The following is a 72,089-nucleotide window of genomic DNA, read 5'->3' on the forward strand; positions in this document are numbered from 1 at the left end:
GGTTGTTCGGAGTCCCGTATGAGATCACGGACATAACGAGGAGTCTCGAAATGGTTGAGACGTAAAGATTGATATATTGGAAGGCTATATTCGGACATCGAAAAGGTTCCGAGTGATTCGGGTATTTTTCAGATTACCGGAGAGTTACGGGAATTCGGCGGGGGAAGTAGTGGGCCTTAATGGGCCATACGGAAAGGAGAGAAAGGCCTCAAGGGGTGGTCGCGCGTCCCTCCATGGCAAGTCCGAATTGGACTAGGGAGGGGGCGGCGCCCCCCTCTCTTTCCTTCTCCCTCTCCTACTCCTTCCCTCTCTCCCTCTTGGAAAAGAAAGGTGACTCCAACTAGGATTGGGAATCCTAGTTGGACTCCCCCTATAGGCGCGCCCCTCCTAGGCCGGCCTCCACTTCCTCCCTCCTTTATATACGTGGCCAGGGGGCACCCCAATAGCACAACAGACAATCTCTTAGCCATGCGCGGTGCCCCCCCCCCCCCCCCCACAGTTACACACCTCGGTCATATCGTCGTAGTGTTTAGGCGAAGCCCTGCGCCGGTAACTTCATCATCACCGTCACCACGCCGTCGTGCTGACGGAACTCTCCCTCGGCCTCAACTGGATCAAGAGTTCGAGGGACGTCACCGAGCTGAACGTGTGCTGAACGCGGAGGTTCCGTACGTTCGGTGCTTGGATCGGTTGGATCACGAAGACGTTCGACTACATCAACCGCGTTACTAAATGCTTCCGCTTTCGGTCTACGAGGGTATGTGGACACACTCTCCCTGCTCGTTGATATGCTTCTCCTAGATAGATCTTGCGTGATCGTAGGTATTTTTTTTGAAATACTACGTTCCCCAACATCATGTACAAGCCTTGTGTTTGGGGTAGATTCAGAACCATTATGTCTATGTTTCCTTTCATGTAATTCATATTGTTAAGTATACAAAGCGGTGCATTTTGCGTAACAAAACTAGGACCAGGAGTAGGACGGATAAATCTGATTGACACGAAAGATGGATTCTTTAGACAAATCATGTGAAACGTCTCAGGTTTGATGAAACAAAAGAAAGTTATTAGATGAACACAACCACAGTCTCTGACATTAGGGACTTAATCATCACTGGCCGAGACTATTAAGCTAGTCGGTCATGGTACAGGTAATTAATGCCTTCGACCAATAAACCTGCATTGATTGGGCACCAGTGTTTCATTCAAGCACATAGATGTTGATTGGATGTTATCGTGTCAACCAATCTTAATGTGTTCCTTTCGTGGGAGGGAGTTGGATTTTTTTCATCGTCCCTGCCAGCTGCATGCTTCTCCTCTACACCAGCTATCGTCCTAGCATGGCTAGTGTAGCCTTCATTGTTTAAGGGCATCTCCAACCGCGGCCCGTAAATTTTCTTCCGCATTCGTGCGCAGACAGGGAGATTAGTCTGCGGATACGAATGCGGGAGGCCATCATCCAATTCTATCATGTATATGTCCGCCAGTAAATTCAAATTCAGAATTCCTTTGATCCACACAGCAATGCCGGATCACACCTGCGCCTGGTGACAACTAAAAAGAACCAAGTATGCTTAGTTTTCACATGCCCGAATCGAAAAGAACATCAGTCCCAGCCATCTGCTCCTGAGGAAGAGGGTGCATGGCGGCGGCGAGGAACGAGGGTTGAGGGTTGGGGCGGGACGCGCGCGGCAGAGAATTCAGAAAGTGTACCGGGGGAAGTTTTGAAACCGTCTTTTCGCGAGGGAGGTGGTTGGGGGGGGGGTGAAACTGTCGTGGATGGTTGACCCGTGTCGGGCCAGAGAAAACACCCGCCACATCACTACTAGTGGCCGGCGCAAGCAAGAGCTCGCCACTACTATGTTATTGTACTAGATCTGCTTTAAATCATCTCAAGTTCAAACTTCCACGGGTAATAGACACCATTGAAAGCCCCATGCTCAAATGTTTTCACTTTTTTAATTGGTTTGCTATTTTCCCAGCATTTGTTGACTTTCCGACAATTATAATGGAAAACAATATTTGGCTGTGCAAACGAGCTTTGAATGTGATGAGACTTGACATGGTGTACTCATTGGACACCTGTAGTGTGTGGTAAAATTTTGATACCGTTAAGGCAAAAACTTGATGCACCTAATGTATATAGTGGATAGTTTTTGGACATAACTTAGGTGAGGCGGATGACTTTGGGCGCCCGCCACATCTAACTTATGGCTATTTACATTAATTTGCCTCCAGATTAAAAATGTATCCGACGCGGGCACAATACATGTCCGCCATTGTTGACTGATACACCAGTGACGGGCATGTTGTGCGCTTCCCGCTACTGGCAGTTCTCATCACGCGGGCAATCTTGGAAGAGTTTACCGGTGGTGAGTGGTCATTTCCGCCCGCCATTGCTCGATAAATACAAGTGACGGGCAAGAGGTGTCAGCCGTCACTGCTACTTCTCCAAAAATAGGAGTGATGAGTACCTATCCACGCCAGCCACTAATATGAGGCCACTTATAAGCCTTTTCCCAGTACTGCACCTGTGATGTGGCATGACAATTATTAAAAGCATGTATGACATTCTAGGTAGCACGACAATTCCTCTTACTGTAGCATGGCAACTTCTTGGACATGCATGGCACTCTCTCTATGTGTACCATAGCAATACATGGCAATCATCGCTAACGTGGTAATTCTCCTCTGCTGCAACTATACTTGGCCATGGGAAACCCGGCCCGGCCCGGCCTTGCCCACGACCGGGCCTTGGCCTAATTTGAGCCTGAATGCCAGGGTGGGCTGGCCTTGAGCTTGACACATGTGTGTTTAAGCGAAGTGGCCTGGCCTGAGGCCCGATGGGCTTTTGCATTGTTGGGCTAGGCTTGGGCCTGAAATCTAGGCCCAAAGGCCGGGCTGGGCGCGGACCTAGGTTTTCTGCTGCGGGCCTTTTTAGGCCCGACACAAAGCTTGGCCCGGCCTGAGTTTTGGCCAGGTATAGCCGCAAGATGGTAATTTGTAAACATGTAAGCATGACTTTCCTCTTCTCTTTTAGCCTGTCTATTCTTTCTGCTGACTACAGCATGTTAAATCTCTGAAATGCCAGGCAATTTTCTCTGCTATAGTATGACAAATTTTCTTCTATAGCATAACAATTATTTCTTCTTTAGCACGAAAATACAAAGGTGAACATAAGTGAGAGAGCACCCACGTGAATAGTAAATTCATAAAAAAATACAAGAAAAAATAAAAAAATTCTGAATTTTTGTGGCATGAAACTTGGTCGATCATTCTACTCACATGTGAAGTTTCATGATGTATTGACACCCATGATATTGTTAGTGAAGAAAATACAAATACGACCATACTATTCATTAAACAATGTTTTTAATATAGTTTTGATTAGCTTCGATTTTGTCATTTTTGCCCAGATTATCACGGATGTCATGTTTTCGTGAAACTTCATATGCGAGTATACTGGCTGACTATGTATATTACAAAAATAAATTCAGATTTTTTGATTTTTTCTAGTATTTTTTGAAAATTTACTATTCATAAAGGGTGCATGCGTACCCATGTTCACCAAATCCGCGTCCTAGCAAATCTATTTGTTATAGGATAACAAATCTCTCTATTATAGGATGGCAATTCCTGAAACGTTTCCTGGGGAGGTTTTTTGAGCGAACGCCGTTCACTCGCGTGAGCCTCCATGAGGGAAGCGTTCATTCGTGCAACGTCCTCCTGCAGGGAACGTCAGCTCTCTATTAGGGTCCACAACTTTTTGCATGCTCCACTTGAAAACATGACATGACTAGAGAACGCTCTTTCTTGTTGCTGGGCAAGTAGAAAACATCATGGTGGGCATCTCGTTCTATTTATCATAATCCAAAACAAATGTGAAGAGACGCATTGTAAAACACGTAAACAGTTACATAGCGACAAGACACCATTACACTAAAAAGTCAAGTTCTAAAAGAAAATGTAAGCTGATGCTACGATTGTTTCTTCTGCACTTCAATCAAAGTTTTCGATCTTGATTGGAGTTATATCATCCACCACCTCAAATTTCCCGACTAATCGAGCGAAAAACACCATCTGCTGCTCCAAGGTAAACTTGATGTTTTCGGCCTGTTCAGAGTGAAAAATGTGAAGATGAAATCCATGACAACCTTGAAAGTTAACAGGGTAGAAGATGTAGAAAGGCAACTATTAGTACAGTATTCAACCTTGCGGAACCCGTGCTGCTCCCCTTCATACTCAACCAAAGCAACAGGCAGACCTCTTTCTTTCAAAGCCTGGTATATTTTACGTGCTTGGTTTGGTGGTACGACCTGTGAAACATTAAGGCAAGTGAAATATTTTGCTACGGTCTATTTCAGCCTTAGCTAAATGCAGGTTGTAATTTTGCACAAAGAAATGTTACAGGCAATGATTCATCAATCTTAAGTATGTTCAACAAAGTACATACAAACCCTATGCAAATATGGAAGCCTGGCCATTAGTTTTACAGGAGGAACTATAATATGACAATCTGAAGAACAGAGTGGCTAATCCACTACAGAAGAAACATAATCTCAAGAGTCGAAAGATAACTTCAAATGTTAAAGAAACACACATGTGCATGGTTCTACCGACTTGTGTACTCATGAATTCATGATAACCAATGTGGTTGATGATCAACACCTACCTTATCATCCAACCCTTGAAACAGAATTACTGGGCATGTAAATTTATTGACAAAGTTGATTGGTGACCTCTCATAGTAAGCTCTTTCATCTCCTGAAAGGATGTAATGGAAGAAGTAACTATTAAATCATACAATTGATGCGTTGAACACCCCTTTCCGAAACAAAAATGATGAGATACTTTCTTACCGACAAGATTGTCGATATAATGGGAGTCGTATTTCTGTGAGTCTGCTCTCATCAAAGACAAATCACCAATCTGATCATCAATTGAGCAAAAGAGTTAGTTTTTATGTTTATACAAACAAACAGCAAAAAAATAGAACGACTAAATTATAGCAACCAAAATGGCACTAAACTGCATTTTCAAGTTTCAACCAGTCTACTAATGAAAACGATCGTATGGATACGGTTATTGGTTAATATGGTATCGAACCAAGACCAGGCCGGTTATGCAAAGCAGGACGTTCGGTTACGAGCCGGCTGATGTGGTTATTGGTTATCATTATTGTTGGCAAATTACTTAACCGCTAAAGGTTTGGTTTATTTTGTACAAAACCGAACTAATTTGGTTATTACCAAACAGCAAACACTTGCAAGGCCCGGCCTATCTCAGCGCTCATCCTGGACAATTGGGATCTTCGCCTTTGGTCAGACTCACAATTAAGCATGAAACAATGGCCGGCCGCACAACATTAGTTCGTTATGACATTAAACTGGCATGTGTACACTATCTACTTGGTGCTTGCTAATACTAAAATGCTTCCTGCTATAAGAAAATGCTATATGATATGACTAATGCAGCATGGATCCGCCTGGTTGTGATTCGCTGCTTGTTGCTTGCTCCTTGCCTAGGTGTTAATTAGCTGCCTTCTTGCTGTTGGTGTTGATACTAGCATGCTTCTGGTGTTAATTACTCAATTTGTCATGTGTTAATTTGTACTTTATGATGTGAAACTGTAAAGTCACCGAGATATTTTAAGTTCTTGTCAACTTTGGTTAATATGGTATTTACCGAAACCATACCGGAGTTGTTTGGTATTAACTGCAACCAAAACACATAAGGAATTCATAAATATTTAACAAACTATTAAACCATATTAACCAAACGCACCCAGGGTCATTATGGATGGCATGATGACTAAGATTTGTCCATAAGCCCTAGTCCCTAGAGCACTCCTTGAGCTTGTTCCCAGAGCCAGCAAATACGTTGTGAGGGTATATTATTAGCTGTATATGTCAACTAAAAAGGCACATCACACTTGGCCCTGTTCGGAACTCAGAAATTTCACAAGAAAGAGTTCAACTCCCACAAGAATCAGGAAATTTTCCTGAGTTCCAAATAGGGGCTATAAGGGTGCGCGCAAGGACACATGATGTTCTTGAATATTCCTGCCTTGAGCCAGGCAAAGAGATGCAGCCACTAAGGAAACCTACATTTGGAGAAGGACTATGGTCTAAGAGAGATCTCTTTGCGCTCTCCCTCCGAATGAGGAAGGTGCTTGCGACGCCGCTCCAATCCTTGCTTGGCTTATGACCAAGAGCCTAAGCTAGGGCGGGTATTATGGAAGATTTTAGTTTTTCTTTGCTTCCAGATGCACCAAACGACATTAATGGAAGCTTCCATGAGGAAAGGCCTAGCAAAATCTCTTCTTTCCCAAGAAACCATTGAGTTGGTACTCTCATTATGGCAACTGAAATGGAAGCCAGCAGAGGAAAACTTCGGTTTTAGCTTCTGCTGCTCTTTACCTACCCGAGGAGAGTAAATTTCTTTGAGAACAGTAATAGGTTCTCTTCTCAGTGTAGGGTTTAGCATCTACTGTGGTCTGTTCTGCTGTATGTAAAACACTTTGTTTCCGTTTTATAATGAAATGGAGAAGGGATTTTTTCACGTATCCGAAAAAGAGGATGAATGATCAAATTAGCCTCCATGACTACCATTTTGAGAATGCAGGCATTGTTTCTAAGAAAACAAATACAGAAACTGCAGAAACCACTGAGTATCTGGTGAAAGTTTGTTTATAGCAAGCCAATAAATAATATATTCTGAAAAGATAGAACTTACACCATACAAAGATGCTCCAGCCTTGAATGTATCTCTGAATGCGAGTGAAGCTAAAGTAGTGTATCCGCCTGCTGATCTCCCCGTTATACATAGGCGTTGTTCATCTACGCTCCCGCTCTCGACCTTAATTAAGTAAGATGCACTGTGAGCATTGTTAAAAATGCTTATACTATTAGAATCGTTGATGATAGGACATACCAGGAATCTTGCACAGCTGCAACAATCATCAACATCGACAATACCCCATTTCCCCAATAATCTCTCTCGGTATTCTCTCCCATATCCTTCAGTTTATATTTCAATGTAGTTTAGCATACAGTAATAACAATTAATAATTTAAATGAACCCGGAGCCTTAATTACAATCAATATAGAACGAAGAATCCGTCTAATCTGAATACTAGAGGCAATGACAAACCAGTGCTTCCTCCGTAGTTAACATCAAGAAATGCCCATCCTCGACTTGTCCAATACTGGACACTAAGGTCTAGAATTTCGCGTGTTTCAGCCGTAGGTCCTCCTGAAAATTGTGGGAAGCATCAAAGCTGCATGGTTTTGTTGTAATTATGGAATACGGAGGATCCTATAACTCACTTAACAATCCAACTTTCAATGAAATAAACGGACGCGTGTGTGCCCGCGCACACCCACCCACACACACACACCGCACGCGCATGCCACACTGAAATTGTCTACGAATAATTATTTTGAGACATCAAAAGGGTTCATTAATTTCCTTACCATGCGTTTTGACCAGCAATGGAGGCTTTTCATCTGGTAAACCTTGAAACATGGGATTCAAAGGTGGGTAGAAATAGGCATACGCCATCTGCCCAGGGCTGGATGTAGGGAACTCAATAAATTCTGGGGTGCTGAAGAAAGGTCTATACTGCACAACATCTGGTGAGGAAGACCAGACTATTGAGAAACTAATTGCTTTTGTTTTGTTCTTATCCAAAGTCACCTGGAAAGAAACACATACATGTTGCATGAGTTGATGCTCTAATACATCATCGGTACATAACCAATAATGTGGATGTCACATCCTAGACACCTTTGCAATTGACATTGGGACACTTGCAGATGCACCTTCGATATAGAAGTAATCATTTCCAGCAACCTGCCAGAACACGGAAGAGGTCATCTCAACCACCAGCATGAAATTGAAGTAACATGACATGGTACATACATGAAACAAAAACTTCAGATGGAGGACCTGTAGATTCTGGTACTTACCACATTGGACAAATCGGAGAAAGGGGTGTCGAGCAATGAAACCAAGCCTGAATCACAATCAAGAACACCAAGATATGACGTTCCGCGCTGCCTGTGTTACATCGGTATTGGGATGGTATTTAAAGATGTTTCATCAACAAAATGTGACAATGAAACAAACAACTTTACAGAATTATCAGAACCTGTAAGTTAAGACGATGTGATTGCTGTTTCCAAGAAAATCGTAAGACCTGTTGCCAAAAACCCACAATGGTCTGGTGAACTCAGCATCTAATGTGTACGCCGGAACAACCTCATTGCTATGTTCAACCTGATACAAAGTGCAGAGAGATTTTATGCAAGCAAAGATCAGATGATGACAAAGAATGTACTCCATTCTCCACGACAGAAAACACTAACAGTGTCATCAAAATGTATGTTCAATTCTTTGTCCACTCCCTCTGTCAGTTATGAAAAACAGGAGCTCAAGTAGTGAAAGAAAACCACATTACCCATTTATAAATGTTCCAGAATCCACTCTCTCTGTCAGTTATGAAAAACAGTTCTCCTGCAAGTTTGCATGTATCAAGCCATGGTCATAGAAGCAAATATATTAATACTAAAGTCGTAGAAGCAAATGATATGTGAACAGAAGACCCAGAAAACAATAGCACATATGCACTTCCATATTGGAGATAACCTTTATTGATCTATAGAGAAAAATTCCCCACAAACTATGATAGTCCATTTAGTTAAAGCAGCTCCAAGAAATATTGAATCAATAAATTGATAGACCAACAACAGAAACTAGTGACGTCAATCTCAACATAATATAAAACAATTCGATCGTCAAATAGAAGAGTGTACTGAAACGATGAAAAAGCACAAGTAGAGTAGGTTGTTTGACTTTGTTCAAGAACACTACTTTAGAAACCATGAAGATGTGCAAAAAAAAGTGTTTAACTTAAGAAACAAAACGAAAGAGCGAAATAATACGCTTACGAGGAACGTCTTTATCACCCAAGTAGGCATAGTAACATATCTTTAAGAAAATAACAAGGAATATAGGCAAATTTAGCTGGCAAATGACACCTTTTGGAGACCATTTAGGCTCAGCAAGGGATTCCACCAGCATTGGGTTGCCTCCAGCAACACAGACCCGTTTGGTTAACTCTCTGCACACAAACAAATCAGCAGCAGTTAGAAATTTTAAAAGCCCATGATAAATGGAGTGTAATACTAGAGCTTGCTGCAACGTATTAAGCACAGTAGTCTAGTCACTAATCTAGCCTGTACCATGATGCAAGCTACTCCCTCTGCTCCTAAATATAAGTCTTTTAGAGATTACACTACAAATTATATACGGATGTATATAGACATACTTTAGAGTGTAGATTCACGCATTTTGCTCCGTATGTAGGCCATGGTGGAATCTCTAAAAAAACTTATATTTAGGAATAGAGGGAGTAATATATATATATATATATATATATATATCTATATCTATATATATATATATATATATATATATATATATATATACACAAACAGAATCCCATATACGCTTTTAGGAAAATGTGAATACTGTATAGTTCCTTAATTAGAACGAAAATATGCTAAGTCCAAGTCAAAACTGACATTAAGAGAATGTCACTGGTTGGGGCCTGTGGTGGTCTAGGGTTTTATAGACGTTCACCAGAATGGCAAGGCCGAAAGTCTCACCACCCCGGAACCATCTAGTGGAGGTACGGCACCTACGCGAAGACAAGGGTGCCATTATATACGCCAGGCCGATCAACTTGTATGACAGGTAAACAAAACAGACTTGGATCCTAAGGATCTTATCTAAGGAAACAAACTGTATCTAATCTTACAAGGAAACACAGTATGTACTAATATCTAGTTCAAACGATAATTCCATTTACCCGCTTTCAGAGAAGTAGCCAACCCAGAGTTCTGATTTATCCCATGGCATGTTTGGATGACCCCACTCAATCCATGCCATCCGCTTTTTGTTTTGATCAATTCTTGGAGAAGCATAGAAGTCATTCCCACTGACCAGCACCTTCGGTTCTTCAATACAGAAAATATGTGAGGTACTGTCAGTCAAAACATCAACCCAGAGTAAACATAGGAAGAATCAAACAAAAATATAGATCTACTTGGTACAAGCTATATAATTTTCTAGTCTTACCATGGATATCCCCACCGCTTAAGTTTATACACGCAATTGTTGTAGCGGGATTCAAGTTACTCGTTCGCCGATCTATCAAGAAATTTGAGCATGTCAAGAGTACAATAGTTCATCCTGCAACTAGACTACATGTAAGTCTGTAAACAAATTATATGTGAAGTACCTTCCATCACAGTAACATAACGGCTGAAGTGTGGATCAAATACACCACCAGCATAACTGACGTCAGGTGCACCATAATCGGGTGTAAGAGGCACGGGCAGACTTCCAACTGTAATAATCATGTGAAATGATCTCAAATGAAAAAACTTCATAGTTTAATTTAATTTGCCGAAGATGAAATATCAAATGGTTCTAAAGAGATGATATTACTTAGTGCCAATTCCTACAACCCTCCTAGCCATCTTGTGTACTCATCCTTGTACAGCCTTCTTACTTGTACAGTTTTTTATAATTAACAAAACATATGCTGCTGAGACCTCCCCTACAGTTTTCAGTCAAACAAGATTGGCTAGTTTTCTTGTCAAACACAGCATATCACTTCGTCGGCTGTCAATGATAAGTATTCAACCTAAATGCAAGTTCTTCTCCTGCAGTCATGATCCATGACTCATGAGGATTAGGACAGAGAGCCTTAGCTAGCCTACCTATTGATTCCGATATTGGGTGATCCCACAGATAAGTTTTTTAGGCATTCAATCCTGGGCTTCAGAACTACTCCGTATATTGTATCGGCTATGTTGGCATCACTCTTTCTCTGTTATCTTTTCCTTCATACTCTATTGCATATTGTACTCGTATTACCCATTTGAATGAACACAATATGCAATCTATGCACTAACCCATGAAGGGATATGTAATGGAACGTAAGATTGTTGTATCTGACAGACACCATATAATTCCAACTTAATTTCCTGTTTTTATTGGCATGTCACATGTGGATTAGAGTTTTGTTGAACTAGCTCCATTATAAGTGATTACCATCGCACTTACTTTCAGTCGGTTGCTTGTACAGACGTTGATCCTTGTAGTTTGAGAAAACAACAGTATTATCTTGGACTGCAAATGCGCCACCTCCGTATTCTTGAACAAGGGTGCGTGCTGCGAATTCCTGAGGTATGACATCCACAGGCTTGTCACCCTCCTTTACAATAACCATACGCCTGGATACAAAATTAGTTAAATATGACACAAAATATTCAATTTTGAGTTTGGATTCAAACTAATAGAAGCCTACCAAGATTGAATATGGTACAACAAATATTCAGCGTTAACATAAAGTAATTGACACAAGCCGAGGAGTTCGATATATGGCATCATTGATTGTGAGCGAGGAAGGATTTTATCATTCAATTCATCTGAGATACCAATACCATTTTATCTTGTGTGTAGGATGCACGCACTCATGGCATGCTCTGGGTTCTCACCCAATTTTATTCAGAGAAAAGGCACTTGGACCTGTTTTTCACGGAAAGCAAAGTTTTCAGAGTATATATGCTGGTATCCAGCAGCTTACAGAAAATAGTATACCATTACAACTTCAACCAGGCACACCAAAAGCCACACCCACATAACAGCAGAAACACGACCCTACGAACAAACACTACCGCAAGCCAGGAGAAACAACAACAAAAAAGAGCAGTGACTTGGAGAAAGAGGCTTCATTTGCCACGACGAATACGCTGGGGCCATAGCTTGCACGCTTGAATGTTCTCAAGCATGTTGACTTAACATTCATCAAGCAAATACATCTGTCATATGTCAAATTTCATCACTCACATACTCCTGTGCATGCACTTTTATAGTTTCTTTATACAGAGAAAAACAGTTCCAGACTTCCAGCTATAAGTCGTGGAATCTGTGTCGTTTGGGATGTCGTCCCCCTTCTCAGAACTGACAGAATCTTTCTATAGAGGATAGAGACTAGAGGATATGAGGTACTCCCTGCCTTCCTAAATATAAGTCTTTTTAGGGATTCCAAAGCGGAGTACATATGAAGCAAATTGAGTGAATCTACATTCTAAAATATGTCTATATACATCCGTATGTAGTTCATATTGGAATCCCTAAAAAGACTTATATTTAGGAACGGAGGAAGTAGATCTTTACTCTTATGGTAAAGAAAATACTAATATGCCGAGACCATAACGCCCCACCTCCAAATAACATTTTCCTTATATTCAGTGCTATATATATCCACTTGAGGCGATAGAACCAGTCGGTCCTCTGGTACAGTACTGGTGCGTGCCCAATGCAGTTAGAAACAACTCCAGATATGCCCCTACAATGTTTAGCAATTCGAAGCTATGAGGTACTACAAATCTGGGAGCGTCTCCTCATGCCTTGCGGTGAATCAATAAGCAGTTGTAAGCATTGACGCAGTGGTTTACTCACCCTTTCTCCTCGGGGCGGCCCTCGATCCATAGTAGGCGGCCGTCTCTGGCAAGGGCGATGCCACCGAGGCGCTTGTCGGCACCGGAGACGATGTCTGCGGTGATGGGCGACCTCCAGGACCCGTATGGCGCCGCCGTGGGCTTCTCCACGGCCCCTCCCGCTGCGTCAGCCGGCGTTGGAGAAGCTGGGGAGGAGGAGGACATGCCGGGCGGCGCGGCGGAGGCGGATGCGGGAGAGGAGGCGGAGCAGGCTGGGAGAAGCGTCGCCATGGCCGGGGGGCGTGGACTGTGATTTTATAGAGGTTTAGGTGGGGTTTTGCGACTATGGTGCGAGTGCAGCATCATTCTGACTATCATCCCGAATATGAAATCAAATCAACAGAGTATTTTTCCTTTAAAGAAAATAAAACTTCAACTGGAATTTTGCATTATATGTTTCTTAACAAAAATGTCTTTTTTCTCGTACATTCTCTGCATTATATTCCGAGATTAAGCTCCCGTAGGGAGAGTTTCTGCCGTACGTGTGTTGTCTTTTCTCTGTGTGAGATTGAGCTCCCCTGTAACAACAGCTGGTGTACCCAGCCCCAACTTGGTTACTCTTCGCTTTAATGAAAAGCAGAGCCCCGCGCCTGTTTGTCTAAAAAGATGAGCTAGGAAATTTGGCGATCACTAGCCTTGGTTATGATGGTGTCTCGGGCTGGGTACAACAGTTTGGTTATTATGGGTTTTTTTTTCAACATTACGTCAAAATGGCTTACTATATTTTTATAGAAGACAGAAGATAATTACAAGCAGTCTAGCAAGATGCAAACATCCTGCTTCACAAACACCAACACCGAGATAAGTACAAAATCACTCTCTCACAAACGGATCTAAGCCTCCTACACCAAATCCAGCTAGCGACCACTCCTTGATCTCCGAAAGTACAAGCGTCGCCAGTTGCTCGGGCGTTCTTTGATCGAGCACTCTATTGAACACCCTCGCGTTTTTCTGTTTCCACAAAGCCCACGCTGTGCCGATCGCGAAGGAGTCAAAACCACGACGAATTTTGCCCGAGAACCTCGTCCTTTGTTGGAACCACCATTCGGTAAAAGTGATGTTCTGGGTTGGCGGAGCAATGTCCATCTGCATCTTGTCAAAGCAACGATGCCAAACCTCCTGCGCGTAGACGCATCTCACGAGAATGTGATCAACGTTGTCCTGGTCCTGCAAGCAGGTGAAGCAAGCGGAAGGCTCGTCCTGGAGCCCATGCTGGGTGCGCCTGTCAGACGTCCATAATCGGCACTGTACCATGAGCCAGGCAAAGATCTTGCAGTGCAACGGTGCCCAGCTCCGCCAGATGGCCATAGCAGTCGGCGAACGCACAAAGCCCATTCTCATTATGGGGGGTTTCTCTCTTGAGGAGGGAGATGGGTTACTCAGACGGGCACTAGCCATTGTTTAATGGACCCGGATATCCAGCGAACGTCAGATTTTTTAGGCATGACAAATCGTAAGTTTTTCATGGCAAGTTGTGTTCGTCAAGGATGGCAAGTTTAATTGGTGAGCTTGACAAATGCGCCCCAGTTCATATTTTGCCAGAAAAATCACCGTGCTTGCAAACTACAATTGCTATCCTCGTGCCAGTATAAATTGCCATAAAAAACTTTTGATTTTCCATGTCTAAAAAATTAACGTCAGATTTTTAGCCTTTCCGTTGTTTAATTAATCTGGTCCAAAGGTTCTAAGTTGCCACCTTCCTCTAGGCCAGGGATTCCTATCTGCTATCGTCCATGTGCAATAGGTTAAATCCGGCGTGGCAGGTCACTTGGTTATCTTTATCTTCTACATTAGTTTTGGGGACCTCCACTGGTCTTCTCTCTTACAAGTCTGGCTACTCTAACCTTAGTTAGTTGTTTAATAGTAACACCAAAGATGTCAGTCAGGGTATTCGCGCCGTCACATGCTTACATATATACCAACCATAAACTAAAAGGGGCGGATAGATATCGAGACCTTGAGAGTTGAGAGCAAGCGCCTTGTAATGGGCTCTTTTTCATCAAACGACGCTAGACTTTGCAGGCTACTGAAATGAGACAAAGTTCCCACCAACCACTTAGTTTAGCCATTTTTGGGGAAGAATAATAATTGGTTTAGCCATACCAAGATGTCACATGAGCTTAACTTACGGGTTTGACTATATCACTATAATATGCACTATTTATGATCCTCTTTCATCAAATATCTTAGTATGACATCTGCACTATTTATGATCCTCTTTTGTTTGTCTCAGATTATTTGATTGACGCTCACACCCTTCTCTAGCGGGCCGTGTCCCGTTGGCTGCTAGTAATCACTTTGCGCGACCTTCTCACCCAGCGATCTGACTTCTGGCTAGGGCCTAATCCAAATTTGAGGACCCATGTGTGGATGTCCGCTACGTGTGACTTTCTTTTTTTAGCAATCAAACATGGCACCTGGATGCCTATGGGTTTGGAAACGATTGTAGTCTAGCTGTGAGCTTGCCGTTTAGTCCAGTACGTGTAAAGCTTGAGAGTTACTTGGAGATGATTAGCATTTGTGAACAATTTTTAAAAGAAACGTTGTTTCAAACTTTTAAACTTTTTTTGAAAAGAACGAACATATTTAAAAATTGCAAACATGTTTTGTAAAACTCGAACTTATTTTGATATTTTCAAAAAAAAAGAGAAATTCCTTTTTTTAAGTACAAAGAACTATTCAGGTTCCAAGCACCTTTTGAAACGGAAAAATGATTATGGAAAAGAAAAGGAAACCCCATTTTTGGAATAAAAAAGTAAAAGAAAAGGAAAGCCAATGAAGAAAATAACAAAAAAATAATAAAAACTAGGAAAAACGTGATGAAACCAAACCAACAGCCTCTTTGGTTTCATAAGCTACCCAGGCCATTCTGCAGACGATCCTAACATAACCGGTTGAACTGGCCTTTTTTTGCTCAAACCGGAAGAAAAACCGTAACGGGTTGAACAATTAGCACGCGCTAGCATCGTTGGGTAAGAGGGGGGAAATAACGTCACTGGGGACGACCCTTGGGCGTTAGTTTGGCCCGACAACCAACTAGCCAATCTAATCGTAGCTGTCAAAAAATATAATCTTAGTATATTTAACCATTTTTCACATATTTTTATGGCTCAAGAACACAAACAAATGAATCGGGTCAGCTGCTAACCGACCGGTAAAAACCTGAACCGATGACATCTGGTTCGATCACCGGTCAGGATTTTTAAACTATGCTTGTAAGCAGGGACAACACTTACTGCAGGGCCAGTTGCAAGTCGAGGGGGGACTTGCAACTGGTAGAAGAACAAAAAGAACGGCCCGATTGCGAGTCGATGGTGGACTTGCAACTGGGACAAAAAAAATTGCGTCCTAGTTGAGTGTCGAGCGTGAACTTGGAACTGGAACAAAAAAGGTCAGACCCAGTTACACGTCTAGGGTGGACTTGCAACTGGGATGAAAAAAGGTCGGGCCTCAGTTGTGAGTCGAAGGTGGACTTGCAACTTGAACAAAAAAAGGTCAGGCCCCAGTTGTGAGTCGAGAGTGGACCTGTATCTGGGACAAAAAAGGACCCCGGTTGCGAGTCAAGCATGACTTCCAACTAGGATAAAAAAGAGTAGGCCTCAATTGCGAGTGGAATATGGACTTGCAAATGAGACAGAAAAATATCTGGCCCCAGTAGCGAGTTGGGGGTGGACTAGCAACTTGGACAAAAAAGGTCGGACCCCGATTGTGAATTGATGGACTTACAACTGGGACAAAGAAAATATTTGGCCCTAGTTGCGAGTCGAACGTGGACTTGCAATTGGGACCCAAAAAAGGTCGGGCCCCAGTTGTGACTCGAGGGTGGACTAGCAACTAAGACAAAAAGGGCGGACCCCGGTTGGGAGTCGAAGATGGACTTGGAACTGGGACAAAAAAATATTATGCCTCAGTTGCGAGTTGAACGTGGACTTGCAAATAGGACAAAAAATTGTGTGACCCAGTTGCGAGTCGAGGGTGGAATTGCAACTGAGACAAAAAAGTCGGACCTCGGTTACGAGTTGAAGATGGACTCGCAATTAGGACAAAAATAGGCCCTACTTGCGACTCGAGGGCGGGCTTGCAATTAGGACAAAAAAATCAGGCTCAGTTGTGAGTTGAGGGCGGCCTTAAAATTGCGACAGAAAAGGCCGAGCCCCAGTTGCGAGTGGATTTGCAACTGTAAAAAAATTTGTTTCCCCGGAGTTGAGGATGGACCCTGCTAGTGGGACAAAAAAGGTCGGTCTCATTGCGATTCAAGGGTGAACTTGCAATTGGGCAGAAAAAAGTTGAGCATTAAAGGTATACGTATAATTGTCATTCACTAGACAAATACAACGTTGATGAGGTTGAATTTTTTTTTTTTGACAAGCTGCAAGATATTATTTGTGTGCAGTAGAATAAAAACTGAAAAGGCAAAGGAAAAACAGATGAGACTAAGGTGATTAGAAAGTAATATATTTGGTGTATCACAGGTCTGCTCAAACATCGAACCTCTTGGCATCTGCATCCCAATCGCTTTTCAAATGAAAAAAAAAACTGAGCTTGGCAGCCCAACATGGGAAGAAAACTGCAGCCTAAAATTGAACACAACCAAAACGACAACGGCCCAACGAACAACACAGGAAACGGGCGAGCTGGAAACAGTACTTAGATGTTTTTTATTAACCGGTCATGTACTTAGATGTGAGATAACCAGGGCCAGGCCGGCAAAATTGGAGGCCCCGTGCAAAAGTCTAAAATGAGGCCTACCTCTTAAAAATCTTCTTTGTCGCTTGTGATGAGCACGGGAACTATTTGGGTAGCTCGCGTTGGTAATTCGTGGCATCCGTGATCCGCAACGCTGGAGGCCATTGCATGTAGGGAGGCGCTCGCTTTGGCAGAAGACCCACTCTTGCGAAGTTTCATCCTCGCATCTGTTTCTAAGCAAGTAGTAGGAGATATACTGAAGGGTTGTCATGACTGAAATTCAACATCAAGCTAGTAGTTTTAATTGTAACTTTATTTTTGAAAGTAGAGGGTCGAACAAAGAAGCTCATAATCTATCTAAGGTTTCACATTATTAGGTCAGGGGCGCCATGTGTGGCTGAAACAACCCCATGATCCGGGATATATTCCACAATTTGTAATCTTTGATGAATAAAACTTGGCTTTTCCCTAAAAAAACAAATATAGTATGTAGATAAGACATTGCTTAAGAATACAGTGTTTTCTTTGTCAGTACTAACTGAAGTTAGTTTAGCTTTATAAAATAGGCTGCTACAGACTTACCTATATGCATGATGTAGCTAGTCTTCCACTCAGATACTTCTAAGAAACTACTATTGTGTATACCACACTTCTTCCAATTGTGTGGAATAAAATCAAATAGTGATACGGCTGACTGTGGAGTAAAATCGACTAGTACATTAGGCAACAATCAAATTAGATGGGTCTGATGTGCAAAAGAAAAACGATGGGCCATACTTTCTATCGGAGAATACTGCTAGAGACATGGAATTGATCGACTTTGTGACAAATTGATACAGCAATGTACTGCAGTTTCTACAGAATTAGATGAGCAGGATGTGCCAAAAAAATTGATGTGCCTGTAAAAACTCAGATAGAGAATTGATAATGTGAGCTTGAGATTACCATTGACCAGGCGGTGACTTACCGGAAGAGCTGCCGACAGCAGCGAACGTGGCGCTGGTAGCGCTGGCGGTGGCCATCTCCCAACGGTGGTAGATGCTGGCATCAAGGTTGGGTGGAGCACAGCTTTCGGCGAACTGAAAGTACGGCAGCGTTATGCGGCATACTGCCGAGCAAACACACATGCGAGTCTCACCTGGGCCGGCCCAGTAGTGCACTGTATGGCAGGATAAAAAAACACAAAAAATGAAACTTCGCGCCAGCTCGTAGACGAACCGTGGAGCTCGCGCGGTGGTGAGCGCGACAATAGCCAACAGACCAACGGAGCCTTAGTGACTTAACAGCATCGTACAAATTTAAGAATTATCATCGCGTATAGGCATTCTGCAGGTGACTAAAATAACACTACAGCAGTACTGTAGCTAATGTATTTCCTTTAAAAAAAAGTACATATTTCAAATTTCGAAAATCTTTTTTGAACGCACGAACACTGAATATTTTTCCGATCACACGAACATTTTTCAAAAGAATTTAACAACTTTTATTTTTGCGAACATTTTTGTCGAAATTTTGAACATTTTCTAAAATTGCAAACATTATTTTGAAGCGTGATTTTTTAGAAATAAGAAAAAATTTCAAACTGCGAACATTATCTTGGAAATCATGAGCATTTTCTAAAATTTACGAATATTTTAAAACACGCACATTTTTCAAAATTTATGAACATTTTCTGAACGAACATTTTTTCAAAATTTGTGATTTTTTTTAAAAAACTTACAAACATTTTGAAAACGCACACATTTTTTAAAATTTGTGAACATTGTTTTAAAACACGAACATTTTTTCAAAATTTATGAACATTTCTTGAAAACAAGAACATTTATTCAAAATTTGTGAACGTTTTGAAATTTACAAACATTTTGAAAACGCAGACATTTTTTGAATATTTGAGAATATTTCTTAAAAACCCGAATTTTTTTCAGATTTTATGAACATTTTTTGAAAACAGGAACATTTTTCAAAATGTGTGAACATTTTTTTTCAAACATGGACATTTTTTGAAAGCTCCAAACATATTTTCAAAATAGCAAAAAAATTTGAATTCTAAATATTTTTAAATTGTCGAATTTTGAAAAAGAAACAGAAAAAGGAAAGAAAAGAAGAAAGAAACAGAAATGATAAAAACGAAAATAAAAAAAGAAACAGAAAGGAAAAAACGAAAGAGGAAAAACCTAAAAGAAAACCCGCCACAAAAAACAACAGGAAAAATGAAAAACCGAGAGAAAACCACCCATCCGTAAAAGCTACGCTAACCGCTAATAGGCCGGCCCAGATCGCGCCGCTCTCTCGTGACCCTCTGTGCGAAGCCCCGACAGTCATATAGGATTTCCCTCGAGAGTCATCGTCGACGCGCAGGATTGGCATCGAGCTAACAGCAGCATGGGCTTGATGAAGCCGCGAAGGCCCATTTCCAGTATTCAATGCGTGCAAGACAATAGGCCTGCGACCTATCTATGGGCTGTGGTGAAGTGCTACGGAAATTTGGGGCCCGCCGGAGCTGAAGGCCCTGTGCGGCCGCACAAGCTGCATGCCCCTGAGCCCGGGCCTGGAGATAACTGAAGCAAATATGCCCTAGAGGCAATAATAAAGTTGTTATTTATATTTCCTTTTATCATGATAAATGTTTATTATTCATGCTAGAATTGTATTAACTGGAAACTTAGTACATGTGTGAATACAAAGACAAACAGAGTGTCACTAGTATGCCTCTACTTGACTAGCTCGTTGAATCAAAGATGGTTATGTTTCCTAACCATAGACATGAGTTGTCATTTGATTAACGGGATCACATCATTAGAGAATGATGTGATTGACTTGACCCATTCCGTTAGCTTAGCATTTGATCGTTTAGTATATTGCTATTGCTTTCTTCATGACCTATACATGTTCCTATGCCTATGAGATTATGCAACTCCCGAATACTGAAGGAACACTTTGTGTGCTACCAAACGTCACAACGTAACTGGGTGATTATAAAGGTGCTCTAGAGGTGTTTCCGATGGTACTTGTTGAGTTGGCATAGATTGAGATTAGGATTTGTCACTCTGATTGTCGGAGAGGTATCTCTGGGCCCTCTTGGTAATGCACATCACTATAAGCCCTGCGCAATGTGACTAATGAGTTAGTTGCGGGATGATGCATTACGGAACGAGTAAAGAGACTTGCCGGTAACGAGATTGAACTAGGTATTGAGATACTGACGATCGAATCTCGGGCAAGTAACATACCGATGACAAAGGGAATAACGTATGTTGTTATGCGGTTTGACCGATAAAGATCTTCATAGAATATGTGGGAGCCAATATGAGCATCCAGGTTTTGCTATTGGTTATTGACCGGAGACGTGTCTCGGTCATGTCTACATAGTTCTCGAACCCGTAGGGTCCGCACGCTTAACATTTGGTGACGATACGTAATATGAATTTATGTGTTTTGATGTACCGAAGGTAGTTCGGAGTCCCGGATATGATCACGGACATGACGAGGAGTCTCTAAATGGTCGACATAAAGATCGATATATTGGAAGCCTATATTTGGACATCGGAATAGTTCCGGGTGAATTCGGGAATTTACCGAAGTACCGGGAGGTTACCGGAACTCCCCGGTAAGTGTATGGGCCTTATTGGGCCATAGTGGAGAGAGAGAGGAGGCCAGGGCAGGCCGCACGCCCCCTCCCCCTCTGGTCCGAATTGGACTAGGAGGGGGGGCGCCCCCCTTTCCTTCCTCCCTCTCTCTCCCTTCCTTCTCTCCTAGTCCAACTAGGGAAGGGGGGAATCCTACTCCTAGTGGGAGTAGGACTCCTCCAGGGCGTGCCATAGGAGGGCCGGGCCTCCCCCCACCTCCACTCCTTTATATACGGGGGAGGGGGGCACCCCATGTACACACAAGTTGATCATTGATCTCTTAGCCGTGTGCGGTGCCCCCCTCCACCATAATCCACCTCGGTTATATCATAGCGGCTCTTAGGCGAAGCCCTGCGTCGGTAGCTTCATCATCACCGTCATCACGCCGTCGTGCTGACGAAACTCTCCCTCGACACTCTGCTGGATCGTGAGTTCGTGGGACGTCACCGAGCTGAATGTGTGCTGAATTCGGAGGTGCCGTACGTTCGGTAATTGGATCGGTCGGATCGTGAAGACATACGACTACATCAACCGCGTTGTCATAACGCTTCCGCTTTCGGTCTATGAGGGTACGTGGACTACACTCTCCCGCTCGTTGCTATGCATCACCATGATCTTGCGTGTGCGTAGGAAATTTTTTAAATTGCTATGTTCCCCAAGAGTGGCATCCGAGCCAGGTTTATGCGTAGATGTTATATGCACGAGTAGAACACAAGTGAGTTGTGGGCGATACTAGTCATACTGCTTACCAGCATGTCATACTTTGATTCGGCGGTATTGTTGGATGAAGCGGCCCGGACCGACATTACGCGTACGCTTACGCGAGACTGGTTCTACGGACGTGCTTCGCACACAGGTGGCTCGCGGGTGTCAGTTTCTCCAACTTTAGTTGAATCGAGTGTGGCTACGCCTAGCCCTTGATGAAGGTTAAAACAACACATACTTGACGAAATATCGTTGTGGTTTTGATGCGTAGGTAAGAACAGTTCTTGCTCAGCCCGTAGCAGCCACGTAAAACTTGCAACAACAAGTAGAGGACGTCTAACTTGTTTTTGCAGGGTATGTTGTGATGTGATATGGTCAAGACATGATGCTAAATTTTATTGTATGAGATGATCATATTTTGTAACAGAGTTATCGGCAACTGGCAGGAGCCATATGGTTGTCGCTTTATTGTATTAAATGCAATCGCCATGTAATTGCTTTACTCTATCACTAAGCGGTAGCGATAGTCATAGAAGCAATAGTTGGTGAGACGACTACGATGCTACAATGGAGATCAAGGTGTCGCGCCGGTGACGATGGTGATCATGACGGTGCTTTGGAGATGGAGATCAAAGGCACAAGATGATGATGGCCATATCATATCACTTATATTGATTGCATATGATGTTTATCCTTTATGCATCTTATTTTGCTTAGTTCGACGGTAGCATTATAAGATGATCTCTCACTAAAGTTCAAGGTATAAGTGTTCTCCCTGAGTACGCACCGTTGCGAAAGTTCATCGTGCCGAGACACCACGTGATGATCGGGTGTAATAAGCTCTACGTTCACATACAACGGGTGCAAGCCAGTTTTGCACACGCAGAATACTTGGGTTAAACTTGACGAGCCTAGCATATGCAGATATGGCCTCGGAACACTAAGACCGAAAGGTCGAGCGTGAATCATATAGTAGATATGATCAACATAGTGATGTTCACCATTGAAAACTACTCCATCTCACGTGATGATCGGACATGGTTTAGTTGATATGGATCACGTGATCACTTAGATGATTAGAGGGATGCCTATCTAAGTGGGAGTTCTTTAGTAATATGATTAATTGAACTTTAATTTATCATGAACTTACTACCTGATAGTATTTTGCATGTCTATGTTGTTGTAGAAAGATGGCCCGTGCTGTTGTTCCGTTGCATTTTAATGCGTTCCTAGAGAAAGCTAAGTTGAAAGATGATGGTAGCAACTACACGGACTGGGTCCGTAACTTGAGGATTATCCTCATTGCTGCATAGAAGAATTACATCCTGGAAGCACCGCTAGGTGCCAAACCCACTGCAGGAGCAACACCAGATGTTATGAACGTCTGGCAGAGTAAAGCTGATGACTACTCGATAGTTCAGTGTGCCATGCTTTACGGCTTAGAACCGGGACTCCATAGACGTTTTGAACGTCATGAAGCATATGAGATGTTCCAGGAGTTGAAGTTAATATTTCGAGCAAATGCCCGGATTGAGAGATATGAAGTCTCCAATAAGTTCTACAGCTGCAAGATGGAGGAGAATAGTTCTGTCAGTGAGCATATACTCAAAATGTCTGGGTATAACAATCCCTTGATTCAACTAGGAGTTAACCTTCCTGATGATAGTGTCATTGACAGAATTTTTCAATCACTGCCACCAAGCTACAGGAGCTTCGTGATGAACTATAATATGCAAGGGATGGATAAGACAATTCCCGAGCTCTTCGCAATGCTAAAGGCTGCGGAGGTAGAAATCAAGAAGGAGCATCAAGTGTTGATGGTCAACAAGACCACCAGTTTTAAGAAAAAGGATAAAGGGAAGAAGGGGAACTTAAAGAAGAACGGCAAGCAAGTTGCTGCTCAAGTGAAGAAGCCCAAGTCTGGAGCTAAGCCTGAGACTGAGTGCTTCTACTGCAAAGGGACTGGTCACTGGAAGCGGAACTGCCCCAAGTATTTGGCGGATAAGAAGGATGGCAAGGTGAACAAAGGTATATGTGATATACATATTATTGATGTGTACCTTACTAATGCTCGCAGTAACACCTGAGTATTTGATATTGGTTCTGTTGCTAATATTTGCAACTCAAAACAGGGACTACGGATTAAGTGAAGATTGGCTAAGGACGAGGTGACAATGCGCGTGGGAAATGGTTCCAAAGTCGATGTGATCGCGGTCGGCACGCAACCTCTACATCTACCTTCGGGATTAGTTTTAGACCTGAATAATTGTTATTTGGTGCCAGCGTTAAGCATGAACATTATATCTAGATCTTGTTTGATGCGAGATGGTTATTCATTTAAATCTGAGAATAATGGTTGTTCTATTTATATGAGTAATATCTTTTACGGTCATGCACCCTTGAAGAGTGGTCTATTTTTATTGAATCTCGATAGTAGTGATACACATATTCATAATATTGAAGCCAAAAGATGCAGAGTTGATAATGATAGTGCAACTTATTTGTGGCACTGCCGTTTGGGTCATATTGGAGTAAAGCGCATGAAAAAACTCCATTCTGATGGACTTTTGGAATCACTTGATTATGAATCACTTGGTACTTGCAAACCATGCCTCATGGGAAAGATGACTAAAACTCCGTTGTCCGAAACAATGGAGCGAGCAACAGATTTGCTGGAAATCATACATACTATGTATGTGGTCCAATGAATGTTGAGGCTCGTGGCGGATATCATTATTTTCTCACCTTCACAGATGATTTGAGTAGATATGGGTATATCTACTTGATGAAACATAAGTCTGAAACATTTGAAAAGTTTTAAGAATTTCAGAGTGAAGTAGAAAATCATCGTAACAAGAAAATAAAGTTTCTACGATCTGATCGTGGAGGAGAATATTTGAGTTACGAGTTTGTTCTTCATTTGAAACAATGCGGAATAGTTTCGCAACTCACGCCACCCGGAACACCACAGCGTAATGGTGTGTCTGAACGTCGTAATCGTACTTTACTAGATATGGTGCGATCTATGATGTCTCTTACCGATTTACCGCTATCTTTTTGGGGTTATGCTTTAGAGACGGCTGCATTCACGTTAAATAGGGCACCATCTAAATCCGTTGAGACGATTCCTTATGAACCGTGGTTTGGCAAGAAACCAAAGTTGTCGTTTCTTAAAGTTTGGGGCTGCGATGCTCATGTGAAAAATCTTCAACCTGATAAGCTCGAACCCAAATCGGAGAAATGTGTCTTCATAGGATACCCAAAGGAGACTGTTGGGTACTCCTTCTATCACAGATCCGAAGGCAAGACATTCGTTGCTAAGAATGGATACTTTCTAGAGAAGGAGTTTCTCTCAAAAGAAGTGAGTGCGAGGAAAGTAGAACTTGATGAGGTAACTATACCTGCTTCCTTATTGGAAAGTAGTTCATCACAGAAATCTGTTCCCGTGACTCCTACACCAATTAGTGAGGAAGCTAATGATGATGATCATGTAACTTCAGATCAAGTTACTACCGAACCTCATTGGCAACTAGAGTAAGATCCGCACCAGAGTTGTACGGTAATCCTTTTCTGGAGGTCACGTTACTTGACCATGACGAACCTACGAACTATGAGGAAGCGATGATGAGCCTAGATTCCGCAAAATGGCTTGAGGCCATGAAATCTGAGATGGGATCCATGTATGAGAACAAAGTGTGGACTTTGGTTGACTTGCCCGATGATCGGCAAGCCATCGAGAATAAATGCATCTTCAAGAAGAAGACTGACGCTGACGATAATGTTACTGTCTACAAAGCTCGACTTGTTGCGAAAGGTTTTTGACAAGTTCAAGGTGTTGACTACGATGAGATTTTCTCACTCAGTAGCGATGCTTAAGTCTGTCCGAATCATGTTAGCAATTGTTGCATTTTATGATTATGAAATTTGGCAAATGGATGTAAAGACTGCTTTCCTGAATGGATTTCTGGAAGAAGAGTTGTATATGATGCAACCTGCAGGTTTTATCGATCCAAAGGGTGCTAACAAAGTGTGCAAGCTTCAGCGATCCATTTATGGACTGGTGCAAGCATCTCAGAGTTGGAATAAACGTTTTGATAGTGTGATCAAAGCATATGGTTTTATACAGACTTTTGGAGAAGCCTGTATTTACAAGAAAGTGAGTGGGAGCTCTGTAGCATTTCTAATATTATATATGGATGACATATTGTTGATTGGAAATGATATAGAATTTCTGGATAGCATAAAAGGATACTTGAATAAGAGTTTTTCAATGAAAGACCTCGGTGAAGCTGCTTATTTATTGGGCATCAAGATCTATAGAGATAGATCAAGACGCTTAATTCGACTTTCACAAGCACATACCTTGATAAAGTTTTGAAGAAGTTCAAAATGGATCAAGCAAATAAAGGGTTCTTGCCTGTGTTACAAGGTGTGAAATTGAGTCAGACTCAATGCCCGACCACTGCAGAAGATAGAGAGAAAATGAAAGATGTTCCCTATGCTTCAGCCATAGGCTCTATCATGTATGCAATGTTGTGTACCAGACCTGATGTGTGCCTTGCTATTAGTTTAGCAGGGAGGTACCAAAGTAATCCAGGAGTAGATCACTGGACAGCGGTCAAGAACATCCTGAAATACCTGAAAAGGACTAAGGATATGTTTCTCGTTTATGGAGGTGACAAAGAGCTCGTCGTAAATCGTTACGTCGATGCAAGCTTTAACACTGATCCAGATGACTCTAAGTCACAAATCGGATACGTATTTATATTGAACGGTGGAGCTGTCAGTTGGTGCAGTTCTAAGCAAAGCGTCGTGGCGGGATCTACATGTGAAGCGGAGTACATAGCTGCTTCGGAAGCAGCAAATGAAGGAGTCTGGATGAAGGAGTTCATATCCGATCTAGGTGTCATAACTAGTGCATCGGGTCCAATGAAAAACTTTTGTGACAATACTGGTGCAATTGCCTTGGCAAAGGAATCCAGATTTCACAAGAGAACCAAGCACATCAAGAGACGCTTCAATTCCATCCGCGATCAAGTCAAGGAGGGAGACATAAGATTTGCAAGATACATACGGATCTGAATGTTGCGGACCCGTTGACTAAGCCTCTCTCACGAGCAAAACATGATCAGCACCAAGACTCCATGGGTGTTAGAATTATTACTGTGTAATCTAGATTAGTGAATCTAGTGCAAGTGGGAGACTGAAGGAAATATGCCCTAGAGGCAATAATAAAGTTGTTATTTATATTTCCTTGTATCATGATAAATGTTTATTATTCATGCTAGAATTGTATTAACCGGAAACTTAGTACATGTGTGAACACATAGACAAACTTAGTAAATATGCCCTCTCGGTAATGCACATCACTATAAGCCTTGCAAGCAATGTGACTAATGAGTTTGTTGCGGGATGATGCATTACGGAACGAGTAAAGAGACTTGTCGGTAACGAGATTGAACTAGGTATTGAGATACTGACGATCGAATCTCGGGCAAGTAACATACCGATGACAAAGGGAACAACGTATGTTGTTATGCGGTTTGACCGATAAAGATCTTCGTAGAATATGTGGGAGCCAATATGAGCATCCAGGTTCCGCTATTGGTTATTGACCGGAGACGTGTCTCGGTCATGTCTACATAGTTCTCAAACCCGTAGGATCCGCACGCTTAACGTTCGGTGACGATAGGGAATCTGAGTTTATGTGTTATGATGTACCGAAGGTAGTTCGGAGTCCCGAATATGATCACGGACATGACGAGGAGTCTCGAAATGGTCGAGACGTAAATATCGATATATTGGAAGCCTATATTTGGACATCAGAATAGTTCCGGGTGAATTCGGGAATTTACCGGAGTACCGGGAGGTTACCGGAACTCCCCGGAAAGTGTATGGGCCTTATTGGGCCATAGTGGAGAGAGGCCGCGCGCCCCCTCCCCCTCTGTTCCGAATTGGACTAGGAGGGGGGCGACGCCCCCCTTTCCTTCCTCCCTCTCTCCCCCTTCCTTCTCTCCTAGTCCAACTAGGGAAGGGGGGAGTCCTACTCCCAGTGGGAGTAGGACTTCTCCAGGGCCCGCCATAGGAGGGCCGGCCCTCCCCCCTCCTCCACTCCTTTATATACGGGGGAGGGGGGCACCCCATAGACACACAAGTTGATCATTGATCTCTTAGCCGTGTGCGGTGCCACCCTCCACCATAATCCACCTCGGTTATATCGTAGCGGTGCTTAGGCGAAGCCCTGCGTCGGTAGCTTCATCATCACCGTCATCACGCCGTCGTGCTGACGAAACTCTCCCTCGACACTCTGCTGGATCGTGAGTTCGTGGGACGTCATCGAGCTGAACGTGTGCTGAACTCGGAGGTGCCGTACGTTCGGTACTTGGATCGGTCGGATCGTGAAGGCGTACGACTACATCAACCGCGTTGTCATAACGCTTCCGCTTTCGGTCTACGAGGGTACGTGGACTACACTCTCCCGCTCGTTGCTATGCTTCACCATGATCTTGCGTGTGCGTAGGAAATTTTTGAAATTGCTATGTTCCCCAACAATAACTATAAACAAATCAGTTAACTTAAAGGCTGTTGGAACAGCTAAGAGCATCTACAGCCGGACTTCGGGCGCGGGGATCACTGACCGGACAGGAGAGAGAAGCAAAAAGTTGACCCAACCTGACCCCTCATATCATGCCTATACGCCGGGCTGTCCGCGAACCCCTATATCCATCTCAGATATAGGGAGGATATGAGGGCTCGCAGACGGGCCCGGGCGCGCCCGGTCAGTCCGCCAGTAGGACGCGCCCCACCCGGGACCACTTTTTCTCTTTCTTTATTCATTCTTTTCTTTTTTGTCTTCATCTCCACTAATCACATGCAAGTGACCGGACATATGAGGAAGACAATGAGGAGCATGGCTGCACGGACGGATAAATAGGGGCTCAAAATGGACATGCCCGGTCACTAACCGGGCACGTCAGTGGGCGTTTAGCGGGTCATATTTGCTATGTCCGGCTGTAGATGCTCTAATGCCTCACATCAGTGAATCCATCCATACCCATATCTTAATGGGAAACCGGAACCGCTAGGCATCAGACTAGTGATGCCTAGCATTCTATCAGACCAGTAGATAGCCCTTAGATTGGACTCCATGCACCCTTGGATGACCAGCGCTCTTTCTGTCGAGTGTTCCCAAAACTGAAACAAACTAATGTTGATTACATGTGATTCCTCCATTGGATTTTAGCAAGTTGATTAGTAGTCCTTTCAACGTAGATCCCTCTAGTATCTTGCTTCCATTTAAACCTTTGCTTCTTACGTATAATAGCTTCCTACAATCACACTTATAATTTAAATTCCCTTTAATTTAAAGTCTTTTTTATACCATCTTATTTTCCGGGAACTTCCACCAAACAAAAAATTGTTTCTGGTGCTACTAAAATTTGCTTCCAGTGCTAGTGCTTTTGTCCAACAAAAAAATCCAACATAGTAATAAATCCATTATGTTTCCATCGCTTAGAAAGTTTGCTTCCAATGCAACTGATATTCGCCTCAATGTACGAACTTTTTCCAATGTGCGAGGCAGTATTTGCTTCCCATGGGAGAAAACTTATTTCTAGGCGGTCATAGCACATTAACTAGTTATGGCACCACAAACAATGCTTCATTTTAATTTCATATTTATTTCAATCATATGAAATTGATGCTTCCAACAATACAAATTACAAACTATGCTTTATAATCCATAGCAATTTTTTCTCCAAATATTGTCAAGTGGTGTGCTTCCTTTATTTTTCGCATATGATTTCATATGTCATACTTGTAGTTTTTTCGCTTACTAGAAATTTCATAGCAGTTGTGGTTCCATCCCCGTCTCTCCTTGATCTGCTTCATCCACCATGTCCGACCTAACCTTGTGAACTCCATTATTTCCCCCAGAAGTCATCAGGTGACGCTGTCGTCGAGGCACGAGAGTGGGTGGGGAGTAGCGAGGATGGCACCATGAAGGGGGCGACACACTCTTAACCCGTGGTAGCCGAGGGCGAATCTTGCTAGTTTGCTTCCAAGCCGATGACGAGAACACTAGCCACTGAGATTGTCGACCTCATTCCACATGTCGTTCCACCGTCGACCACCACGGCATACTCACGATCTTGAGTATTTGTACGAGTATAGTATTTGTACGAGTATATAGCAAAAAAACTACAACATTACAGGCTACCGTTACAAAAAAATACCATTTATTTTAATTTTTAAAAAATCTACCACAAAATTGTTTGGCGGTTCCAGAAAACCCAAATGAGTGAAGTATTAGATGTTAACCAGGTTTAGGACAGGGTGGGGCCCACTTGTAAGTGTTGACCGTTAAGACCAATAGCGTTGACCGTTAAGGCCCACATGTCATCCACCCATCCCATTAAAAAAGTGAGAAAACCACACAGGCGGGTCAACTCTCCCGCACACGACCTCTCCCCTCCCTCTCTCAATAGCGCCGCCGCCACGCCTAGGAACTCAGGCAACAGTGCGCCGGCAATGCCCAGGAGCTCAGGCTGCCGCTGCGCTTCGCCCATGGTCCATGAGCTTGGGGGCGCCGCGCCCAGCAGCTAGAGCAGCCGCCGCCGGGGCCATTCCCAGGAGCTCGTGCCGCCGTTCCCAGGAGCATCTGCTGCGCCGCGTGCAGCAGCCGGCATGCCCTCGAGCTCCGCAGCCAGAGCAAGGTCGGGCGACGCGCATAGGTCCCTTCGCCAGCTCCGACGACGAGCTCGCCGGCGGGGACTGGATTGCTTTTTAAAAAATATACAAGACCCCGATTGCTATTTAAAAAAGATACAGGGGCCCCATTGCTTTTATGTTTTATGTAGGGACCTGGTTGCCTTTTATAAACATGTGGGGTCCATTTGTCATAACCTGTCAACGGTTAAAACTAACAGTCAAAGCTAACGGTCAACCTGACAAGTGGACCCTAGCTCACATATTCCGAATCAATTGTAAACAGCTTGGTTATTTGGGTTTTTTGGAACCGTCAAATAATTTTGTGGTAGATTTTTGAAAAAAATAAAAAAGTGGTAGTTTTTTGTAACGATAGCCAGTAATGTGGTAGTTTTTTGCTATATACTCGTATTTGTACTTTGATTTTCGATAAAGGGTGGATTTTATTACTCAAATGAAGCATCAAGAGAATGCAATCAGAGTGAGCGCACCCCCGGCCTCTGCATAGCTAAACATGCACACATCCAAACACCAACACACGCATAAAAAATATCGTCGGCAAATAGCAAAGTCATATAAGACCAAAGTTATGCCTAAGCGAGAAAGAAGAAAAAATCTCTGAAGCGATCAAATCCGCGACCGGCAAACTACAACGATGACCATATGCACACCAATCAACTCATGACACCACAAGGACCACGAGGTTCCTCAACAGCAACTCCTTCAAGAAGGGAACGACGCTCGAGCGTCACCGTCACCAGATCCAACAACCAAAGGTTAGAGTCTAAGTTTTCACCCTGAAGAACCATTCCGAGCATATCCGAGCAATGCCTTCAACAAGGTAACGATGCAGCAATATTGCCATTGCCAAGTATAACCAGCTCAGGTCAGACCTAGATTTTCACCCTGGAGCTCGAGACTGGGTACTCGGGAAGCACCGCCATCAAAGTCAATAATGTGTTGTCGCCACCACTTTTCCGCAATTTTAGCAGCTCCATGCGTTGGGCTATAAAACCGACCACGCTGCTGCACAACCATACCCTCCGCGTCAAGCCATCGCCCATAAATTATATCTCACCGTGGAAGTTCACCACCGGATCTGGAGAGAGTAACCCTCGCAAAGACCTTACGGTGTTCAGCCAATCCGCGACGAGCCTGCCATAACCGGACAGAGTATTTGTACTTTGATAGAACAACGACATCGAAGGCTAAATTAAGTTGAAGATGCAAGTCATGGGGGGGGGGGGGGGGGGGTGGTGGCTGATCTGCTCGGACACGGTGCGCGGGGGATGTAGTTCTGGCGGCGCTGTCGGAGAGGACATAGGGGCAGTGCCCCGGTGCACCGCGAGAACGGAGGCGAGGTCCGACGGGGAAAGGCAGAGGAAGAGAGGATACGGAGAGAGATGGACGGGGGCGAGGGATTAGGGGGCAGTTATGGTAACGTGGCTCCAAGAAATTTGGGTGGTTAGCAGCGGGGTGTGGCTCAGCCGTGCGATTAAACAAGCATCAACGGATCACGAGTGGTCTGAGGATTGATTTGTATCACAGGTATGATATCAACTATCTTAATCAAGCGGAGGCCAACTTGGCTAATCGTGTCGTTCTTATCAATCTAGGCCCATGTGACACCTGCAAGGCTGCAATCATAGAACGCCTAACACCTGAAATATGGGCACAAACACCATACATGCGATGATGAAATTTCCCATTTTCGGTGATCAATTGGTGATTTGTTCTGCATTCAAACTCCTAGCGAGTGACTGTAGCTTAAGCCCGCGTTATCTAGCAATTCCAGATGTGTTCAGTATCCACACACTGAAAGTTGCATTATTTTTCTCACTTGAAGTCGCATTGCCACACAGATCCATATATCCACGGTTTCCCCAATAAGATGGTTCTAAACTAACAAACACCATCAATATAAAATGTATCATCTACCACGGGACAAACTTGTAACCATATATATTTGGCGCCGAGGGAGGCACTTCATTAAGAACCTCCCTCCCATGGCGACTTGGGCGGCGGCACGATCTCCCCAAGCAAGGCCTGGCACGCATCCTTCCCTCGCCTTGCGGTCGCCCTTTGGACCTGGCCGGGTTAAGCCTGTGCGGATCTGGCAGCGGCGGGGGCCTGTTGCCGGTGGGTGGGCATTAATTGGCATGTTGATTTGCTTTCTTAGTTTTCGGCATGGCCATATGAGACTCCTAATTAAACGATAGTTCCATTTAAGTGATATCTAATTTTCTTGAAGGCATTGTTGTTGAAGAACATCGTTGTCCTTGTGATGTCAAAAGATAGTTGGTGCGGATATGGTCATTGTTGTAGTTTGTCGACCATATTGTTTTGATCTCCTTAGGGATTTTTTCCCTTTCGCTTTGGCATAGCTTTGGTCTTATATGACTTTCCTCTTTGCCGGCGTGTTTTTGGTGTGTGTGTGTTGGTGTTGGCTGTGTGCATCCTAACTATGCAGAGGCCGGGTGTGTGCTCATGATGTATGTATCCACTTGATACTTCATTTTGAGTCAATAAAATCCACCCTTTATCGAAAATATGCACCCTGATCTTGTGAGTTTGAAGTTGTGAGGTGTGTTTATCTGGATTTACGAGCGTTTCTATGCTCGTCGGTACACATATAAGTCATGTTCGCAATCCTGCCAAGGGTACTGACGATTTCCCGCTCCCTCACTTGAAATGACTTGCAACACAACAACTTCACTCCCAGGGTAAGAAAGTCCCATCTCTGCCATTGAAACTTCTACATCATTAATTTAAGTCATGTAAGCATTGATACAACTTCTTGACCGACACTAAAATTTTGTAGGTGATGGGGTTAAATGAACTGACTAATGTGTGCAATAGAAAAATGGGCTATGAATATATTACTTTCAACTTATGGATTATGATATAGAAAACCAAGGGAGAACTATGGGCATATAAGAACTGGATTATCAACATATCATTTATGCTCCAACATGTAGCATCGTCACCATTTTAATTGTTTCTCTACGTTGTTAGCATGTGCAGATCTAAATCTCATCCACGTGGACAATATTTTGAGGGTGCATGTTACCCACATTGTCTGTCACATATCTTCCAAAGAGAAAAATCAAACATTTTAAAACTCACAAATTATATTCAGAAGATCTTCTTTCCTGTTGAACCGTTTTAGCACATTAGCACGTCAAACCAGACAATCATCCTCACTTTTTAGCTCCATTAGTTCCACCGGCAATGGTTGTGCCTAGAAGCATAAGAACTCCGATAGTTGACAACAGTTCCCTGATAGAGACAAATGAATAAGAGAAGGTAACATGAGACAATTAGAAAGATGAGATGGCAGGTATAACTTGAGAAAAATAATTCACTTATATAACATATTTTTATAAGTGTGTTATAAGTCACTATAGATACTAGCAATAAATAAACAAAACCACATATTTTGTAAAATGAAAGTAATATTCATAAAAGTAGTCACTTAGCTACCTCATAATAGAGAATTTAGCTAGTACGAAGATGAAGAAATGGCATAGCCTAGAATTTTCACATGTAAACTCATTCTTCATCATCTCAACCAAGCAAAATTATGAGAAATAAATTTATTTCTATGTGTTAACAAAATTATGACAAATATTCACCTGTAGGAGGGGCCATGAACAGCCATGAACAAATGACAAAATCACTATAGTTTTAGTAAGCATGTATTGAACCGAAGTTGTTTTGTTGGAGTTAATTAGTTTAGTAACAAAATCAGAATCAATAATAATGGATACAAAATATCTAGCCTTGAGGTTTCATACATAGTATCAACTAAGTTAACATTGGACATTTGATTTTGTATTTTTGAGGAAAGAAAACAACTATATCAAAAGATAGTACATGCTAAAATAATGTGGCTATGAGTTAATCCATCTAGCATAGGGACAATTATTAAGTTTATATTACCATAATTGGCATGCTAAGTTCAAGTGTAAGTGAACAATTAAGAATCACAATAATTTTATGTGAGCAATCATTTACAAAAATAACTAGATTAGGCTACTCCTACTACATAAAGACAAAGGATGAGTGATCACCTGGTAGGTAGAAACTCCTGAAAGGATAGTACTTCGTAGAACATGGTACATCAATTTTTGTGGAATGCATTGACTTGAGTTGAACCATATAGGCACTATCGTGCATATATAAAAATATTTCATTGGTATCCTCACCATACCCCATCAATTCGTTCCATGGCATCGTTTCCGAATTTTGAGGAAGGGTCTTAAGAATGTTATGCAATGCAACTATCTTTTGGACCAACAATATGGAAACACCTTCAGAATTGACCTCCCTCTGCCACACTTGAATGTCCTGGTAAGACAACATGGCAACACCAACAATACAATCATCTGTCCGTATAATCTGACACTGACATATGCCAAAATCATTCATACTGCAAGGCCCCTTGATCAGGGTAAGCTTCTGCCCCTGCAAATCAAACTCAACTATATCGTCTCTCCCATACCTAGACAACCAGTAAATCACATTGCCAACAAGGGTGTTGGGGCAACAAGGACCATACATAGTCTTAGGTTGAGTCTCAATTGAGATGAGATTGCCCCATCTGCCGGTCTCTGAGGAGAAAACGCGGGCCATAGGTCGTCGATCATCATGTATGAACATGGACAACAGGACCACTTTGAAGGGGCTGGCGTGGCAGCTGCCGTGCACATGGCCCTGGTCGCCGGCGGTGCAGAGCACCGCCCCGCTGAGATAGGTCATGTCGAACCCCGGCGGAACGGGCATGCGGTGCTGCTCGCCTGTGATGGGGTCGCACAGAAAGGCCTCTTTATTCTTTGAGTCTTTGACGAGGATGCGACCATGGCGGCAACTGAGCACACAGTAACGTACTTGACTGTAGCATCCAAGGGTGAAGCGCTTCGAAGGGATGCGGTCGGGATGATTCAGGACGGGGTGGAACACGTTCTTGCGGCTGTTGCGACACATGAGCAAGCCGAGGAGGGGTGGCTTGCGGTGGTGGGCACGGAAACAGCGAAGGAACTGGGGGTCAGTGGTGACGCGTCGCCAGCGCCTGCATACCGCGGATGCACGCAGGAGGGCGGACGGCTGCGGCGCGAGGCGGAGTAAGACCTCCCAGAGCATATCTTCGTCGTTGTCCAGCAAGGTGCCGCGGCGGCGGCGGCGATGGATGAGTCGGGCTCCCTCGTCGCTCGTGTGGGTCTGGGGATGGAGACGCGTGCTGCGTCGGCAGGCCACCGTGGCGCCCACGTCACTGGCATGGATTTGGGGATGGAGACGTGGGCTACGGCGGCGGCATATTCCGGCGTCCACCTCGCCGTGTTGTTGGCGTTTCATGTCCACGTACGCCGCCAAGGCAAGGCAAACGATGTAGCTAGCTAGCTCGGGGAAGGAACACACGGCCGGGAGTGCTCTGTTGGTTCGTAGTTGTAGTCCGAGCAGCGATTACGCCGAGTTGATCGGTGCGCACGTACGTACATAAAGGCTAATTAAGCAGCTGGAACACAGGCGATTTGATGGCAGCAACGTAGTACTGTCTTATAGTATATCTTTGATCTCTTCTCACGGTTTGTTTACAAGTCCTACTAATCGGTTCTAGTCCGAGCCGGACGTAGACCCCAACATAATTATTTTACGCATAACAATTACAGGTACATTGATTTGGACTAAGATCTAAAAAATACAAAGTAACTCATAGAACTAAGAATTACAATAAAATTTCTTGTAAAAACATGTTCTTCATGGTATCAATCTCTGCTCGTAAAAATACTTCAAAGACTTTGCTAACACTAGTGAAGAATAGCCTAGCTATGGCTTGACCTGGCCATGGGCAGCCCGGCCCAGCACAAAAAAGCCGGACCCGGCCTGGACCGACCTTGTCCACGGGCCGGGCTCGGGCCTAGATTTTGAGCCCGGAGCCCGGGTCGGGCCAGGCCCAAGCCCGCCATATTTGCCATTTATTGAGGAGGCCTGCCGGGCTTTTTGACTGATGGGCCGGGCTCGGGCCTGATTTTTAGGCCCGACGGCCAGGCCAGGCTCGGGCCTAGGTTTTTGCGTCGGGCTTTGATAGGCCCGGCCCGGCCCGAGTGATGGCCAGGTCTAGCTATGGCGTGCCAAAATTATCCTTGTTGGCATAGGGCTTCAACGATACCAATATGGCGCCAGTGAAAATATTTAGTGGTGGCGTTGGCACACACGTCAGTGGTATTGTGAGTACTGAAGGCGTGCCATGTGGCTAACGCCAGTAATATATTCGTGTTAGCTATATGGTGTTAAGTGTGTGTGCCAACAGGAACAATTAGAATTTTTTGCTAATCAAAAAAATATACCCAACAGTTTAAAGCTAGTATATATGCAGCCATTTAAACTTACTTACATTTAGCTTCACAAAAGGTTTAATACTTCTAGTGATAACTTCAACTTCACAAACAATAGTATACTAGCTAGCTAGAAGCAAATCAACTTCGGCAATATCTCCAAACTACCTACATATGCATTACATCTCTCTCTGAAGAATGATCTTCATCTCACGTAACTTGTTCATATTGCTCTCCCCCTCCTTTTTGTAATGGACTTTCAGCGTCTTTAGTTGCATCCTCTCGTCCTTCAGAAGCCGTATGTCCTTTTTCAGCTCATCGATCTCGGCAACCAGTTTGTCCTTCTGGTCATTGAGCTTCAGCTTCGTAGTAATCCGAGTTCTCGTCAATGATCTGATCCCTCTCACTCCGCTGGGATTTCTTCTACTCCTTGAGGGCCCTCACTGTATTATCCTGTGAAGCGACAAGGTCGCGGCTGAGTATGTCCATGTCACATAGTTGTTGCTCGACGGGTGCTCGAGATGGGTTTCGTACATACGTCTGGCAAGTAAAATATTTGAAATCATCAATAATGAATGGTTACATATATGTATATATGCATGTGTTTGCAATGCTCATGGATATTTTTGTAATATTACCTTGTCGGTGCTCGCTTCGCCTTTGTCGACTTCGTCATACGCCACGAGGTTGCACGAGGACTTGTAGTGGCTTCTCTAGCTACTCATGGCTGCAACTACAAAATAATAACAAGTCACGATCAGATTATCTAACACATGCCAGTTTGTACACAAGCAAATTTGTTTAAAGATACTGACATGTGCATAACTAGATTTGGACAACAACAATATAGCACTATCGATATCTTCACAATATCATATGGATGAAGTGTGGTATATATCGACACAAGTCACATTGGACATTGGATGAAGAGTATATTAGTTTTGTCCCTTGACTGAGTATAGCGTAATAACTAGACTCAAGCATAGTTGATAAAGGTGTTACTTGGGTCTGTTTGGTTGGAGACTAATTCTGCCAAGTCAAAGTGTGACCAGCCACAAAAGTATGGCAAGCCACAAAAGTGTGGTTGAAAAATTGGACGTCAAACTTTGGCAAAAATTGGCAAAAAATTGTCTTTGTGACAAATGGGCCATAGGGGCAATAAAGTGTGGCAAAAACCAAACATATGCCAAGTAAAGTGTGGCCGTCAAACTTTGGCTTGATAAACTGTGTTGTGAACCAAACAACCCCTTAATTATGAGAACATAGTTATGCAACTATGAACGTACCTATGGCAAGAACCTCCGCACTCAAAGAACATGATCAAAACATGTGCTATTCAATTATGATTTAGGACCAAACTACATACACCATTCCAGACTTGAGCAATGGTACCGCTTTGTAACCATTCCGGACTTGATCTTTCTACATTAATGAAAACAACTCCAAGCTGATCTTTCATCAAAAAAAGAAGTCAAGTACACTGATCACTTGCTATTTAATTGTTAGTTTCTACTAAAAATGTAGAGTACACTGACTTGGCATAGCATAATTTTGTCAATTGTAGTTGTAATTGAACCCTACTGATGAACTCGTCAACTACACTAACTTGACATTCTAATTGAACCATAGCGATGAACTTGTCAACTACACTAACATGGCATTCTAATTGAACCCTAGAGATGAACTTGAAAACTACACTAACTTGGCATTCTAATTGAACCCTAGCGGTGAAGCCTAGCGATGCAAATAAAAAATAGTGGTGGGGTGAAGGTTGAGGGGATGAAGATGGAGGCGATGAACCCTTGCAGTCCATTGTTTCCGCAGCCGCCGTCTCTTCCGCCTCCGTCGTCGAAGAAATCCTATCTCAAAACGAAATGTACTCCAATCAAATTGGAAGGCAACAAGCGGCGAGAGAGGGAGAGAGAGGGGGGAGAGAGGGAGATTACCTAACCGCCAGAGCTTGTCGAAATCAGAGCAGTGATCACGAACGTTGAGAGAGGGGGAGAAAGTGGGAACGAGAACAGAGCAGCGTACGCGCGGGGCAGAGAGAGAGGGAGTGTGGCGAGGGGGTCGTTGCCCCCTTGGTTTTGACCCCCACGACCTCCTAATAATATTTGGGCTTGGCCCAACACAGAATTTAAAATAATATAAAATTAAAATCATAATTATTTCCATTTTAAAAAATATGTACTTAATAAAAGTAAACTACAATATAGTATAATAACGATCACCACCTAAACTATAAAAAGGAATTTTTTTGGAAGTGTGAAACTACATATTTGAAGGCTCAAAACTACATATTTCAAGACTGACACCAAAAAGGAAAAAGTCAAATTGAAGTCTCAAACTACGTATCTTTTAAAAATGTCAGTATTTCAATTCAAAATAATATAAATTTAATAAAAGTAAACTACAATATACTGTAAAGGTGATCACCACCTAAAAAAGTAAAAAGGATTTTTTTAAAGTGTCAAACTACATATTTCAAGTCTCAAACAAAAAAAATAAAAAAATTAAGTCTCAAAGTACATATTTTTAAAAATGTCAGTATTTCCATTTAAAATACTATAAATTTAATAAAATTAAACTACAATATACTATAAAAAAGATCACCATCTTATAAAATAAAAATGAAATTTGTTTGAAGTGTCAAACTACATATTTGAAGTCGCAGACTACAATATACAATAAAAATGATAATATAAGAATGTTCACATTGACAAATTAACAATGCTGTCGTGGAAACAAATGACATGCCATAACTAAACATAATAGTGTCGGTGTTCTATGTTACCAGCACTTTATTACGCATTGTACAAATTATTGATCTCATATATACTTCTAAAGCTCACATGTTTTCCAACGCCACCACTATGCCTCTATTAATGTCGTACGAAATAAGTCGGTTTATATCCGGCATATCTCGTAGTAGGGGTCCTAAGCTAGGCGTCTTGGAGCGATGGTAACATGGACATGGGATTTTACCCAGATTCGGGCTCTCTCGAAGAGATAGTACCCTACGTCCTGCTTTTGATTGTATTGATATGGGTGTAGTACAGGGTACATGTATCTACCACGAGATTGTTCTAATGAATAAGAGTTCATCTATTGACTAGCCTGGCCTCGGTTTATATAACACACCAGAGGCCTAGGGTTTAGGAGAGTCCTCGTCTTGTGCGCCAAGTCTTGTGGAAACCTCCTTGTATACGGTATGGGCTGCCCGAGGACCCCCATGAGCGAACCACCATGGGGGTCCTCGGCCCGATCCAGCTGGTCGGGAGACGACGTGGTGAGTACCCCCTAGTCCAAGACACCGTCAGTAGCCACTTGAACCGGTCTTCAAGTAGGGGACACTCCTCGGTTCTTTCGAACTATTCTTTATCGGTCTTGAAAACTGGTTCAACAAATCTTCCCATCTTCGTCCTTGAGGATTGCCGAGCTAAATCCAAAGAGTTCACATGTCGAGCATCCGAGGAGCCCTTTAAGTTTTTGTCCTTTATCAATACCTTGTTATTTTTACGCCACACATCGAGTTCGAAGTGTTTCCCGTGCGGTGGTGTCCAATTGCGTCCGAGCTCCAACACCGGACTGTATCCGAGCTCCGATGCCAGACCGCATCCTAGGTGTCCTTTTGCAGCCGAGCTCCAACGCCGGACTATATCCAAGCTCCAACGTCGGACAGTATCAGAGCTCCAACACCGGACAATACCCGAGCTCCAACACCAGACTGTATCTGAGCTCCAACGCCGGACTATATCCGAGGTGTCATAGATCAGCTTGGCTCGAAAAATTCGCAGGAGTTTAGCCGAGCTTAATGCGGGAAAATGCCCTCTATGGAAAAAACCATTTGTATCCGAGCTTTATGTCGGACTACATCCGAGGTGGTGCAATTTATTTGCTGACGAGATGTATAGCCAATAGCCCTCAAGGTGCGTGCCGGCCTAAAATCTGAGATGCACATTACAGGAGATAGTGATCGGCGGGCGGGCCGAATTAAGGATCTATATCTGTTTGACAGAAAAAATTATTGTGTTTAACATAAACTTCTTGGAAAGATAATAAAGATCTCTTAAAGGAGTTAGAGCTAGCGAAAGCTGGGCTCGCCAAGGTCAGCCCCAAGGGGCTTAATAGATAGGAAATCGATGCCAATTGGGAATTACGAGAGTGTTATGTTAGCTGCTCGGTTGTCTCAACGAGATTGTGCCCCTTGCTTTTTAAAAGATGGGCTGCAATAAATCGACTTTACTCGCAATTTATTATCCTATGCATCCAAGTACTTTACATCATTTATGTTCGGATCCGCATTGTACCAAACTTTGTTGACCGACCATCGGCTTCGACATCCTCGGCTAGCAGCTGAGGAGTGTTTGTCCAACTTTATAAAGCCTTTATAAGGCCAAATATTTACGGCAAACAAGGCAATCCGGCCATACGGTTTTACAAATAAAGGTACGCGGAGAGATATGTTATATTACTTTTTTACGTAAGAAACATCTTCTGATGAAAAGAGTTCCTCCAAGGGTTCCTTTCCTCGGGTAGATTTATAATCCGGATACGCAAGATCAACGGAAACCAATGGCTGCGGAAAAACCCTGGTGATAAGCATGAAGCTATATTCATTTCTCTTAGGCCGACCTATTGTATTATGTAAGAACGCTAATTTTCGGCTTCACCCATCTGAGGTACGGTTCCAGGTGAGCCGGTCGTAACAATCACAGAGGTGCTCCCTTTACTCCCTAGCCGAACAATTGGGAACGTAGGGGTAAACACAGGAGCCAGGCAACCCAGCTTGGAAAAGATCTTAAGTCAAATAAGTGCATATGTTGTAATGTGTATGAGAAGGATGCAATCATAACAAATGCGATTTATACATTTATTCAGCTCTTTTAAGGGAGCCCCTAGGCAAATTTGGGTGTTACATTTAATGATGTATATAGTATGAGCTTCGTGTGGTTCCGTTTAGCCGAACTAGCACCACGGCGAAAAAGAGAAAAAAGGTTAAGTAAAGGTAAACCGTGGCTTTCATTGGCCAAAACGCATTGCCGATGACTCTGTGGGGTACCTTGGTTTTTGGTGGGTTCGGCTATAGTCCAGCCCCCGTTAATATTGCCAATGCTTTAAAGGCGTCTGGCATTGCACTGTTCGGGAACTAGTCCCGATGTGGCGTGTATTTTGTCAACGCCAAAGTGTAGTTCGGCGAGAAAGATGCCGAGTTGTGGGTTGGAAAAGATCTCCTGAGCTGAATTATAATGCAGGGCACCTCGGTCATGAGGATGTCCCGCTTCCTGAAATAAAAACATACAAATAGCTAAAAAGTGACATTAGCTCGAAAAGCCAAAAAACTTATGTAAAAGCTTGACGTCCGAACTAAATGTAGTTTTTGGTGTCAATCTGAAAATTGGTCTTAAAATATTTTTTTACTTCCGTCGTGCTTTAACATGACACATCCGATCTCTAAACTTCAAGTAGGCCCGCCTTAGGCTTCAACCTCCATATCTCGAAGGCGGAGTGCTTCTCATAGCCCAATTTGCTGAACTAAACTCGAGCGGCTTTCAAGATAAACGAGGCTACCTGGCTATTGATCATACACTCGAGTCGAGAAAGGAGCAGCAGAAAAAGACTTTGCAACGACTAATAAGAAATAATTTATTATAAAATGACTCATGTAAATTTAAGAGCCCCCAGTTAACATGGAAAAAAGAGGTTTTTTTCTTACAAACCTTTCTTTTAACAAACAGATTTTATTAACATAAATATGATGCTTGGTCAAACCGAACAAAAATAAAAAAATGAGCATGAAAGCGACTTAGCTGGGTAATGTGCTCGGTGTTACGTGGGCCGAGCTTGCGGCGGGTCGAGTTCCCAGCTCCCAAGCTGGTCCTGAGGTGTCCGGGCGAAGAGCTCGGCTTGTCGAAGTGGCGACATAGCACGGTCGACGTGGCAAGGTGAAGCCCCTGGTCGAACTGAGGTGACTAACCTGGTCGGCTGGTGACGCCGAAGTCTCCGGAGTAGGTTGACGAAGAGATGACGAAGCTCCCAGTCTAGCCAAGGTGTTGGAGCAGGTCGGCGGGGAGACACCGTAGCCAGAACACCGAGACCGGCCCACGCGGAGTGGCAGTGTGGAGATGCCGGTACAGGGATGCGCGCCGACCCCATAACTTGGTCGTTGTAGGAAGAACGGCGACGCGCGCTCGCCAAGGTGGCGACGAGTACTCGGGGTTTATTAGTATTAATTAGCACAAGCCAGAAAATAATAAGAATTCTTTACAGAATTATTTATGCAAAATAAATTATTAAGAGAGATGTAGCCTGGCGTTGAGGATGTGGCGAGGCCGAGCTCTCAGAGTTATGCGACGACATCGGAGGCCCTGAGCCGAGCGATGTGAAGAGCATGTCAGTGCAGAGGAGCTTCCTCGATGATGGCACTTTTGAAAGCAAGTTCGCCTAGCGGATCAAATATCAAAATTTGTGAAACGATTAGTACCATGCATGCTTTGACAAGTAGTAGGTGACCTGTACACAAACTGCTTATTAAAGCAATCTCAAGACTTGATAAAAAACATATTGAATCTCCCTGATGATTTTTTAGTGTGCACAACACTTTTTGAAAAGTAGTAGTACTAATTGGGTAGGCTAGGACTCGAAAATGCTAGATTCACGAAACAATTACGGGCCTTTCACGGGGCTTCTTTCTAACTAATTTCTCTGCCCCCCCCCCCCCCTCTTCCTTGATTTTCAGGTGATGTGGGCCCTTCATCGCATAATCCTTTAATTCTAATGGTCCACGTCAACCAGTCCGTGAACGTCCATGATAAATTTCCATTCATGTAGCATTACTCGGCTGGGACTAGTGACCGATCTGAGTAATTGTAGTACTAGTCCAAAAGTGGCTTTCTGGTCCCGAGCTCAAATGAGCTCGGTAAACAGTAAAATCAAAAACAATTCGAAAAAAAATCTAAAAAAGTTCAAATTTTTTTGGTGCATAATTGACAAAAGTTCTAAGTGCGTGCAAAAATTCGTCAAGGAATCATATTCCTGTAGGGCATGGCAAAAAAACAAATTCAGTACTCCAAAATGCTTTTGAAAGTAGCATTTTCAGAGTACCGATTTTTTTTGCCACGCCTTGTAGGAATGTAATTTCATGATGAATTTTTGCAAGCACTTAAAGACTTGTGTCAATATTTCTCCCAAAAAAGTTTGGATTTTTTTGATTTTATTTTAATTTTACTGTTCACCCGAGATCATTTGAGCTCATGTGCATAAACTCCGCGTCCGTACTAGTCTTCCTATACATCGTCAGCACGCATAGTTGGTAATCAGCAAGATTCCATGATCAGTCCACCTCGGGACTGATACGTCTCCAACGTATCTATAATTTATGAAGTATTCATGTTGTTATTTCATCATTCTTGGATGTTTTACAATCATTTTATAGCAACTTTATATCATTTTTTGGGACTAACCTATTGACCTAGTGCCCAGTGTCAGTTGTTGTTTTTTGTTTGTTTTTTTACATCGCAGGAAATCAATATCGAAGGGAGTCTAAACACCGCGAAACTCCATGGAGATTTTTTATGGACCAGAAGGAACCCAATGGACCAGAGCTGCACCTGGGGGGAGCCCCGAGGGGGGCACAAACCACCAGGGCACGCCAGGCCCCCCGGCGCGCCCAGGTGGGTTGTGCCCACCTCGGTGGCCTCCCGCACCCCCTCTTGCACTATAAATTCCCAAATATTCTGAAACCCCTCGGAGTTAGCCTAGATCAGAAGTTCCGCCGCCGCAATCTCTCTGTATCCACGAAAACCAATCTAGACCCTGTTCCGGCACCCTGCCGGAGGGGGAATCATCTCCGGTGGCCATCTTCATCATCCCGGCAGCCACCACGATGAGGGAGTAGTCCACCCTCGGGGCTGAGGGTTTGTACCAGTAGCTATGTGTTTAATCTCTCCATCTCGTTATCTATATCATGGGCTTTGTTAACATAGTCGGATCATATGATGTTTCTACCCTCTATACTCTTGTTATGATGAATTAAAACTTTACCCTTTGAAGTTTTGTCTTGTCGGATTGAATATTCAGAGATGAGAACACATGATATATGTCTTGAAGTATGAATGCTTGAGGTGACAATTGGGGTATCTTATTGATTCACTTGACATATGTTATGGCATTCAACTCGCGGATTCCCGCGGTGATATTGGGGTAATCTATGCATAGGGGTTGATGCACGTTTTTCTCCGGTAGAAACTTCGGGGTCTCTTTGTAGTTCTTTGTGTGGATTGAGTATTATCAATATGAATTTGCTTTGGTGTTATTCTAGTACGAACTCTAGGATAGATCGAACGGAAAAAAATAGCTTTGTTCTATGATAACCCACAAGTATAGGGGATCAATTGTAGCCTCTTTCAATAAGTAAGAGTGTCGAACCCAACGAGGAGCTAAAGGTAGAACAAATATTCCCTTAAGTTTTATCGACCACCGATACAACTCTACGCATTCTTGACGTTCGCTTTACCTAGAACAAGTATGAAACTAGAAGTACTTTGTAGGTGTTTTTGGATAGGTTGCAAGATAATAAAGAGCGCGTAAATAAAACTAGGGGCTGTTTAGATAAAGAAGCAATAAAGTTAGTATAGCGAGTGTGGAAAAGTGGTGGTAGGAGTTGCGAAATTGTCCCTAAGCAATTGACTAGTTTGGTAGACCGATAGCAAGTTTTATGTGGGAGAGGCCACTGCTAGCATGTCATCCCTAACTTGGAATTCTATGCACTTATGATTGGAACTATTAGCAAGCATCCGCAACTACTAACGTTCATTAAGGTAAAACCCAACCATAGCATTAAGATATATTGGTCCCCCTTCAATCCTGCATGCATCAATTTCTATGCTAGGTTGAAGCTTCTGTCACTCTTGCCCTCCAATACATAGTCCTATCAACATACAACTAACCCTATGGTGTGATCCACGCGCGCACTCATGTGATGGGCACCAAAGGACAACAACATAACCACAAGCAAATTAAACCAATAATAGCAATTCACCAATTACCAATAGGACAATGAAAATCTACTCACACATCATAGGATGGCAACACATCATTGGATAATAATATGAAGCATAAAGCACCATGCTCAACTAGAGGGTACAGCGGGTTGCGGGAGAGTGGACCGCTGTAGATAGATGGGGGAAGGTGATGAAGATGTTGGTGAAGAGGACGGAGGTGTTGGTGTAGATTGCGGTGACGATGATGGCCCCGGCGGCGTTCCGACGCCACCGGGAGAGAGGGGGAGAGGGCCCCCCTCTTTCTTCTTCTTCCTTGACCTTCCCCCTAGATGGGAGAAGGGCTTCCCCTCTAGTCCTTGGCTTCCATGGCGGCGGAGGGACGGGAGCCCCTCCGAGATTGGATCTCTCTCTCTCTCTGTTTCCTTCTGTTTCTGCGCTCCCTGATTCTGCCCTTTCACCGTTTCTTAAATTCCCGGAGAACTGTAACTCCGATTGGGCTGAAATTTGGACACAATTTTTATCCGGGTATTGGCTTTCTTGCGGCGAAAAAGGGCACCAACCGCCTTACGGAGTGCCCACGAGGGCCCAGGGCGCGCCCCTCACCCTCATGGGCCCCTCGGGCATCATCTCGCGTTGATTCCACTTCCCAAAATTCAAATATATTCCGAAAAAAATCTCTGTCAGTATTTATCCCGTTTTGACTCCGTTTGATATGGATTTTCTGCGAAACAAAAAACATTTGTCGGTGTACAAAAGTAGGGGTCCCTTTTTGCACCCCTTTACTTGTGCGCGGGCAGTCACAACCCCAGGCCCCTGGCCACGCTTGGCGGGGCAGAGGAAGCAAAGGCACAAGACGACTAGACCAACGCCAAGCCAGGAACACAAAGAGCAGAAGGGAGAGGTGGACTCCCCCGGCAAGGCCCTTGCCGGGGCGGCCTCCACAGCCCCGGCAAGAGCCTTGCCGGGGCAACTTGCCCAACGCCAGCAGGGCTGCCACCCTCGAGCCTGAGAGTTCCGACACCCTCAACCACACTGGAACCAATGATCGGGAGGCGCCTCCATGGTGGCATGCAGATCTTTGTGAAGACCAAGAGCATACAAGACTAGATAAATAACCAGAAGACGAAGATCCTCGGCAAGATCCTTGCCAAGGATACCCACGAGACCCCCGGCAAGCCTCTTGCCGGGGAGACCACGACGCCATGGAAAGACCCTTGCCGGGGCCCCGGCAAGACTCTTGCCGAAGACATCCGCGGGGCCGCAGCCAGGCCCACATCTGCCAAAGCTCCGCCACCGTTCCCATGCAGTTGCCAGCCCACCAACTAGGCGAACACCTGCGTGGCGACGTGCGGCCTCTAGGCCAACTCAGCAAGCATGTGCGTGGTGGCATGCAGATCTTCGTGAAGGCTCTGCCACCGCACCAACTCAGTAGCCAGCCAGCCAGCGTGGCACTGCCCGCCTCGTCAGTTCGGACGCATGTCGAAGGCAGGCGAGGCGGCGACAACTGGGACGAGCATCCTTTCCGTCCCCGATAAAGCGAGAAGGGCACGTCAGCACTGCATTAAATGCATTTTTCCTATGATGTGAGAGGATAGACTCGACCACTGTATAGCTTTCCACCTCCTGTGTGCCACTGTGGCAGCCCCTTTTTCTATAAAAGGAGGCCCGCGGCGTACTGGGAGAGGATTTAGACTTTTTGGACCCTGCACGCCTTGTAGCTAGTCCAAGAACACCAGATAAGCAGAAACCAGCAGGAGTAGGGTATTACGCGTCCTCACGGCCCGAACCTGGATAATCCCCCCGCGTTGATCTCTCAATCCCGCTCTTTCCACAGTCCCGCGCTCACCAACCGTAGCAAAATGGATTCCTCATGATCCCATAGGTGTCGTTTCCCCTGATATCTTTGGCGCGCCAGGTAGGGCCGCAAGCTGTGAAAATCCGGTTTGAAGGTTAGCACACCGACATCATCATCACCATGGCCCCCAAGAAAAAGGGGATCACAACGATCGGCTCGTCCAGGGCCGGCCCGTCCGCGCCAGCGTGAGCAGGCAGCCGGGTGCCCACGGATGGGGCCGGGGACATGGCCCGCGAGCATCCACTACATTCTGGCGATCGGAGCCAGGCGAGCGGCGTCGTCCGAATTCGAGATGACGAGCCACGCGCCGCTGGGACCGGGGGCGGGGCCCTGCTACCCACGGGCGGCGCAGCAGCCTCTACGGCAACCCAGAAGGCGCCCGCGCCGCGCCCTTCCCAGGCCGCGCGCGATGAGCAACACCGCGATGACGGAGCCCCCTGGGCACCGCCACGGAAAGAGCCCTGTGCGCCACTCACATGACGAACCAGGCCAGCGTGCGTGCTCAGACGCCGGTGTAGGCGACGTGCGACCGCGAGACCGCGACAGAGCCCCTTCTAACCCGGTTAGAAGTCGGAGCGCGTCACGGTCTACGCAGATCTTGCCGCCGCCTACGCCAGCAGAAGCGCTGGCGCGCGTATAGCTGCTCCTCGACTCCCCCCTGCTGCGGAGAAGCTCGACGAGTGGAGAGCCACCAGCCGAAGCCTTGTCAGCTTCGCCAACAAAGACGAGCCGCTCCCAACGGGACCCTCGCACTGGCGTCCTGACGAGCCGGTGCATGCCGGCGGTGGAAGGACCAGAGACGCTACGACCACGGTGAACTCTCCCCCCCCCCCGCGGCCGCGACAACAGCCACCGGCCCGTCGACCCGACGTCGGTGACAACGTATCCACAGCGTTGTCTGACCCGCGAACACGCCGCGACCAATGTCAAGTCCTTCGAGAACGGGCCCAGGAAGACGCTCGACCTACCATCGAACGACGACGGGAGACGCGCCATCAGTCAGATCGGCGTGCGGGGCCTACTATGGACCACCCGGCGCCGGGGGGCCCCGGCGACCTGCCTTACGAGGTGGGTTGTCCAGCCTATACCCGAGAGCCGCGGCAGTTCCAGTGGCTGATGTCTACTACGCAACCTTCTTCTTGTAGACATTGTTGGGCCTCCAAGTGCAGAGGTTTGTAGGACAGTAGCAAATTTCCCTCAAGTGGATGACCTAAAGTTTATCAATCCGTGGGAGGCGTAGGATGAAGATGGTCTCTCTCAAACAACCCTGCAACCAAATAACAAAGAGTCTCTTGTGTCCCCAACACACCCAATACAATGATAAATTGTATAGGTGCACTAGTTCGGCGAAGAGATGGTGATACAAGTGCAATATGGATGGTAGATATAGGTTTTTGTAATCTGAAAATATAAAAACAGCAAGGTAACAAGTGGTAAAAGTGAGCGTAAACGGTATTGCAATGCTAGGAAACAAGGCCTAGGGTTCATACTTTCACTAGTGCAAGTTCTCTCAACAATAATAACATAATTGGATCATATAACTATCCCTCAACATGCAACAAAGAGTCACTCCAAAGTCACTAATAGCAGAGAACAAACGAAGAGATTATGGTAGGGTACGAAACCACCTCAAAGTTATACTTTCCAATCAATCCGTTGGGCTATTCCTATAAGTGTCACAAACAGCCCTAGAGTTCGTACTAGAATAACACCTTAAGACACAAATCAACCAAAACCCTAATGTCACCTAGATACTCCAATGTCACCTCAAGTATCCGTGGGTATGATTATACAATATGCATCACACAATCTCAGATTCATCTATTCAACCAACACATAGAACCTCAAAGAGTGCCCCAAAGTTTCTACCGGAGAATCAAGACGAAAACGTGTGCCAACCCCTATGCATAAGTTCATGGGCGGAACCCGCAAGTTGATCACCAAAACATACATCAAGTGAATCACGTGATATCCCATTGTCACCACAGATACGCACGGCAAGACATACATCAAGTGTTCTCAAATCATTAAAGACTCAATCCGATAAGATTACTTCAAAGGGAAAACTCAATCCATTACAAGAGAGTAGAGGGGGAGAAGTCACATAAGATCCAACTATAATAGCAAAGCTCGCGATACATCAAGATCGTGCATAATCAAGAACACGAGAGAGAGAGATCAAACACATAGCTACTGGTACATACCCTCACCCCCGAGGGTGAACTACTCCCTCCTCATCATGAAGAGCGCTGGGATGATGAAGATGGCCACCGGTGAGGGTTCCCCCCCTCCGGCAGGGTGCCGGAACAGGGCCCCGATTGGTTTTTGGTGGCTACAGAGGCTTGCGGTGGAGGAACTCCCGATCTATCCTGTTCCCCGAAGTTTTTAGGGTATAAGGAGATATATAGGCGGAAGAAGTACGTCAGGGGAGCCATGAGGGTGGAGGGCGCGCCCCCCCCTACCTCGTGGCTCCCTCATTTCTTTCCTGACGTGCACTCCAAGTCTATCGGGTAGCTTTCCTTCCAAAAATAATTTCTCCAGAAGGTTTCATTCTATTTCGACTCCGTTTGATATTCCTTTTCTTCGAAACACTGAAACAAGGGAAAAAACAGGAACTGGCACTGGGCTCTGGGTTAGTAGGTTAGTCCAAAAATAATATAAAAGTGTTTAATAAAGCCCATAAACATCCAAAACAGATAATATAATAGCATGGAACAATCAAAAATTATAGATACGTTGGAGACGTATCAGCATCCCCAAGCTTAATTCCTGCTCGTCCTCGAGTAGGTAAATGATAAAAACAGAATTTTTGATGTGGAATGCTACTTGGCATAATTTCAATGTAATTCTTCTTAATTGTGGTATGAATATTCGGATCCGAAAGATTCAAGACAAAAGTTTAATATTGAAATAAGAATAATAATACTTCAAGCATACTAACAAAGCAATCATGTCTTCTCAAAATAACATGGCCAAAGAAAGTTATCCCTACAAAATCATATATTCTGGCTATGCTCTATCTTCACCACACAAAGTATTTAAATCATGCACAACCCCGATGACAAGCCAAGCAATTGTTTCATACTTTTGACATTCTCAAACTTTTTCAATCTTCACGCAATACATGAGCGTGAGCCATGGACATACCGCTATATGTGGAATAGAATGGTGGTTGTGAAGAAGACAAAAAAGGAGAAGATAGTCTCACATCAACTAGGCGTATCAACGGGCTATAGAGATGCCCATCAATAGATATCAATGTGAGTGAGTAGGGATTGCCATGCAACGGATGCACTAGAGCTATAGTCCGGAGTCTCATCCCGACTTGTGGGGGAATCATGGTCTCCATCATCCTTTCCTCACTGGGACAATGCTCTAATAATGATGATCATCACACTTTTATTTACTTACAACTCAAGAATTACAACTCGATACTTAGAACAAAATATGACTCTATATGAATACCTCCGGCGGTGTACCGGGATATGCAATGAATCAAGAGTGACATGTATGAAAATAATGAACGGTGGCTTTGCCACAAATATGATGTCAACTACATGATCATGCAAAGCAATATGACAATGATGGATCGTGTCATAATAAACAGAACGATGGAAAGTTGCATGGCAATATATCTCGGAATGGCTATGGAAATGCCATGATAGGTAGGTATGGTGGCTGTTTTGAGGAAGACATATGGTGGGTGTATGATAGCGGCGAAAAGTGCGCGGTATTAGAGAGGCTAGCAATAGTGGAAGGAGGAAAAGTGCGTATAATCCATGGACTCAACATTAGTCATAAAGAACTCATATACTTATTGCAAAAATCTACAAGTTATCAAAGCAAAGTATTACGCGCATGCTCCTAGGGGGATAGATTGGTAGGAAAAGACCATCGCCCGTCCCCGACCGCCACTCATAAGGAAGAAAATCAATAAATAAATTATGCTCCGACTTCATCACATAACGGTTCACCATACGTGCATGCTACGGGAATCACAAACTTTAACACAAGTATTTCTCAAATTCACAACTACCCAACTAGCATGACTCTAATATTACTACCTCCATATCTCAAAACAATCATCAAGCATCAAACTTCTCTTAGTATTCAACACACTCATAAGAAAGTTTTTACTATTCTTGAATACCTAGAATATTAGGATTAAACAAATTACCATGCTATTTAAGACTCTCAAAATAATATAAGTGAAGCATGAGAGTTCATCTATTTCTTCAAAATATAACCACCGCCGTGCTCTAAAAAGATATAAGTGAAGCACTAGAGCAAATGTCAAACTACTCCGAAAGATATAAGTGAAGATCAATGAGTAGTCGAATAATTATTCAACTATGTGAAGACTCTCTAATATTTAAGAATTTCAGATCTTGGTATTTTCTTCAAACAGCAAGCAAAGCTAAAGGAACTAAAATGACGCTCCAAGCAAAACACATATCATGTGGTGAATAAAAATATAGCTCCAAGTAAAGTTACCGATGAACAAAGACGAAAGAGGGGATGCCTTCCGGGGCATCCCCAAGCTTAGGCTCTTGCCACTCCTTATTCCATAGGCCATCGATCTTTACCCAAAACTTCAAAACTTCACAACACAAAACTTAACAGAAAACTCGTGAGCTCCGCTACCGAAAGAAAACAAAACACCACTTCAAGGTACTGTAATGAACTCATTTTTTATTTATATTGGTGTCAAACCTACTCTATTCAAAATTCTCTATGGTTTATAAACTATTTTACTAGCCATATATTCATCAAAATAAGCAAACAACACATGAAAAACAGAATCTGTCAAAAACTGAACAGTCTTTAGTAATCTGTAACTAACGCAAACTTCTGGAACTCCAAAAATTCTAAAATAAATTGGTGGACCTGAGGAATTTGTCTAGTAATCATCTGCAAAAAGAATCAACTAAATATCACTCTCCAGTAAAAGGTTTTATCTAATATCGTGAGCGCTAAAGTTTCTGTTTTTTTTTACAGCATGATCATAAAGACTCCACCCAAGTCTTCCCAAAGGTTCTACTTGGCACAAACACTAATTAAAACATAAAACCACATCTAAACAGAAGCTAGATGGATTATTTATTACTAAACAGAAGCAAAAAGCAAGAAACTAAAATAAAATTGGGTTGCCTGCCAACAAGCGCTAACGTTTAACGCCCCTAGCTAGGCATGATGATTTCAATGATGCTCACATAAAAGATAAGAATTGAAACATAAAGAGAGCATCATGAAGAATATGACTAGCACATTTAAGTCTAACACACTTCCTATGCATAGGGATTTTGTGAGCAAACAACTTATGGGAACAAGAATCAACTTGCATAGGATGGTAAAACAAGCATAACTTCAAAACTTTAAGCACATAGAGAGGAAACTTGATATTATTGCAATTCCTACAAGCATATATAATTTTCAGTAGAATCATGAATGAATTCAACAATATAGCCAGCACCTAAAGCATTCTTTTCATGACCTTGTATAGAAATTTTACTACTCTCCACATAAGCAAAATTCTTCTCTTCAATAGTAGTGGGAGCAAACTCAAGAAAATAACTATCATATGATTGAAAATTAAGATCAAGATGACAAGTTTCATGGTTATCATTATTCTTTAGAGCATACGTGTCATCACAATAATCATCATAGATAGGAGGCATGCTTTCATCATAGTTAATTTGCTCATCAAAACTTGGGCGACTAAAAATATCATATTCATCAAACATAGCTTCCCCAAACTTGTGGCTTTGCATATCATTAGCATCATGGATATTCATAAAATTCATACTAACAACATTGCAATCTTGCTCATCATTCAAAGATTTAGTGCCAAACATTTTAATGCATTCTCCGTCTAGCAATTGAGCACAATTATCGGAATCCTTATTCTCACGAAAGATATTAAAAAGATGGAGCGTATGAGACAAACTCAATTCCATTTTTATGTAGTTTTCTTTTATAGACTAAACTAGTGATAAAACAAGAAACAAAAATATTCGATTGCAAGATCTAAAGATATACCTTCAAGCACTCACCTCCCCGGCAACGGCGCCAGAAACTGCTTGATGTCTACTACACAACCTTCTTCTTGTAGACGTTGTTGGGCCTCCAGGTGCAGAGGTTTGTAGGACAGTAGCAAATTTCCCTCAAGTGGATGACCTAAAGTTTATCAATCTGTGGGAGGCGTAGGATGAAGATGGTCTCTCTCAAACAACCCTGGAACCAAATAACAAAGAGTCTCTTGTGTCCCCAACACACCCAATACAATGACAAATTGTATAGGTGCACTAGTTCGGCGAAGAGATGGTGATACAAGTGCAACATGGATGGTAGATATAGGTTTTTGTAATCTGAAAATATAAAAACAGCAAGGTAACAAGTGGTAAAAGTGAGCGTAAACGGTATTGCAATGCTATAGGAAACAAGGCCTAGGGTTCATACTTTCCCTAGTGCAAGTCCTCTCAACAATAATAACATAATTGGATCATATAACTATCCCTCACCATGCAACAAAGAGTCACTCCAAAGTCACTAATAGCGGAGAACAAACGAAGAGATTATGGTAGGGTACGAAACCACCTCAAAGTTATTCTTTCCAGTCAATCCGTTGGGCTATTCCTATAAGTGTCACAAACAGCCCTAGAGTTCGTACTAGAATAACACCTTAAGACACAAATCAACCAAAACCCTAATGTCACCTAGATATTCCAATGTCACCTCAAGTATCCGTGGGTATGATTATACGATATGCATCACACAATCTCAGATTCATCTATTCAACCAACACATAGAACCTCAAAGAGTGCCCCAAAGTTTCTATCGGAGAATCAAGACGAAAACGTGTGCCAACCCCTATGCATAAGTTCATGGGCGGAACCCGCAAGTTGATCACCAAAACATACATCAAGTGAATCACGTGATATCCCATTGTCACCATAGATACGCACGGCAAGACATACATCAAGTGTTCTCAAATCATTAAAGACTCAATCCGATAAGATTACTTCAAAGGGAAAACTCAATCCATTACAAGAGAGTAGAGGGGGAGAAGCAACATAAGATCCAACTATAATAGCAAAGCTCGCGATACATCAAGATCGTGCCAAATCAAGAACACGAGAGAGAGAGATCAAACACATAGCTACTGGTACATACCCTCAGCCCCTAGGGTGAACTACTCCCTCCTCGTCATGAAGAGCGCCGGGATGATGAAGATGGCCAGCGGTGAGGGTTCCGCCCCTCCGGCAGGGTGCCGGAACATGGTCCCGATTGGTTTTTGGTGGCTACAGAGGCTTGCGGCGGCGGAACTCCCGATCTATCCTGTTCCCCGAAGTTTTTAGGGTATATGGAGATATATAGGCGGAAGAAGTACGTCAGGGGAGCCACGAGGGGCCCACGAGGGCGGAGGGCGCGCCCCCTACCACGTGGCTCCCTCGTTTCTTTCCTGACGTGCACTCCAAGTCTATCGGGGAGCTGTCCTTCCAAAAATAATTTCTCCAGAAGGTTTCATTCCGTTTCGACTCCGTTTGATATTCCTTTTCTTCGAAACACTGAAACAAGGGAAAAAAACAGGAACTGGCACTGGGCTCTTGGTTAATAGGTTAGTCCAAAAATAATATGAATGTGTTTAATAAAGCCCATAAACATCCAAAACAGATAATATAATAGCATGGAACAATCAAAAATTATAGATACGTTGGAGACGTATCAGTGGCCCTCCCACCGCACGTTCAAGCCCGATGTTGGTGAGAAGTACAACGGCAAGACCCACCCGTCGGAGTTCCTCAGCATCTACATCATCGCGATGCAAGCTGCTGGAGCTCGCGACGACAAGGTGCTTGCCAATTACTTCCCGCTGGCACTCAAACCCAACGTTAAGTCATGGTTGATGCAGTTGCCAGTGGATTCCATTTCTTCTTGGTCGGATTTGTGTCATGAGTTTGTTGGCGCCTTCACTGGAGGCCACCAAGCTCATGCCCAGGCAAGCGATTTGCATATCATCCCCCAGAAAGAAGGTAACCTGCGCAAGTACATACAGAGGTTCAGCCGGGTGCAGTACAATATCCTAGATGTTCTTCCCGCCGCCGTTATCAGCGCATTCCATCAGAATGTGCGCAACCGCAAGATGCATGAAGAGTTGGCGATGAACAAGGTCAAAGGTGTGGCCAAACTTTATGTTCTGGCCGATAGATGTGCTCGAGCTAAAGAGGGGAGGAAGTACCACGGCGAGGACGCCGGTGCGGAAACCGACTCCACAGACGAAGACACCGCCGCACTGACAAAGAAAGGCCGGCGCCGCAATAGGAAGTGCAAGGGCAAGACTGTGCTTGCCGTTGAGGGATCCGGCGAGCTCGGCGCTGCTAAAAAGGTCAAGGCTGACGACCCCGGCAAGGAGGTTGCCGGGTGTGCCGCCTGCTTGGCCCTAGCGGCCGCCGGTAAGCCAGGAGGCTCCGACAAGCAGTACTGCAAGATCCACCGCACCAAGGGCCATGACCTCCAGAACTGCCGACAAGTTGAGCTGCTTGCAGAGAAGCAGAAGGCTGAATATGAAAGGCGAGACAAGGAGAAGGGTCAGGATGGTGCTGAGGGATCCGGCAAGAAGCGTGGCGGCCAAGGGGGTCGCCGCGACAAATATAACCAACAAGAGAGGCCCGGTCGGGGCCGCGACAAGAAAGAGGAGAATGATGATCACGACGAGGACGACGAGTCCGGCGAGCACGAGTTCCAGAAGGCTACAGAGGCTATGTGCGTCGACGGTGGCGCCTTGTTGCACACCTCACACCTCCAGCTGAAGCAGTGGGCGCGTGAGTTCACTGCGGCGGAGCCGTCGTTCGATGCCCAGAAGCCACTGAAATGGTCCCACACGCCCATCGTTTTTTACACCGAGGATCACCCTGACCGCACAACTGCGGTCGGGTGTTTGCCGTTGTTGGTTTCACCAACAATACGCAACCTCAAGGTGACCAAAGTGCTGGTTGACGCTGGGGCCGGTCTGAATTTGATCTCGCCCGCTGATACGTCCATTTTGCATCATGCTTTTATATCGATATTTATTGCATTATGCGCTGTTATTACACATTATGTCACAATACTTATGCCTATTCTCTCTTATTTTACAAGGATTACATAAGGAGGGAGAATGCCGGCAGCTGGAATTCTGGGCTGGAAAAGGAGCAGATATTAGAGACCTATTCCGCACAACTCCAAAAGTCCTGAAACTCCACGAAAGTTATTTTTGGAAATAATAAAAAATAATGAGCGGAAGAAATACGTCAGGGGGGCCTCCACCTGTCCACGAGGGTGGGGGCGCGCCCTACCCCCCTGGGCGCGCCCCCTGCCTCGTGGGCCCCCTGTTGGCCTCCGGTGCCCATCTTCTGCTATATGAAGTCTTTCATCCGAAGAAAAATCATAAGCAAGCTTTCGGGACAAGACTCCGCAGCCACGAGGCGGAACCTTGGCGGAACCAATCTAGGGCTCCGGCAGAGCTGTTCTGCTAGGGACACTTCCCTCCGGGAGGGGGAAATTCTCGCCATCGTCATCACCAACGCTCCTCTCATCGGGAGAGGGCAATCTCCATCAACATCTTCACCAGCACCATCTGCTCTCAAACCCTAGTTCATCTCTTGTATCCAATTCTTGTCTCTAAGTCTGGGATTGGTACCTGTAGGTTGCTAGTAGTGTTGATTACTCCTTGTAGTTGATGCTAGTTGGTTTATTTGGTGGAAGATCATATGTTCAGATCCTATATGCATATTAATACTCCTCTGATTATGAACATGAATATGCTTTGTGAGTAGTTACGTTTGTTCCTGAGGACATGGGAGAAGTCTTGCTATTAGTAGTCATGTGAATTTGTTATTCGTTCGATATTTTGATGAGATGTATGTTGTCTATCCTCTAGTGGTGTTATGTGAACGTCGACTACATAACACTTCACCATTATTTGGTCCTAGAGGAAGGCATTGGGAAGTAATAAGTAGATGATGGGTTGCTAGAGTGACAGAAGCTTAAACCCTAGTTTATGCGTTGCTTCGTAAGGGGCTGATTTGGATCCATATGTTTCATGCTATGGTTAGGTTTACCTTAATACTTTTGTTGTAGTTGCGGATGCTTGCAATAGAGGTTAATCATAAGTGGGATGCTTGTTCAAGTAAGGACAGCACCCAAGCACCGGTCCACCCACATATCAAATTATCAAAGTACCGAACGCGAATCATATGAACGTGATGAAAACTAGCTTGACAATAATTCCCATGTGTCCTCGGGAGCACTTTTCTTTATATAAGAGTTTGTCCAGGCTTGTCCTTTGCTACAAAAAGGATTGGGCCACCTTGCTGCACTTTATTTACTTTTGTTACTTGTTGCTCGTTACAAATTATCCTATCGCAAAACTATCTGTTACCTATAATTTCAGTGCTTGCAGAGAATACCTTGCTGAAAACCGCTTATCATTTCCTTCTGCTCCTCGTTGGGTTCGACACTCTTACTTATCGAAAGGACTAGGATAGATCCCCAATACTTGTGGGTCATCAAGATTATTTTCTGGCACCGTTGCCGGGGAGTAAAGCGCCTTTGTTAGGTGGAATTTGGTAAGGAAAAATTTATATAGTGTGCTGAAATTTACTGTCACTTGTTACTATGGAAAGTAATCCTCTGAGGGGCTTGTTTGGGGTATCTTCACCCCGACCAGTAGAGCAAGAGTTGTTCCTCAACCTACTGAACCTACTGAAGATGAAAATGTCTACTTTGAAATTCCTTCGGGTATGTTGGAAAAACTCCTAGCTAATCCTTTTGCAGGAGATGGAACAAAGCATCCTGATGAGCACCTAATATATGTGGATGAAGTTTGTGGATTATTTAAGCTTGCAGGTGTGCCCGGTGATGTTATTAAGAAGAAGGTCTTCCTTTTATCTTTGAAGGGAGATGCATTGACATGGTATAGGCTATGTGATGATACGGGGTCATGGAACTACAAATGATTGAAATTGGAATTTCATCAGAAGTTTTATCCTATGCATCTTGTTCATCGTGATCGCAATTATATATATAATTTTTGGCCTCACGAAGGAGAAAGCATCGCTCAAGCTTGGGGGAGGCTTAAATCAATGTTATATTCATGCCCCAATCATGAGCTCTCAAGAGAAATGATTATTCAAAATTTTTATGCTCGGCTTTCTGATAACAATCGCACCATGCTCGATACTTCTTGTGCTGGCTCTTTTATGATGAAGACTATTGAATTCAAATGGGATTTATTGGATAGAATTAAACGCAACACTGTAGATTGGGATCTCGACGAAGGTAAGGAGTCAGGTATGACACCTAAGTTTGATTGTGTTAAATCTTTTATGGATACCGATGTTTTCCGTAAATTTAGCACTAAATATGGACTTGACTCTGAGATAGTAGCTTCTTTCTGTGAATCTTTCGCTGCTCATATTGATCTCCCTAAGGAGAAGTAGTTTAAATATCATCCTCCCATAGAAGTAAAAGTAGCTGCACCTATTAAAGTTGAAGAAAAGACCATCACTTATAATGATCCTATTGTTCCTACTACTTATGTCGAGAAACCACCTTTCCCTGTTAGGATAAAGGATCATGCTAAAGCTTCAACTGTGGAAAGCAATATTAGAACTTATACACCTCCTGAGCAAATTAAAGTTGAACCTAATATTGCTATGTTAAAGATCTCTTGTCTGATAATATTGATGGGCATGTTATTCATTTCCGTGATGAAACTGCTAGAATTGCCAAACCTTGTGCTAAAGATAAACATAGACCTGTGGTAGGCATGCCTGTTATTTCTGTTAAATAGGAGATCATTGTTATCATGGCTTATGTGATATGGGTGCTAGTGCTAGTGCAATACCTTTGACTTATACAAAGAAATTATGCATGATATTGCACCTGCTGAGATAGAAGATATTGATGTCACAATTAAACTTGCCAATAGAGATACTATTTCACCAATGGGAATTGTTAGAGATGTTGAAGTCTTGTGTGGGAAAACTAAATATCCTGCTGATTTTCTTGTTCTTGGTTCCCCACAAGATAGCTTTTGTCCCATTATATTTGGTAGACCCTTCTTGAACACTGTTAATGCTAAGATAGACTGCGAAAAGGATGTTGTTACTATTGGTTTGGGTGATATGTCTCATGAGTTTAATTTCTCTAAATTTAGTAGACAACACCGTGAAGAGGAATTGCCTAGTAAGGATGAAATTATTGGTCTTGCTTCAATTGCCGTACCTCCTAGTGATCCTTTAGAACAATATTTGCTAGACCATGAAAATGATATGTTTATGAATGAAACAAGGGAAATAGATGAAGTATTCTTTAAACAGGAACCTATCCTGAAACACAATTTGCCTGTTGAAATCCTAGGGGATCCTCCTCCACCCAAGGGTGATCCAGTGTTTGAGCTTAAACCGTTGCCTGGTACACTTAAATATGCTTATCTTGATGAGAAAAAGATATATCCTATTATTATTAGTGCTAACCTTTCAGAGCATGAAGAAGAGAGATTATTGAAAACTCTGAAGAAGCACCGTGCTGCTATTGGATATACTCTTGATGATCTTAAGGGCATCAGTCCCACTCTATGTGAACACAAAATAAATTTGGAGAAAGATGCCAAACCAGTTCGTGATCACCAACGACGGCTGAATCCTAAGATGAAAGAAGTGGTAAGAAAGGAAATACTAAAGCTTCTTGAGGCGGGTATTATTTATCCCGTTGCTGATAGGTAGTGGGTAAGTCCTGTCCATTGTGTCCCTAAGAAGGGAGGTATTACTGTCGTTCCTAATGATAAAGATGAATAGATCCCGCAAAGAATTATTACAGGTTATAGGATTGTAATTGATTTCCGCCAATTAAATAAAGCTACTAAAAAGGATCATTACCCCTTGCCTTTTATCGATCAAATGCTAGAAAGATTATCCAAACATACACATTTTTGCTTTCTAGATGGTTATTCTGGTTTCTCTCAAATACCTGTGTCAGCCGATGATCAATGAAAGACCACTTTTACTTGCCCTTTCGATACTTTTGCTTATAGACGTATGCCTTTTGGTTTATGTAATGCACCTGCTACCTTTCAAAGATGCATGATGGCTATATTCTCTGACTTTTGTGAAAAGATTTGTGAGGTTTTCATGGACGACTTCTCCATTTATGGATCCTCTTTTGACGATTGCTTGAGCAACCTTGATCGAGTTTTTAGAGATGTGAAGAAACTAACCTTGTCTTGAATTGGAAAAGTGCCACTTTATGGTTAATGAAGGTATTTTCTTGGGGCATAAAGTTTCTGAAAGAGGTATTGAAGTTGATAAAGCCAAGGTTGATGCTATTGAAAAGATGCCATGTCCCAAGGACATCAAAGGTATAAGAGTTTCCTTGGTCACGCCGGTTTTTATAGGAGGTTCATTAAGGACTTCTCAAAAATTTCTCGGCCTCTGACTAATTTATTACAAGAAGATATACCATTTGTCTTTGATGATGATTGTGTAGAAGCATTTGAAATACTTAAGAAAGCATTGATTTCTGCACCTATCGTTCAACCACCTGATTGGAATTTACCCTTTGAAATTATGTGTGATGCCAGTGATTATGTTGTAGGTGCTGTTCTAGGGTAAAGAGTCGATAAGAAATTAAATGTTATTCAATATGCTAGTAAGACTCTAGACAATGCTCAGAGAAATTATGCTACTACTGAAAAGGAATTCTTAGCAGTCGTATTTGCGTGTGATAAGTTCAGATCTTATATTGTTGATTCTAAAGTAACTATTCACACGGATCATGCTGCTATTAAATATCTTATGGAAAAGAAAGATGCTAAACCTAGACTTATTAGATGGGTTCTCTTCCTACAAGAATTTGATTTGCATATTATTGATAGAAAGGGAGCTGAGAACCCCGTTGCAGACAATTTGTCTAGGTTAGAAAATGTTCTTGATGACCCACTACCTATTGATGATAGCTTTCCTGATGAGCAATTAAATGTCATAAATACTTCTTTTACCGCTCCATGGTATGCTCATTATGCTAATTACATCGTTGCTAAATTTATACCACCTTGTTTCACATACCGGCAAAAGAAAAAAGTTTTTCTATGATTTGAGACATTACTTTTGGGATGACCCACATCTTTATAAAGAAGGAGTAGATGGTGTTATTAGACGTTGTGTACCTGAGCATGAACAGGAACAGATCCTACGCAAGTGTCACTCTGAGGCTTATGGAGGACACCACGCTGGAGATAGAACTGCACATAAGGTATTGCAATCCGGTTTTTATTGGCCTACTCTCTTCAAGGATGCCCGTAAGTTTGTCCTATCTTGTGATGAATGTCAAAGAATTGGTAATATTAGTAGACGTCAAGAAATGCTTATGAACTATTCACTTTTTATTGAACCATTTGATGTTTGGGGCTTTGATTATATGGGACCGTTTCCTGCCTCTAATGGATATACACATATTTTAGTTGCTGTTGATTACATTACTAAGTGGGTAGAAGCTATTCCAACTAGTAGTGCTGATCATAACACATCTATTAAAATGCTTAAAGAAGTTATTTTCCCGAGGTTTGGAGTCCCTAGATATTTAGTGACTGATGGTGATTCACATTTTATTCATGGTGCTATTCAAAAAATGCTTGCTAAATATGATGTTAATCATAGAATTGCATCTCCTTATCACCCACAGTCTAGTGGTCAAGTAGAATTGAGTAATAGAGAGCTCAAATTAATTTTGCAAAAGACTGTTAACAGATCTAGAAAGAATTGGTCCAAGAAACTTGATGATGCATTATGGGCTTATAGAACTGCATATAAAAATCCTATGGGTATGTCTCCGTATAAAATGGTTTATGGAAAAGCATGTCACTTACCTCTCGAACTAGAACATAAGGCATATTGGGCTATTAAAGAGCTCAACTATGATTTCAAACTTGCCGGTGAGAAGAGGTTATTTGACATTAGCTCACTTGATGAATGGAGAACCCAAGCCTATGAGAATGCTAAGTTGTTTAAAGTAAAAGTTAAAAGATGGCATGATAAAAGAATACAAAAGCGTGAGTTTAATGTAGGTGATTATGTATTGCTATACAACTCTCGTTTAAGATTTTTGGCAGGAAAACTTCTCTGTAAATGGGAAGGCCCTTACGTTATCGAGGAGGTCTATCGTTCCGGTGCCATAAAAATCAATAACTTCGAAGGCACAAATCCGAAGGTTGTGAAGGGTCAAAGAATTAAACATTATATCTCAGGTAATCCTATAAATGTGGAAACCAATGTTATTGAAACCATAACGCCGGAGGAATACATAAGGGACACTTTCCGGAATGTTTCAGACTCCGAAAAGGAAGAGGTACGTGGTACGGTAAGTAAACCGACTCCAAAACAGTTCTAAAGGCAATTTTCTCCGTTTTGGAATATTTAGAAAAATAGAAAAATAAGAAGCAGTCCGGGAAGGACACGAGGGCTCCACGAGGGTGGAGGGCGCGCCCCCTGCCTCGTGGGCACCTCGTGCGCTCTCCGGACTCCGTTTTCTTGCACGATACGTATTTTGGTCAGTAAAAATTCATTATATAATCTCCCGAAGGTTTTGACTCCTGTATCACGCAATTGTCCTCTGTTCTTGTTTCGAGCTGTTTTCTGTCAGTGTTGTCAAGGCCAGGCATCATGTCGTCCCCCTCCTCCAACAAAGGTGACAATGATGCTTGGCTAATGAAGATAGAGCTGAAGAGGGAAGAACCCATGGAGATCAATAAGGATGAAGGGATCAAGAAGGCCACAGAGGACCAAGTTCTGGCAACAGAAGACATCCTTCAACATGATCACAATCTTCTTACCCAACTGAGATTGAAGCTTTCAAGATGATTGAGCTAGCTCGTATACAAAACAAGTATCTCACACGTGAAAATATTTTGTTGAAGGAGCCTATTGTTGCACTCAAGGGCATTATCCGCAAGCTGGAGGATCTCTTACGCTCGATGTGCGACTACCCATCATCACCACCATCCTCTTCACCAACAAAGGAGACATAATCACATGGGTATGGGCACTCCCCTTGGCAACTGCCAAGCTTGGGGGTGGTGCCCCGGTATCGTATCACAACCACATCTCCTTTCTTTACCGGTTTTCTTAGTTCGATCCTTTTAGTAATATCTTGATCTAGTAGAATAAAGTTTTGGCATGATCTAGTTTTGAGTTTTGCTTTATGACCTCTCTATGTAATCGAGTCCGTAAGCTATATAATAAAGATTAGTGTTGAGTCAAGGGCTTGATTATCTTGCTATGATCTTGGGGGAATAAAAGAAAGAGAAAAAGAATAAAAACAAACAAAGAGAACATATTGATCTTATTGAGAGTAATGACTTCACATATGAAGAGTATGATGATTAAAAATTGTTGAGAGTTGACAAACATAACTTTGGTCATCGTTGCAATTAATAGGAAGTAATAAAGAAAGAGAGGTTTCACATATAAATATACTATCTTGGATATCTTTTATGATTGGGAGCACTCATTAAAATATGACATGCTAAAGAGTTGATGTTGGACAAGGAAGACAACGTAATGGGTTATGTTTTCTTATATCTGAGATAAAGTATATTGTCATGGATCATCCAACATGTTGAGCTTGCCTTTCCCCCTCATGCTAGCCAAATTCTTTGCACCAAGTAGAGATACTACTGGTGCTTCCCAAAACCCTTAAACCAGTTTTGTCATGAGAGTCCACCATATCTACCTATGGATTGAGTAAGATCCTTCAAGTAAGTTGTCATCGGTGCAAGCAATAAAAATTGCTCTCTAAATATGTATGATTGATTGGTGTGGAGGAAATAAGCTTTATACGATCTTGTGATGTGGAAGAAATAAAAGCGACGGACAGCATAATAAAGGTTCATATCACAAGTGACAATATAAAGTGACGTCCTTTCGCATTAAGATTTTGTGCATCCAACCCTGAAAGGGCATGGCAACACTACAAAAAAAAGACACATCCGTGACATTTTGGGCCGAATTTTTTTTTTCTGTCATACATATGACACTTCTATGACGATAATTGTGACAAAACCCGGTATCATCATAGATATGGTGGGCTCCTAATTCTATGACAAAAAATCATGACAGAAAATGGGCTTTTCGTCCTGGGCGGGCCGGAGACGCAGCTGCATGACATTCTTTGGGCCGTCCATGACGGAAAAAACCGTGGTAGAAGCGAGGGCGAGGAAAATTTCGGGGAGTTCCCGGTTACGGTGGGAGGTCGGGGGCCGAGCGATGCGCGTTTCTCTCGTACACGTACGCGCGTGTGTGCGAGGCGTTGGCTCTAACTGAACCCGAGCGAGGCGTTGGGCTCTAACTGAACCCGAGCGATTGCACGGCAGGCTACGCGTTACTGAACCCGAGCGATCGATCGATGGCTGTTAACCGAACCCGATTGAGCGATTCCATCGCTACTGCTGCTAACTGAAGCCGATCGATGCTGCCTCTGGGATGAACAGTGAGCGTTGCGGGGGGGGGGGTTGGATGAACAGTGAGCGGTGGCGTTGCCTCTGGATGAACAGGACCCCGTGGTGTGGTGGAGGGCTGGATGAACAGTAGACGGTGGAGGGGTGCCCGTGGAGGGGTGGTTGAACAGGACCCCGTGGTGTGGAGGGCTGGATGAACAGTAGACGGTGGAGGGGTGCCCGTGGAGGGGTGGTTGAACAGGACCCGTGGTGTGGAGGGCTGGATGAACAGTAGACGGTGGAGGGGTGGTTGAACAGTAGCCGGTGGAGTAGCGCGCGGTGGAGGCTGGATGAACAGGAGCCCGTGGAGGCTGGAGGAGGTCGACGGTAGCCCGTGGAGGCTGGAGGAGGTCGACGGTGGAGATGAACAGTATCCCGTGGAGTCCCGTTTTGCGGTACGCCACACCCCTCCCGATGAACAGGACCCCCGTTTCGACCGTAGGAGGTCCGTTTCGTCCGTTTTGCGGTACGCCACACCCCTCCCGATCAACAGGACCCCCGTTTCGACCGTAGGAGGTCCGTTTCCTCCGTTTTGCGGTACGCCACACCCCTCCCGATCAACAGGACCCCCGTTTCGACCGTAGGAGGTCCGTTTCCTCCGTTCTGCGGTACGCCAGGCCTCGTTTCCATCGCCTGTTCCGTCCAAGCCCTCCCGATGAACATGACCACGCATTCCGTTCCGACCCAGCCGGTTGGCTCCCACGCGTTCCGTTGCCTCCCGATGAACACGACGCATTCCGTTGCCTCCCCATGAACACGACGCATTCCGTTGCCATCCCCATGAACACGACGACGACGATGTTTCTCCGTTCCGACCCAGCCATGTACACGAGCCCTGGCCGTACGTATGCGCGAGTAGGCGTTCGAGACCCCGCCCGTATGTACACATACGTGGCCGTATTTTCTTTCTTGCACCCTGGCCGCTGTATGTACGTGTACATGCTACGTGCGCGCCTCTACTACGACACGTACGCGCCTCTACTACGACACGTGCGCGCCTCTACATCCACCAGTATATATGTACGTACACGTTCGCGACCAGAATGACAACGCTACGTACGCTTCGACCAGGTGGGTCCCGACTGTCAGGCACTTCCTTGCGTGCGAAGATGTAGCTGGTGGGTCCCAGCAGTCAGGGGGCGAATCGTTTTGTTTTTTTTGCCCGGACGCACTTCCTTGCGTGCGAAGGTGTAGCTGGTGGGTCCCAGCAGTCAGGGGGAAACGTTTTTTTCGCGAAATACGGTGGCCCGTCCGTTGGGTCCCCGCTATCAGGTGGAGGAATAATTATTTTGCACGTAATAAGGAGGCACTTCCTTGCTGCGGCCGTGGACCCAGCTGTCAGCCTCTCCACGTACAGTCCACGTCCGATGGAAGCCGTTCCTTGACCACGTTGACCACGCCGCGCCGAGAGCACCAGGGCGGTGGACGACGGCGAGGCCTAGGAAGGGGACGACGCGGAGCCGGGGAAGACGCGGCAGTGGATGCCCACGCGTAGAGGAGTACGAGGGTTCACTGGTTCGCTGCGGTGTGAGGCTGCCGTCGCCGCAGAATAACAGGGGGTGTGGGTGAGTAGAGGGATGGCCTGGCCAGCGGTGGGAGTAGTAGGGGCGGTGAGGCCTCCGCCGCATCGCAGCCGGCCACGGGAGGCAGGAGCACGAGGCACGACCGGCGCTGGTTTGGGCGGCTGGAGCAAGAAGACCAGAGGTTGAAGAAGCACTACGGCCGTTGGATGGACATCGTACGGTCACTGGAGCTAGAATCGTGCATATTGACTAAGTTGACAAAGCCCTCCGTCCCCGTCAACTTAGTAGGCCCACAAGTCAGCCTGCCACTATACTGGGTCCCAGCTAACAGGGGGAGTATTCATTTTTTTGTGCGTAATAAGGAGGCACTTCCTTGCGTGCGAAGATATAGCTGGTGGGTCCGAGCTGTCAGCGGCGGTAACGTTTTTTTCGCGAAATACAGAGGCCCTTTCGGTGGGTCCCTGATGTCAGGTGGAGGAATCATTATTTTGCGCGTAATAAGGAGGCATTTCCTTGCGTGCGGCCGTGGACCCAGCTGTCGGCCTCTCCACGTACAGTCCACTTCAGATGCATGTCGGTCGTTGACCACGTTGACCAGGCCGCGCCGAGAGCACCAGGGCGGTGGACGACGGCGAGGCCTAGGAAGGGAACGACACGGAGGCAGGGAAGACTCGGCAGTTGTTTCCCACGCGGAGGGGAGTACGACTGTACGAGGGTTTACTGGTTCGTCTGCCGTCGCCGGAGAATAACAGCAGGTGTGGGTGAGTAGAGGGATGGCTAGGCCAGCGATGGGAGTACGGTGGGGCGGTGAGGCCTGCGCGGCAGCAGAGCCGGCCGCGGGGAGGAGGGAGCAGGCAGTCCCGCCGGCGCTTGTTTGAGCGGCTGGAGCAGGAAGAGCAGAGATTGAAGAAGCACGACGGCCGTTGGATGGCCATCCAACAGTCACTGCTTGTGCGTCAACCTTTTTTTAGGAAAGCCTCAAATCTGTGGAAAACAGCATACAACCCATCTGCCATTATTTCTAATAATTTACAGCCCATTTGCTAATTATTAAGGTTTTTTTGGAGCCCATATTCTTTTTGTTAGCATTACAGCCCATATTGTGGCCACGGTTAAAAAATTATACGAAATTTTGCATATTTCGGTGCGGTCCGAACTGTTTTTAATCCCGAAATTTCGACTCACATTCAAACTGATTTTAAAAATAAATGTATATCAATATAAAATCCAACAAATTCTCCACGCATAAAAATTAATGTAATTTAAAATCTCGAAATGAAAAAAAAGATATTTGAAACTAATTGCCGGTTTGATGTGTTTTAAAAATGTACAGCCCATTTCTCATTACTGATGGGCCATTTTCTCGGCCAGCCGAATGAAAGCTCTCCTCGTCTTGAAAGATTTGCAGCCCAACAGGCCTGACAAAGCGACTTACTTGGCAAATCACAAAAAAACTGGGCTGTGGCCGTGGACCCAGCTGTCAGCCTCTCCACGTACAGTACTCTTCCGATGGAAGTCGTTCCTTGACCACGTTGACCACGCCGCGCGGAGAGCACCACGGCGGTGGACGACGGCGAGGCCTAGGAAGGGGACGACGCGGAGCCGGGGAAGACGCGGCAGTGGAAGCCCGCGCGGAGAGGAGTACGAGGGTTCACTGGTTCGGCTGCGGTGTGAGGCTGCCGTCGCCGCAGGGCCTGGCCAGCGGTGGGAATAGTAGGGGCGGTGAGGCCTCTGCGGCAGCACAGCCGGCCACGGGAGGCAGGAGCATGCGGCACGACCGGCGCTGCTTTGGGCGGCTGGAGCAAGAAGACCAGAGGTTGAAGAAGCACTACGGCCGTTGGATGGACATCGTACGGTCACTGGAGCTAGAATCGTTCATATTGACTAAGTTGACAAAGCCCTCCGTCCCCGTCAACTTAGTAGGCCCACAAGTCAGCCTCCCACCATGGTGGGTCCCAGCTAGCAGGGGGAGTATTCATTTTTCTGTGCGTAATAAGGAGGCACTTCCGGTGGGTCCGAGCTGACAGCGGGGGAACATTTTTTTCGCGAAATACGGTGGTCCATCCGGTGGGTCCCAGCAGTCAGGGGCAAACGTTTTTTTCGCGAAATACGGTGGCCCGTCCGGCGGGTCCCAGCAGTCAGGGGGGAAACGTTTTTTCCGCGAAATACTGGTGGCCCGTCCGGTGGGTCCCTGCTGTCAGGTGGAGGAATAATTATTTTGCGCGTAATAAGGAGGCACTTCCTTGCGGCTGCCGTGGACCCAGCTGTCAGCCTCTCCACGTACAGTACTCTTCCGATGGAAGTCGGTCGTTGACCACATTGACCACGCCGCGCCGAGAGCACCACGGCGGTGGACGACGGCGAGGCCTAGGAAGGGGACGACGCGGAGCCGGGGAAGACGCGGCAGTGGATGCCCACGCGGAGAGGAGTACGAGGGTTCACTGGTTCGGCTGCGGTGTGAGGCTGCCGTCGCCGCAGAATAACAGGGGGAGTGGGTGAGTGGAGGGATGGCCTGGCCAGCGGTGGGAGTAGTATGGGGACGGTGAGGCCTCCGCGGCAGCACAGCCGGCCACGGGAGGCAGGAGCATGCGGCACGACCGGCGCTGCTTTGGGCGGCTGGGGCAAGAAGACCAGAGGTTGAAGAAGCACTACGGCCGTTGGATGGACATCGTTGACCACGCCGCGCCGAGAGCACCAGGGCGGTGGACGACGGCGAGGCCTACGAAGGGAACGACACGGAGCCGGGGAAGACACGGCAGTGGCTGCCCACGCGGTGGAGAGTACGAGGGTTGACTGGTTCGGCTGCCGTCGCCGGAAAATAACAGGAGGTGTGGGTGAGTAGAGGGATAGACAGGCCAGGGATGCGAGTATGATGGGGCCGTGAGGCCTGCCCGGCAGCACTGCCGGCCACGGGAGGCGGGAGCAGGCGGTTCCGACGGCGCTGGTTTGGGCGGCTGGGGCAGGAAGATCAGAGACTGAAGAAGCACGATTGCCGTTAGATTGACATCTAACGGTCTGACGCTGGTAGAGTCGATTGTTGACTAAGTTTCTTTTTTGAGAAACCTTGTGTACGCATGCACTTAGTAGGCCCACAAGTCAGCCTCCAAATCTGTGGCAGACAACATAAAGCCCATTTGCTATTTTTATAATTTGCAGCCCATTTGCTAATTCTTAAGTAATTTATTACAGCCCATTTTCTGCCCAGGACCACGGTCAAAAAGTTCAACCTTATTTTGCATATTTCGGTGGAGTCCGAACTGTTGTAATCCCGAAATGATAAACATTTTTTAAGAACTTATTGATTTGCCAAAAAAATCATTTTGTTTTTGTAAGCAAATAAGACGTGGGACAATTGAGTTGGTTTAAGGGAAAACCAGTGGTAAAAAAATCAGCGCTGGGTGGGAAAAAACAACAAAAATAAGGATGTAAATATGAAAAGGGAATTTTATGTGTTTTCAATATAATGATACGTGTATATGAACTAGTAAAACTATAGGTAGAGATTAGAAAACGGATGTAGGACATGCGTTTCAAGAGGAAAATAGAACTGGGCTGTGTGTTTGATTCAGTAAAAAAACTGCCTGCGGATGTTGTAAGACAAAATATAACTAACGCTGGCGGGCCAGAGGCCAGTAGATACCTGCTGGATCTTTGTGCCCCGTTGTCGTCATGGGCTGGGCCTGTTAAAAACAAAACCAACCCTGGGCAGTCTACAGCCCAGTTGAAACTTGCTCGACCTGAAAAAACAATATACGTGCTCAATAAACGAGAGAATTCTGCAAGTACAGACTGATAACTGGGATGCAGCACGGATATTGTTTTTTTATCGTGATAATAAGTGCATGCACTTGTTTCGAAAAAATTGGAGAACTGGGAATTCGAACGGCGGGTGCTTATGCTACCCATCAAATAAAAATCAGGTGCCTGAAAATTCGTTTCGAAACAAATGATTCAGCTTTATATCCACGTCGACCCTCGGCATGATGGTTGGAAGCAAATGCAAGTTCATACCAAAAGATCGTTAACAACAATACCAACTTGCGGACGACAAGGTAGTACAACTACCAATACCAAACTAACTTATAATCTTTTTACTCCTGGCCCTAGTGTTCGTCTGGTAGAAAATCTTGCAGAGGACCAGCTCCCGCTCCTTCTCTTGCTCCAGGTCCCCGAGGTGGTACTGGTGCATCACCCAGTTGGTCCTCTGCTGGTCGAAGTTCTTGTTGGTGTGCAGCACCAGAACCTTTTTTGCTGCCCGTCTTGCCGGCCGTTGACCATCACCGGCAAGGTATTGCCGGTCTTGTGCCACATCGCGTGCATGCCGCACTCCGACTGTATCTTGCGACGCGTCCACGTGCCCCTTTTGAACGCCCTGGAATTGCGCTGGAAGAAATGCTTCCTTAGGCCACTCAGTGTGATACCTGCAGTATTGTGGAATACAGGTTTTAGTGTACCTAGTTGGCATTTTCATAACATCTTTGGCATGTTGCAGTCACTTGTTTCACTTTTTATTAACTGTCAAATTGTAATTGCTTCACCAGGTCTGCGTCTAAAAAGAAAAATAGAGCTATAAACAAAGGAATATGTTTGTGCAAGTAGACGGCCGATCGGTGTCTTACCTGGAAGTTTCTCAGGTTGGGTGTAGCATATGCCGTGCTCGCTGTCGATGGTTGGTATGAACAAATCGATGAGAGACTGAAATCTCGCGCTGTCAGCACTCACTTTGGCCTCAAGGTGCTCGATCAGCTCCTGATCCGTGGGATCGAACTTGACGCCAGCCGGCAGCACCGGCCAATCCTTCTTCGACTTGCATCGGTAATTCCAGTTATATGGTACTCAATGTATGATCAATCGACTGTTTTAAGTGAATGATGAAAGATTTCGACAGATAAGTGGTACTCCAAATCTGAAGTCCAGAATACCCGAACACGCCGCCGGGATTCTTGTGTCACCTCACGCGCAGCGTGTTGTCACGTCAATTCAATGTGTGGACATGATGAATAATTTGACCGACGTATACTAGTACTGCTACTGTACTACTTACTAGTCGTATTTAGTGTCACAATTTATACATAGGTTTAACTAACAAGTACGCACTTGAAGCCTAACTGATATATATATATATATATATATATATATATATATATATATATATATATATATATATATATATGGCTTCTGCACAGCATCTCCATCATCATTATCAGTACATCCTACGCAGGTGAGTTAGGATGCACTTGATCCCAGGAAGGTATCTATCCTTCAAACCAGAGGAGTGCTTCAAACTAACAACAGTACATAATATCCAACAAAAGAGGGTCGTGCTACAGCAGCAGAATACATGGCTCAGTCTAGATATCAGCACGAATCAAGTTGTGCATATTTGCTGTTGGCATGAACCACATCGCCGCATGTCGGGTTTGCAAAAGCCATCCATCGCATGGAAGCTTGATGCCTTTCACACACTGAAGATTATCTGGCAACAAGCTGTGTCGACGAATCTCTGGATATGGTGATTCATGAAACCCATGGTATGATGTGTAAAC

General features: G+C 44.4%; 2 protein-coding genes across 2 annotated transcripts; both read right to left on the reverse strand.

The window, feature by feature from the left end:
• Positions 1 to 3,793: 3,793 nt before the first annotated feature.
• Positions 3,794 to 12,810, reverse strand: LOC123073714 (dipeptidyl peptidase family member 6). The gene is made up of 18 exons (XM_044496765.1): positions 12,538 to 12,810; positions 11,137 to 11,306; positions 10,307 to 10,414; positions 10,144 to 10,215; positions 9,875 to 10,022; positions 9,042 to 9,124; positions 8,462 to 8,517; positions 8,153 to 8,280; positions 7,971 to 8,061; positions 7,789 to 7,854; positions 7,476 to 7,698; positions 7,153 to 7,254; positions 6,934 to 7,019; positions 6,736 to 6,858; positions 4,860 to 4,929; positions 4,673 to 4,764; positions 4,212 to 4,316; positions 3,794 to 4,113 (listed from the first exon to the last, which is right to left on the reverse strand). Exons 1-18 carry the CDS (start codon positions 12,804 to 12,806, stop codon positions 4,000 to 4,002), a joined length of 2,106 nt encoding a protein of 701 aa, XP_044352700.1. The 5' UTR covers positions 12,807 to 12,810; the 3' UTR covers positions 3,794 to 3,999.
• A 20,239-nt stretch (positions 12,811 to 33,049) lies between these two features.
• Positions 33,050 to 35,810, reverse strand: LOC123073715 (uncharacterized). Its single transcript, XM_044496766.1, has 2 exons — positions 34,372 to 35,810; positions 33,050 to 33,577 (listed from the first exon to the last, which is right to left on the reverse strand). The coding sequence occupies exons 1-2, from the start codon at positions 35,651 to 35,653 to the stop codon at positions 33,540 to 33,542; spliced, it is 1,320 nt and encodes a 439-aa protein (XP_044352701.1). The 5' UTR covers positions 35,654 to 35,810; the 3' UTR covers positions 33,050 to 33,539.
• Positions 35,811 to 72,089: the final 36,279 nt, after the last annotated feature.

This window comes from Triticum aestivum, chromosome 3D, assembly GCF_018294505.1.
Source record: "Triticum aestivum cultivar Chinese Spring chromosome 3D, IWGSC CS RefSeq v2.1, whole genome shotgun sequence".
Taxonomy (NCBI): domain Eukaryota; kingdom Viridiplantae; phylum Streptophyta; class Magnoliopsida; order Poales; family Poaceae; genus Triticum; species Triticum aestivum.

What these genes read in the sequence shown, in the direction of transcription:
- LOC123073714 (XM_044496765.1), bottom strand. Translation starts at nt 12,806, where the DNA reads ATGGCGACGCTTCTCCCAGCCTGCTCCGCCTCCTCTCCCGCATCCGCC. An exon ending in CACATCGTCTTAACTTACAG is followed by an intron (nt 8,062 to 8,152) that starts GTTCTGATAATT and finishes GATGTAACACAG; the next exon opens with GCAGCGCGGAACGTCATATC. An exon ending in TCTCCGATTTGTCCAATGTG is followed by an intron (nt 7,855 to 7,970) that starts GTAAGTACCAGA and finishes GTGTTCTGGCAG; the next exon opens with GTTGCTGGAAATGATTACTT.
- LOC123073715 (XM_044496766.1), bottom strand. Translation starts at nt 35,653, where the DNA reads ATGAAACGCCAACAACACGGCGAGGTGGACGCCGGAATATGCCGCCGC. An exon ending in CAGGAGTTTCTACCTACCAG is followed by an intron (nt 33,578 to 34,371) that starts GTGATCACTCAT and finishes TGTCTCTATCAG; the next exon opens with GGAACTGTTGTCAACTATCG.